Source organism: Leiobunum rupestre, chromosome 2 (genome assembly GCF_980474605.1).
Source record: "Leiobunum rupestre chromosome 2, qqLeiRupe1.1.hap1, whole genome shotgun sequence".
Classification (NCBI taxonomy): Eukaryota; Metazoa; Arthropoda; class Arachnida; order Opiliones; family Sclerosomatidae; genus Leiobunum; species Leiobunum rupestre.
In genome coordinates, this window is record NC_143385.1 from 27,782,109 (window position 1) to 27,854,197 (window position 72,089).

General features: G+C 36.8%; 4 protein-coding genes across 4 annotated transcripts; all 4 read left to right on the top strand.

Annotated features, from left to right (window-relative positions):
* Window positions 1-7,908: 7,908 nt before the first annotated feature.
* Window positions 7,909-9,900, top strand: LOC149957248 (uncharacterized). Its single transcript, XM_090166924.1, has one exon. It carries the CDS (start codon window positions 7,909-7,911, stop codon window positions 9,898-9,900), a length of 1,992 nt encoding a protein of 663 aa, XP_090023050.1.
* Window positions 9,901-9,963: 63 nt separating this feature from the next.
* Window positions 9,964-12,099, top strand: LOC149957249 (uncharacterized). Its single transcript, XM_090166925.1, has one exon. It carries the CDS (start codon window positions 9,964-9,966, stop codon window positions 12,097-12,099), a length of 2,136 nt encoding a protein of 711 aa, XP_090023051.1.
* A 758-nt stretch (window positions 12,100-12,857) lies between these two features.
* Window positions 12,858-13,391, top strand: LOC149957250 (uncharacterized). The gene has a single exon (XM_090166926.1). The coding sequence runs from the start codon at window positions 12,858-12,860 to the stop codon at window positions 13,389-13,391; it is 534 nt and encodes a 177-aa protein (XP_090023052.1).
* A 41,692-nt stretch (window positions 13,392-55,083) lies between these two features.
* LOC149957251 (deoxyuridine 5'-triphosphate nucleotidohydrolase-like) lies at window positions 55,084-55,650 on the top strand. Its single transcript, XM_090166927.1, has 3 exons — window positions 55,084-55,261; window positions 55,336-55,526; window positions 55,594-55,650. Exons 1-3 carry the CDS (start codon window positions 55,084-55,086, stop codon window positions 55,648-55,650), a joined length of 426 nt encoding a protein of 141 aa, XP_090023053.1.
* The last annotated feature ends 16,439 nt before the right edge of the window (window positions 55,651-72,089 follow it).

Consider the following 72,089-nt stretch of genomic DNA (forward strand, 5'->3'; position numbering starts at 1 on the left):
TTGTATTTCGGTGAAAATAAATTATAAACGTGAATTTTTCTGCTATTTAATACTTAAAGGGTTAGGTTTTCTTCTTCCTGTCACCCTTTAAATTTACTTTCCTGCCGCACAAATATCCTGATGGTAAGCCAACCGCAGAAAACGTTGGCCAACCACCAGGGTATTTAAGCGGCAGGGAAGTAAATTTAAAGGGTAACAAACAGAAAAAAAACAGACCTTTAATTTAATTTAACAAATGATGTTTTTTGGAATTATCAGCTTCAGCTTTCTTGTCTGTTTTCCATTGATGGAGATACTCGATGATGAAACTTAAGTAAAATCCTAGAATCCAGCTGTTTCCGTTTCTCAATCTTGATTTTAATAAATTCAGCCCAATTTTTTTTTTCAATTTGAAACTGTTATGTTTTTATGACGAGTAAAAACATATTTAAATGACCATAATTACAAAGAGTTTATTTATGCATGCTACAGAGTTAACGCGCTCCCACTAATCCCTTAACTCTGCCGCCTATGCTGCAAGATTTGGTTTAACTAATAACTTTGCTAAGAAGTTACTTATAAATTTCGTCTTTTTGGTTCGACTATACGTCTTCCAAATCTCGTTCTCTTGTCGTGGGGTGCCGCTACGTTTTGCGTGGCAACTGAAGTTATTCCAAAGGGCAATCGATTACAATAATATCTACCAAATGGCGTTATGAAAGTTGTGAGAGGCGCTGACTTTTTGTTCAAAGGAATCTGCCAATAGCCAGAATTACAATCTAATTTAGTAAATATTTTGGCTAACGCTAGGCGTCCTAGGCAGTGATCTTTGGCTGGTATTTGAGTCCTTTCTCTTTTAACGAAACCGTTTAATTTCGTAAAAACGACGCAAATTCGAACCTTGAGTTGCTTCATCGAATTTTATTTCACGAGTAAAGCGTTGGGATCGTGTGGTTTGCTTGACGATTTAACAGGTTTGGTCACAATGACCATTGGAGAACACCTAACGGTCGGTTTCTCGATCTTTGAAATTACGCCTTGCGCTACCATTTGATCTAGCTCAAGTTTAACTTGATCCATCAGCGATATTGGAACGCTTCTAGGATTTTGAAGGGCAAATGGCACTACATTGTCCTTTAGCTGAATCGTGTATTCTTCTTTCATTTTTCCTAGTCCGGAAATTTAGGAAATTCTTGAACTGCGTTGACAGTTGACCTTGAGGAGTCGTCCACGATATGGTGCAATCGCTCGACTACTTTTAGTCCTTCACTCGCCTTAAGACTGAGAAGACTTCACTCTAGATCACGTACTACATAGACATGACTTTGAAATGTACTTTGATGATGTCGTAACTCTGTTTCGAACATTCCAATACAATTTAATGGAGCTCTTCCAGGGCCCAGTAATCGACTGTTCGGTTTAAGGAGTGTATGCCCTTTAAGCTTTGATTTAAAAAATTGTTCGGGGATGGCGCATACATCGGCTCCGGTAACTACTTGAAATACTATGGGCACATTACCGATTTCAATGTTGATGAACCACTTCTCGGAATCTGCCTTATCGCGGGTCGATACGGCTCCAAGGAAGGCTTCCTCTAATTCTGGTTGTTGTGCTTCACTTGATGGCGCTTTGATATTAGCGCTTCTGCATACACGCGCGTAGTGGCCTTTACGCTTACATTTGGCACAAGCTGCATATCTTGCTGGGCAGTCTTCAATCCTGTGTTGACTATCTGAAACGCATTTATGACAACTTTGCTTTGAACTAGCTGCTTTGACACTCTGACTAGATGTTGGCTGATTATTTGGCTTAGTTGGAGGTTTGTCATTTTTATAACGACTTATATTCCTCGAGCCGTGATGAGGTTTGTACGACATACCTGTAATTTTGTCAACGTTGGCATTCGCACCGTGGGGTTCAGCTTTCAACTCCTTAGTTTGTCGCTTAACCTCCTCGCTTTGGCGAACTGCTATTATGGCTTTTTCTAGCGTTAGTTGATGGTCCATTTGTAGTCTCTCCGATAAAGCTTGATCTTGAATGCCTACTACGATGCGATCTCGTATCATTTCTTCTAGGGGGTGTACTAGTTTGTCAAAATCACAATGCTCAGATGGCTGATACAGCGAAGTAATACACTCTTCAATCGGTTCTCCTACTTTTTGGAAACGAGAGAAAAATCTTGCTCGTAAATACGGGACGTTCTTTTAAAGAACGAAATGACCGTCATATCGATCCATCACTTTGGTGTAAATAACAGCATCGAATGCTGCCATGTTAAACGATTGAATAATATATTCGGCCTAGTCCCCCATCATATAGCTATCAATTTTTTATTGATTCCATTTGTACTAAATGCATCGTAATACGTTTCTGTATATTGTCCACAAAAGTTTGCTAATTACAGGCCATTATTTTGTTGTCTTGTTTGAGCTCCTCAAATTGTGCCAAAACCTCTGTCTGTTGGTTGTTGAGTTTTCGATCTATAATTAACTCCATACCAGCCATGATGCTTTCTAGTGTTAGACCCACTTTAAGCGAATGTTCAACTTCTTAATTGGCATTACCAGCAACTATAATCGCCCTATTAGGATCCAATTTTGTATCAGAAATAACAATGGGACCAGCAGCATCTGCCTTTACACACACAGAGCAATTAAAAGTTTTTGCAATGCTTTTCGGAATCCTCCGGTCTGCAGTAGGTTTAATGTTCACACATTCAGCATGATACCAATATTGACACATGATGCACTGAATCCACGAGTTATTTAACTCTGTACCCTTCTTTGAGTTCGCAACTTCGGCAAACTTCGTCCATATTTTCCTCTTCGGAGATCTTAGTCTCAACGTTCACCACATCAGAAGGATTATTAGAAATTGGTATTACCTTCCGTCCATTTGTCTGACTCAAATTTCCTGGCATTTTTTTATTTTTATTATTTTTTTTCTACCGCCGGAAGATGGCGCATCTTAACCCGCACCAAACTTCACAGCAGCTACTCCGCTAGGAAAGACCAAGGCTTAAAGCCAAAGCCGTAGTTAAACCATAAACTTCGTACTAAACTGAAGGGGTAATGGCAATTCATAGATTAATCTCACCGATTACGTACTAATCCTTGTAGATTCCACCAAATACCGTAGAATAGCGTTCAAAAGTCACCAATAAACAAGTTGGCAAGCCAAAATATTCCTCTCCTCGGAAGAATTGTCCCTAGTGGTATTAATTTCTCGAGATAACCCGTAAAGATATCTCCGCAATTTAGAGTTATTTTTTTAAAATGTTATCCCAGTTCTATAATTATAATTAAAATAATTGAGACGAAACGACCAATTTTAATTTATTCAGAATATCATAAGTTAAGTAGTTACAACAATGAGTAAAACGTACTATAACAATGCACAAGTGAATTAAACCCTTTTTACAGAACAAGTTTAATAGTTAAATATAAAACGAAGCAATTTTTAATGAAAGAAATATCTACAGAGGGTATTATAACGACCGTTCGCTTTTTGGTTTATAATTTTAACGGAATTGGACCGATTTTAATTAAACGATAGTTATCGAAATTTAGTTAAAATAATATTCCCTAAGGCCGCGCGATAAATTTACGAGAACTGTAATGTTGTGGGCGAGTGATTAGAAAATAAAATGGCAACCAGAATTATGCAAAATAATAAATGTTTATTTTTACTCAGAACCGTCTATGGAACGTTCAAGATTTAACTTTCATCAATAACCCAACAATATATATCCCTTCTACGTAATTGTACAGAACTGGTACTCAAGTGTCTAAGACTAGATTTGTCTTAGTTCATCGTGATTGAAAAATAAACCAAAACACACTTACACTTAAGTAAATATCATAAATTATACTGAGTAATTTTAACTAAATTAAAACTACCTAACTATAAACAGCTTAATTAACAGCTGAGAGCTGTTCGCTACTAATTACTTCCAATCTATTTAATTACCCTCACAGGTTGAATTGATAATTTCAAGGGTATAATTAGGTTATTCCAATTCAAAAAATAATAACAATCAATTTTATCTTACAGCTGACTTGAGTTAGTTCACAATTACTTAAACACTTTCAGTCTTAAACACGCACTGTTCATACACTGAAGTCCATTCACTCACGTTCCAAACGCTAAACACAATTTATCGCTTTTCTTGACCGAAGACCAAACATACTAATTAAAACCGCAAAGTTACCTCATAACTTTTGACCGACACCGTCCTGTAGTAGTTCGACTGACAGCCAAGAACTAAGAAAGACTAAATCTTCTATATTGACGGCAACGGCCTTATATACTGTTATTTTGTGTTTTTTTTACCCGTCGAGATTTGACTAAAGTTCGAAAAATTTAAGAGATTATATTTTTTACCCGGTTTGATTGATAGTTTATATTATTACTTTGATATAGTTTCCGCGGGAGTTTTGAATAATTATCCTTTTTCTAAGCGATATTAAAAGGTAACAATGAACTACTTTTTGTGTTTTAACGAAATTTTGTTAAGAATTTAATAAAAATTTAAAACAAAACAAAAACCGTACCAAAGAATAAACAAACAAAGTTCAATAAACAATATATACAGATATTGTATTAATCCGTTTAGTTAAAAAAACCCGCCTTATCATAATTGTTCCTTTACTTTAAAATTTTCCCTAAGGAATTCAATGGCTCGGCGGTGAACTATCCGCATTGTTGCAATGGGACCGGAGTTCAATTCCTGATCACGATCAAATTTTACGTTAAAATACTAAAATATTTAATTAAATATAAGATTAATATAATCTATAAATATTTAATTAAATATAAGATTATTATAATTTATAAATATCTAATTAAATATAATATTAATATAATTTATAAATATTTAATTAAATATAAGATTAATATAATTTATAAATATTTAATTAAATATAAGATCAATTTAATTTATAAATATTTAAAATGATGTAGAATAAATTATAGTACCTAACGTTCTAACTTTGTAAAGGACATTCGCCAAAGCTGTTTTTTAGAAAAACACCTTAAATTAACAAGCGTTGGTGGCTGAGTGGTTAGAGTACATCTCTTGCACGAGGTAGACCCGGGTTCGATTCCCGGCCGGCGCCAAAAAATCGCAAATTGATACTAAGACGAATACCGTGTACAACTCGGTCCGTCCCAAAGTCATTAAGAAGAGAAAACGCCCATACAGACCCAACATCCATAACCTTCATAACGCAAACACAACAAACTCCACACCCACAACATTCACAACACGAACTCAACATTCACCACAAACTCAACACCCACAACCATCACAACACGAACTCAACATTCACAACCTACACATAAACATTACAATAACGAAATATCCAACTGAGTTAAAACTGTCGCGATGGTGAGCGTTGACGAAAAAAAAACCAAACAAACCCGACCCAACCGCAATCCGTTATCGCTCACCGTCACACGGTGGTTTTGCCAGCATTCGAGAGGTAAAACGAAAACAATGGGCGAATACTTTTAGTCAGCCAGCTCCTCCCAACCACCCCTAACCTCCACAAGATGGTGGGCTCAATCCATCAGTTACATGGTATTACCGAAAATTTACTGTAAATATAACCATATGTAACATAATCACTCATAAGTATGCCATAAAAGCATTTTCGTTAATGAAACTTTGTTCACGGGATTTGACGTAAATTACGTCACTTACAACTCCGTGACGAAATATGCGTCATCAACTTTACTGATGGGAAACGGAAGTTAGTAAGAATTCCTCACGCGGTTCTGGCTTTGCCCATGTCAAGTTTAGCTCGTGCCTCGCGATCACACGATTTCATTTCCATGGTAACCTTTTCAATAGCGCAAGGATTATAAGCATTTTTGCACTTTTGGGTCCGATCATTGTATGTTCCGCGTGAAACAAGGTCTCATTGAATTTTTTTCAAGGGAAATGTTATACAGAGGCATTCTTATGAGTAATTATGCTACATATGATATAACGGTTTATCGAAGAGCAGGATTATAGCTGTTGTGTACAGCAACTATCTAGTAACTCTATCGGTAAAACTTGGTACTGGAATTTACATCAGATATACTGGAAATATAGAGATATGAAACTCCGCCTGAGAAGCGACCCCCGGAATTTAAAAAAAAAATCCTGAGCGGAGCAACGCCTAACGGCCGGAAGAAAGCACATTTTTCGAAATCACAAACAGCGGATTTCAGACGCAAAAATATATCTACGCGTTTCGTCTCAGAATTTACTATCTTGAGTGTTGGTAGCAATAAAGAAATATGCCTGGAAGTAGTTGCTCTGCAAAACTATGCAATAGTTCTAAAGAAAAACCAAGGATCTCCTGGTTTAAGTTTCCAAAAGTGAAAGAACGGTGGGAAAATTTAATTAATAGATTTTGTTAGGCCTATCTTTAATATGTGGTTTTTCAATAAACTTAGCTCTGAGAAATGGCTGATAAATGTCGGAAGAAGCGATCTTTATTTGAAAGATACAATTACATCATAATAAAATATGCACCCTACATATTGAGGATTCTTGTTTTATGAATAGTAAAACAAAAATCAGATTGACACCAAACGCTATTCCAACAATATTTTCAAATTAATTTAGGCCAACAATGAAAAATGGAGTTTTAAGTATTGTTAATTTATAAGTTAATTTAAATAAAACATATTTCCCAAGGGAATGATAATTTAGCTAGTTGCTCAAACGTAAAGGTTCCGGAGAACTTAGTAGAAAATGATATCAAGATCTGTCATAAAACAACTGGCACGATGAAATTTATAAACAGGGTGTTAACTATAAAACGATACAGAGCCAATTACTCAATATGTTTTTTATGTAAGAATTTGATATATCCAGGTTACATAGAGGATGCAGGGGAACCATTGATAAAGAAAATTTCAATGACCTTGAACCAGGTCTCCAAGGTCATTAAAATTTTATCTCGAGAACCATTAGAATTAGAAGAATGGTTTCAATTAGAAATGTGTTCTACATTTAATTTTAAGTCTAAACAGCTCTTACCCGATTTAATTTGACCAATGGGAAGCCGATAAATGTTAGACCAAAAACTATAAGGTCGTGTGTGGTATTCTAATCAAGACGCGACATTTAAGGGCTTATAAATCGAAAACTAGCAGATCTAATGGATACAAATTGTCGTGACCCTCTAAACGGAGTGGGAGAGTTCGAAATTTTGAAGTTATGATGACATTGAAACATTAGTTCAAGGTCATTCAAAATTTATCTCAAGAATCATTAGGTTTAGGAGATTGGTTCTGTTGAATAATTAATGCGCGGAATAATTAAATGTAAAATTATTGTTAAATGAAAATTTAAACTTAAACTTTATGAAAACTTGAATATTGTAACCGTTAAACGAATTTGAAATTTCTTTGTATATTTTTGTATTGTATATTTTGTATTTCCAACCCTCACTCGCTCTCTGGAAAAACCCCAAATAATCTCTTCTGGGAAATGGCCCTTTGGCGTCCCTCTTCTGGATTTTCCCGTGACTTGCGCCGTTCATTGGGCCCGGTCGAGCCGACAACCTACCCGACCCTTTTGGCGCCATTTCCCCCCTCCCTCTATTATGAAGGTTTCCTCGGGGGTCCAGAGAGCGGGAAAGGGCAGAAAGAAACCAATTCTCAACGAAGAAGGTAAAAATAAACCTTTGTAAACAAAAACCCTTGTCTTTATTTCGGGCCTAAAACTTAGGTTTAGAGAGACATTAAAACTTTAAAATACGTTAGGTTGTTTCAGTCCGGGCTAACGTATTGAGCCAAACTAGCTCTCCCAAAAAACAACAAAAATTGGAAGAACCAAAACCCCTTCTTTTCATGGTGTAAGAAACCCGGGATTCTATCCTGGCAACGAAACACGCGGTCGCAAAACAGAAGCCGCCCAAAATCAACAAAATGCCGTCGCCGTTAGAATCAACGGTGGAGTCATCTTCGGGAACCGAGGAATCGGACGCTGAAACCGCAGCGTCGAAAACAACGGAAAAAACTTCAAAATCATCTAAAATTTCGAAAATTTCGAATCAACGAGTAATGGCAGCCAAAGCGGTGAGGAAAAGCACCAGAACGGCGGCAACGAAGCGGATCACGGCCATCAACAAGCTCTTGACTAGTAAAAATTACACAACCGACGAGCTTGAAGATGAACTGGCGCTACTACTTCAAAAGGAAGAGGAGCTGGTTCAGATCGACGCTAAAATGGAGTCGCTGATCACCGACGAAAAGGAGCTGGAGACGCACGTGGATGAAGCCATCGGATATCGCGAAGATATCACTCTTCTCAAGACCAAAATCAACCGCATCATCCAGAAGGAGCTATCGAAAACATCGAGCTCAACGCATTCGGTCGTCTCGCAATCCGGCAGTCAAGGTCAACAAACGGTCATCATCCCCAACGACCGCCAGGAGGTAAAATTACCGCCGCTTCCCATCGTCAAGTTCAACGGCGACTACGAAAAATGGAATATTTTCTGGGGACGTTTTAAAGCCACAGTCGACAACAAACAAAACTTATCTAAGGTAGAAAAATTTTACTATTTATGTTCTTATCTCGAAGGCGAAGCCCTTAAGGCTATTGAAGGTTTAGTTATATCGGACGAATCATACGATCAAGCCTTAGCTTTGCTAAAACTTAAATATGATAAATCTCATTTTGCGGTCCATAAATATATGGAAAAGCTCGAGAAAATTCAGCCGGTCCGCTATTCGAACAATGTAATAGCCCTTCGAGAATTACTAGATACGGTAGAAATTAGTATTAGAAGCCTGAAAGCCCTAGGTGTAAATACTAAGGAAAATGCGTCATTTGTTTGCCCCGCCCTATTGAGGTGTTTGCCAAATGATATAAGAACGGAATTTTTTGTAAAATATAAACCTTCCGGTAACGCGACCGACTGGGACGCTGAAGCGTTAGTTAGTTTTATCAGGGAGCAGGTGGAGTGCCGCGAAATGGCTACCATGTTGAGTTCTAAATCTGATTATTCGGGAAAAAATGATTCCTACCAAAATGATAGATATTCCCAAGATAGGAATAAAAATAAAAATAGAAATCAAAAACCCTCAAGCCCTTCAGCTGCCGCTCTCGCCACGGGAATTCAGAATAAACCCACAGAAAACATTTTCTGCGTTTTCTGTAATTTAGATGCCCATAAAACTATTAACTGTAAAAAATTTACCCTAGCTCAAAAGAAAACCTTAATTAAGGATAATAAAAAATGCTCTATTTGCCTTAGAACTCACGAAGAGAAAGATAGCTGGTCGAAATTTCGAACCTGCAAGCGGTGTCAAAAAACTCATAACTACGCCGTGTGCGAACAAAACCCGTCGCATTTAAAAGAAACTGAAAATAGCGAGACCCCGATAACCACCGCGGTGGCGCCGGTCAAAACTATAGAAAATTCCGTATTACTGCAAACGGCGGTAGCTGTAGTAGAAAACCCTTTTCAAACCCAAAACAAAACAATGGCGCGAATTCTCCTAGATGGGGGGAGCCAGATTAGCTTCATCAAAGAGGAGCTTTCGCGAAAACTAGACCTGCCCGTGGTAGGGTATCAAAAATTAGACGTTTATAGCTTTGGGAAAACTAAGCCATCGCAGAGAAGCAGTGGAAGGGTCGAATTAACTCTCGTAAACAGAGAACATCCAAATCAAACTGTCGTTGTCAGAGCAGTCGAAACCCCTTTTGTCTGTCACGCCTTTTCAAATTTCAGTAACGTAAATTTAAATAATTCAATGTTACCCCAAAACCTACAATTAGCGGACGACCAAAACGCGCGTAACGTTAATTCCGAAATAGACGTTTTGATAGGCGCGGATTTTTATTGGGAAGTTACCGAAGACAAAACAATGAGGTTGGGACCCGCTTTAGTAGCCCAGGAAACTAAATTGTGATGGTGCCTACAAGGGGTAACCGCTGCTGCAACTAATGGCGTGTCAGTCAATGTCGTCACGACGATGCTAATAACCTTAGGTCAAAAACAAATCAATGACACCCTTAAAAACTTTTGGGAGTTAGAAAGCATTGGGATCGACAGTAACGAGTTAAAAGTAACACCCAACGATAAAACACTAACTAGTTTTAATGAAACTATTAAACACAACGGCGAGAGGTATTGCGTAAAATTCCCTTGGCTAGTTGATAGAGAGAACCTCGCCGATAACCAAGCAGTCGCGACGAAACGAATGCGAGGCTTGGTTAAAAAATTTCAAAACAACCCTTCCTTTTACCAACAGTACAAAAATGTCATAACTGAACAATTAGAGTTAGGGATAGCCGAAGAGGTACCGAAAAACGAATTAAGTCAGTCCAAACCTGGAACTTACTACATTCCGCACCAGGGGGCGGTCAGAGATAGCTCCGCGACAACAAAGTTGAGAGTGGTGCTGGACGCCTCCAGTCACGCGAACGGCGCCCCCTCGCTGAACCATTGTTTGTCTCCCGGCCCCAATCTCAACCAGGACCTATTGTTACTAATCATCCGTTTTAGAAAAAATAAAATCGCCGTTGTAGCCGATATCGAAAAGGCCTTTTTGCAAGTGGCTCTAGATAACGATGATAAGGACGCTGTCCGGTTTCTATGGGTACGGGGGGAGAAAGATGGGCAAATTAATCCCTCGGAATTTATTCACTTAAGAATGGCTAGGGTGCCCTTCGGGGTTACCGCATCCCCCTTTTTACTGGCAGCCACTATTCGCTATCACGCGCAAACCGCGGAAGGAGTCGATGAGGTTGTCAAAAATAAAATCTCCGACGATACCTACGTAGATGACTTCTGTAGCGGAGAAAAAAGCGTAGAGAAGGCTTACGACTTATCGGTAGGCGCGGCCAACCTAATGCAAAACGCGGGCATGAAATTCCGGAAATGGGGTACCAACTCCGAAAAACTTAGGCAGTTCTGGAGAGAGGATAAAAATATCGCCTTTGATATGGCGGAAACGTCAGACACAAAAATTCTAGGTTTAAAGTGGGACCCGTTAGCGGATGTGTTCTCCTTTGACTTATCAAATTTAATTGATGTTTTAAGTACGCTTAAAAGAACTAAACGACAGGTGTTGAGTTACGTGTCGCAAATTTTCGACCCGTTAGGCTTACTAGCCCCCTTCACGATAAGAGCGAAGATGCTCCTTCAAACCCTGTGGGAGGCCAAAATAGATTGGGACGCCCAACTTCCGGAAGAATACGCGAACGTATTCGAAACCTGGTGCCAAGAATTGGCAATTTTAAACTCGATCAAAATTAACAGGCACTATTTCGCCAAGTCAGACGACGAAATTGAAAGTGTCGAACTTCACGCTTTCTGCGATGCTAGTTCTAAAGCCTACGCTACCGCGGTATACGTTAGGCACGAAACAAAAGAGGGTAGGGTGGGGGTTTCTCTAGTGACCGCTAAAAGTAGAGTCGCGCCGCTAAAAATTAAAGAATCCGACCCTGATCTAACCATTCCAAAATTAGAACTGATGGGTTGCCTATTAGGCGCTCGTCTGATAAATTACGTAACCGACACTTTTAAAGAAAATTTGACGGAGGCTTACCTATGGCCCGACTCTACAATAGCGTTAGGGTGGTTAAAAGAACCCGCCAAAAATTGGCGCCCCTTCGTAACAAATCGCGCGTCTGAAATTCAGCGCTTAACAAAAATTGAAAATTGGGCACATTGTCCTGGAAAACAAAATCCAGCGGACCTACCGACCCGAGGTTTATCCGCTAGGGAATTGCGTAATAGCGCCCTTTGGTTCGAAGGGCCAGCCTGGCTTAAAGAATCGAAAGAAAATTGGCCAAAGGGTAATCCTAAAACCGAAAGTTTAGAAATAATTAACAAAGAAAGGCGAAAAATAACTACAGCCGCAATAATGGAAGCTCCGAAATCGAGTATTACCAATTTAATTGATTTAGGCAAACATTACTATCTCGATCCGGTACTGCGAATAACAGCTCATCTTTTAAGACTCGCAAATAGAGTAAAAAAATTACCATACGAAATTGGCCCCGTAAGCGCGGAAGAAATGGAATGCGCCGAAATAACCTGGGTGAGAGCGGTGCAAGCTGAGGAGTTCGGGAAAGAGTTAAACGCGTTGCAATGGGGAAAATAAATTAATACCAACTCAAAAATTGCCACGTTAAACCCCATTTTAAACGCCCATGGCCTTATTTGTGTCGGGGGACGTATACAAGAATCTGAATTTACGTATAAAGAAAAACATCCCATAATATTAACTAAAAATCAAAGGTTAGCAAAATTATTAACTGTCCGTAGTCATAAACAAGTTTATCACGGAGGAATAAATGACACCTTGGTTCAATTAAGAGAGAGGTATTGGGTGCCCGCTGCCAGGCAACTCGCTCGCACCGTCGTCAAGGATTGCCTAATCTGTAAACGACTAAAAGCTAAAACGGGCGATATGCCGACTGCGCCCCTGCCCAAAGATCGCATACAGCAGGCAGAGCCCTTTTCCGTAGTAGGAATAGATTTTGCCGGCCCCCTGCTAGTGAAAGGTCAATCAAAACCGACCAAATCATACATATGTTTAATGACATGCGCAGTAACTAGGGCTATACACCTAGAATTAATACCAAATTTGAGTACCGAAGAGTTTCTCCTAGCCTTTAGAAGAATAGTCGCTAGACGCGGAGTCCCGGAAACCGTCTGGACCGATAACGCGCGCACATTCAAAAGGGCTGATAAAGATTTAAAACAAATTTGGCAAAACCTCAATGAGGAGCGAATTAAAGAATTCTTCGGAATTCGTGGGATTAAATGGAAATATATAATCGAAAGATCAGCTTGGCACGGAGGTTGGTGGGAGGTTCTGGTCAAATCGACAAAAAATTGTTTAAAAAAAATTTAGGTATGGCTTCGCTAACGTTTATGGAATTATTGACAACGTTGACCGAAGCCGAGGCAATCATAAATTCAAGGCCGATTACCTATTGCTACAATGATGCTAATGAACCGACCCCACTTTCCCCGGCTGGTCGCAGGTTAACCAGTCTCCCCCCGCTTAGATTTAATAAAAACGAAATTGATCATGCACCAATGTCGCGACGCGAATTGTGTAAACGGTTAAAACATCGCGAACAAGTGTTGAATCAGCTTTGGAAAAGATGGTGCGGGGACTACATCAAAGAACTCAGATCCGCCCATCACTCAAAAACTGTGAAAAACGCGACTGTCCTTAAAAAAGGTGACGTTGTTTTAATTCAAGACGACAAGCAGCCACGTCACATGTGGAAGCTTGGCTTGATCACCGACGTAATTATCGGGCCTCGCGATAACAAAATTCGGTCTTACGTGGTGCGAACCACAAACGGAAACAGCATAAAGCGCTCGATACAGCACTTATGCAATTTGGAAATTAGTGATGTAGAAAGTGACGCGCAATAACAGTGGTAATACTCTACAGTATTACGGCGGGAGTGTTGAATAATTAATGCGCGAAATAATTAAATGTAAAATTATTGTTAAATGAAAATTTAAACTTAAACTTAATGAAAACTTGAATATTGTAACCGTTAAACGAATTTGAAATTTCTTTGTATATTTTTGTATTGTATATTTTGTATTTCCAACCCTCACTCGCTCTCTGGAAAAACCCCAAATAATCTCTTCTGGGAAATGGCCCTTTGGCGTCCCTCTTCTGGAATTTCCCGTGACGTGCGCCGTTCATTGGGCCCGGTCGAGCCGACAACCTACCTGACCCTTTTGGCGCCATTTCCCCCCTCCCTCTATTATGAAGGTTTCCTCGGGGGTCCAGAGAGCGGGAAAGGGCAGAAAGAAACCAATTCTCAACGAAGAAGGTAAAAATAAACCTTTGTAAACAAAAACCCTTGTCTTTATTTCGGGCCTAAAACTTAGGTTTAGAGAGACATTAAAACTTTAAAATACGTTAGGTTGTTTCAGTCCGGGCTAACGTATTGAGCCAAACTAGCTCTCCCAAAAAACAACAAAAATTGGAAGAACCAAAACCCCTTCTTTTCAGGTTACATTTAGAAAAATGCCTGCCAATGTTTTTGAAGTCAAATTACCTTTTACCCGAGGTAAATAAACCAATAAAACTCCAAAATAAACGTTCAATAATTGATTCAAGACTACCAAGTATTTTTATTAACTTCGTTTAGTTTAAATGTTTTAAACATAAAAAAAAACAAAATAAGTAATTGAAATAAATAAGCAACTAATAAACGTAAGAATTATTTACAAATAATTTAACTAAATAAATATTGAAAAAACTGTAGATTAACTTTCAAATAATAAAGAACATCAGTAATATTTATTTACTATTTCATATATGGTGAGGAACTACATGGTCCCCACACTTTTCAAAAGTGATTGAGATGTCATTTTCATTTTTTTAATTTCTGCCTCTCCCTGCTCGTTCCTTATTTCCGCTTCGAAAGCAAATCTCATTTTGACTTATCAAACCTTTGGGAAGATACCAAAAGGTAAAAACAAGATATTTATTTCTTATTTCATTGTCTTGAAAGTCACAAACTGAAGTTTCTTTAAATACTAGGTCTTTCGTGTCGTTTAAATCTGATGTTCTTCTAATGTCGTAAAAACATTGAAGAGGAAACTTTGTTTTATAAAGTGTGTTAAAAATACTTGAAGTAAATTGAAACTTTTTCGTTAGACCCAAGCCGTCGTTTGAAAACAGTGTTTTCTAATTCTTTATTGTTAGGTGTTTCTATGCGCCAATAAAAATATGTAAATTGTTAGCTTAAGGTGGGGTGACGAAGTGGTTAGCTCTATGGCCTCGCAACAGGAGTAGCCGGGTTCGATCCCATCTTGTGGTACCGGGTTAAAACCAAGGGGTCGGACACTTGGCATTATTTTGTACGGGATTTCGGGATTTCGTAGAGTTTTGACAATTTTATCAATACTTTTTGAAGTGATTTTGGGATTTCAATGTTAATTTACCATAGAGAGATTTTAGACAAAGTGTACGGGATTTCTGTAAATGTCCGACCCCTCGGTTAAAACTCAGAAATTTTCCTTTTGCCTTGAGTTTGCAAGTTCTCACCCCACAAAATAAAGGGGTTTTCCCCTGAGTTCTTCGATATCCTAATTTCATTTAAAAAACTTTTAGAGATTAACGGTTAAAGTAAGTGTAGGGAGCTATTGGCTCGCGTTGCATGATGGACTTGCCACCACCTTCCTACGCTTTGTAATCAGGTCACCTGTTTAAAAGTATTTATAAGTCACTAAATGACTTGGGCCCAAGGCAATGCGTTGGGTATAAACTTAACTTATTATAATTAATATTAAATTTTCTGTTTATTATTTTGATTCATTGCTTTCTGAAACCAATTTGTAATATATTACAATAGCCGATTTTAATCATAATGTTTTACAATAACCTTTACCGTTTTAAATAGCGACATTTTTAAAGTTTTGTTTGATTGACAGTGGAAGAAGTATTTTAAAACAGTTTCTGATTTTGGTTCGGTAGATTAGGAGTTAATAAAGGCGGCCATTTTCCAAGATGACCAAGTTCCACTTGTTTGAAAATTGAGGTTCTGGTGGCCAATAGATTGGGTCTTATTTTGATAAATATTTAGCTATGTGATTTTATATGTAGTTAAAAGTAACATGAGTTAAGGTTTATTAAATTCAAAGCTTTCAAAGAATCACTCCTGACTATATATATAAATTTAAAAAATGTGTTTAAAATTATAATTCTGGCTAAGATTCAATGAAAAATGACATGGTAGCAGCAGATGCTGCCGCTTATAAGGTTAAATATTAGCTGACAAAATACATTTCATGCTCAAGTATTAATTTAATATGACATTTTGGGTAAAGGTGGCTCTTCGATTACATATTTTCAACCTAAAATAAGGAATAAGCAATTTACCATGTCCACAATAAAAACCATTAATCGTTAACATTTCTTATTTTTCATTGTGAAATTTCCTTACATTTCTGTTCTTGGGTTTAAATAAATAGTGCAAATTTGGTTCGTAGTGCGCAGACGTTATAGGCAATATTATAATCAATCAGCGTTGATTTGGACAAACTAGAACAAACTTGGACGTACATATTATGATATTGGACGATACCGTGCAGACGTGTTACGTCAAAATATGATCCAATCCGGTTTGGTCAAAATCGTCCGGATTTACTCTAACATTGAGCCTTTAATTTCAATTCCGTCTAATTTAGTTTCAAATTTCAAATAAATCATTTGATTAACGAACGCAGACTTTCCTATCTGATATGACATGAAAAGTATTGATTTGAAATATTTAAATTTAACGAACAAATTAAACTTCACATTTCATATAACATTTGTTTTGTTTTTGGATTATTCCAAATATCATTTAAATGTTCAAGTCGTCATTTTTGAAAATACTATGGGACAAACGGCTTTGCTTTAAAGTCTTAAACAAAATGATCTTCTCCGGGTACAAGAAATTACTGAAGCATTCTTACACAATAATCATCAGAACCATCTTGAATATTTCCTGGGGAATGGGCATTACGTAATCTAACGATAATTTAGTTTAGGTAATTGCTATTCCTGTTGGAGATTTAACCGTCAAGCATTTTCCTTCATGATTTATTTAATTAAAAAAGCTTATTCTTCAAAAAAGTGTAAATAATTGTTAAAATCTCGATATTTTATAAACAAGATACCATCTAAATATTTCAATTTAAACGGCTTTTTGTGACCAATTAAATTGCATATAACTTTTTATTATGTCTAATCTGTACATATTTACATCTCTGAATTGTTGAAACTTCTCTGCTGTTTTTCAATCAGTGCCCTTTATTAAGGTTTAGTAAAAGAGCACATTAGGATGGGTAATAATTTTGCTACACAATGTCTTGTAACAATTTGTGAAAAGGTCAGTAAATATCGAAAACAATTTGTGTATAGGCTCTTTAAAATTCGTAGATTAAAAATACCACAACTTCTTTATTAATGTGCTTTTCCATTTTATAACTGTATTAGGATTTTAAAGCCGACAAATATCAGTGACCATTTTTTATATGCCATTCAGCATACGGTTTCAGAGAACTTTGAATTAATAAAACGAAGAAGGAGAATAGTAAACCAATTATCAGAATGACCGAAGCGAATGAATTATTTTTCATGTTGAGGACCTTGATCGAATGATCTTCGTCTTTTTCAAACGCGCGCGTGCAGATTGGTTCTTCCTCCATTTGCTTCAGATAATCTTTTTCCGGTAAACCAGCTTCAACGTACCGCTCAATGCTAAAATGAGATTAATCATTTTATAAAATAAAATGAAATGGTTTATTTAACAATGCATTAGTACGTACAAGGATATATACGAGAGGTTTTACTGTTTTACTTTTAAAAATATTGAATATGAGCTATTAAAGTCAGCGTTATCTTAACTAAAGATACAAAATTCACTCAGGACGAACGCGACAGTGATACACAAAAGCACATCGAAATTAATAAAAAAAAGGCTTAAGAGATGGTTATTAACTTACACTAGTTATTCACAAAGTTTTAAAATATCATTGTTTTTACAAGAAAAAGCGGGAATAAGTATCATTTTTGTAGGAGTATTCATTACATGTCTCTTGAAATCTTGACCTTGTATCTAAAATTTTAGACATTATAAATAAACGCGTAAATTTGGTTGGTAATTGGAATTTAATAGATTGAATATTTCATAAATTTTGGATTGGCAGAGTGTTTTTTATCAAAAATAAAATTTATCGTTTCTTAGAAAAGTGTTTAATTTTTTCCAAGCTTAAATAGTTAAGTAAAAGGTCGTTATCGTAAGGCGTGCCTTTTTAAGAGTGAATGTTTGCCAGCTAAATGAATTTATTTTGATCCTCTTAATTTTTTTTACGAATTTCGAAAGTGAGCTTTGATCTTACTAAGCTAAGGTAAAGTACTGTAGCTTCAAACATCGGCTAACTGCCCTTGCCACGAATACTCGGTAATAGAGGTTTGAGTCAATGTTGCCTTAGTCTTTTGGAGTGTCAGTATGATCTACTGATTCGATGTTCATATCTAAGTTAATTTGGTTTGAAAAACATTTCAAGCCTTGTTTCAATTGCGAATTAATAATTTGCCTTTTAAGTGGCTTTTTTCATGTTTGGCAGAAATTAATCCGATGTTATGCTACTAAAAGTAATAAGATAAAACTATTTCAGCACCTCGGATAATTGGTACTCTTCTCAAGGAAATGCAGGTTTTGAAAACACCTTAAAAATCATTTAAATTGTTCATATCTCTCTTAATTTTAATTTCTAACTTAAAAACAATTTTTATCAGATTAAAATGTATTTATAAATTTTTAAACCGTTTTCATCGTTTTGTTACGGTATAAAACGGTATTAAACTTAATATAGTTTTATTTCAATTTAATAAAAAATAAAGTTATATTATCGTGAATGATTTTCAAAAATAATTTTTAGGAATGTCGTGTGAATTGTTCTCAAAACAGATTTGAAAAAGAAGATTTTCCTTTTTTTAATTTCGATGTGAAAATAAGCATAATTCCCCAAATATTTAGTGGGCCTATTTAAGTAATCCATTTGCTTTATCTGCAATTGTCTCACTAATTGAACCATGTTTTTTTGGATTGCTTTAGGTTTGAAGAAACAATTTATTAATAAGCGCATTTATTCCAACATACATGTTTTGGCCTTTTTTCAGTTTTGTAGAATTATCTGAAAATGTATTCCTATTGGAATTAGCTGATTCTTAGCTTAACTTACATGCTGAAAAATGCGTTTTTTAACTCCTCGTCGATTCCTCTTCGCACAGTAAAGTGGAACAATTCTCCAATTATTTCTTCCTTCGAAAAGTGTCTTTGATGGTTTTTTTCATGGCAACGATCGAAAAACAGAACTTCGAGCGTTGATAATTTTTCCGGCTTAATTAATACAGCGGATCCTTTCCTTATTCCTTGATCTATTTCCTCCCACGGCATTTCTTCCAGGGTGTGTATTCCGTTGCTTTGGACCATTTGTTTGTACACATTTTGCTGAGTTTCCAATTTACTATTCTTAACGTTGAATAATAAAACCAATGTCACAAGGATTTAAGAAACATAATCAACACCAGGTAAAAGAGCTTAGCCTTTAAATTTTTCCTTCAACCACCTCTGTGTTAAAAGTAGTGAAGGAATTGTATATCTAATAATTTAGATAATCAGATAGATTCTTAAATTTTACTTATAAATAAGTCAATTTCGAAATATGAATTTCTAATAACACAAAGAAAATGTTTTTTGGCGTAAAAAAGTTTCTGTAAAAAAAGCATTCAGCGCTCAAGTTCGAAAAATATTGCTTATTATTATAAAATTGATATGACGATTCAATAGTTAATTATATTTTATTAATGTTATTATTTTAATTTGATTGACGACAGAGGAATAATGAAATATAATAAGGTACCATGTAAGGACTGTGATGATCAACTGTTGCTACTACAACGTAAAAATATAGTATTGAAAAAACTAAAACGAAAATTTCAAGTGGATTATATAGCACTGAGAATAATTATTGATAGTCGTTTTCCTACTCTACGAGTTTTTGAAAATGTTTTCATAACGAGAAAGATAATTGATCTTCAAAAACTGGGTTCTTTAAGGGGATGGTAAGGTATAAAGCCTACGTACGTGCAATAAAACTAGGGATAGGAATGATTTTAACATTCACGAGTAAGTTTGTAAGTGATAAAATTTTGTTTCATTAAATTTAATTTTTTGAGGTTTCAATGGGAAATTTCGGTATGTTGCATATTGCAATTATATTTATGTTGTATATGGGAAATTGGGCAACAAAAGAAGAACAACTATTCCAACTGGCGTGGTTAACACAGGATTGAAATCTCCTCGATATCAAGATTTTTAAATACGATACTAAGGGTTTATAGACTACGTGAACTAGAGATAAAATAAACGTGCGGGGTGGATCTCTCAGGATAAGACTCCCAAAAAACAGAACCACAGCATCTCTAGAGAATTCGTGATAGGCCACTGTAAATGGCTTGTTCCAATTGACTAATGCGTCAATGTGTCCATTAATAATAGAGACTATAGACGAAAGTTAGAACTGTGAGTAACTTTAAATTACCAAGACTGGCCGTTTTAAAATTTTTATTTTTTGAACGATACGTGATAAACAAAAATTTTCAATCAACAAGTTGTAGAGCGTACTCGAAAACCTTTAAAGAAATTGGTTTGGTCAAAAACGGACAATTTTTCATTGAAAAAATACGTCTTGGAAAAAAACAAGTTGGTACTACCCAAAAAGGTTTACGTCTTATGAAAAAGAAAGTTAGAGGAACCTATCTCATTTGAAATGATCGTATGTTTGTAAAGATAAACAAGACGTACGACGGTCAGAATACACACAATCCTTCTAATGTGTTAAGTTTGTTTGAGCTATTCACAGCAACCTGCAACGCCGGTATGGCAACCAAAATATATCCACGGTCACACATATATACATATTTACACTTATTTGTTACTTCTAGTCATACTTTGAAAGCATACAAGATTCCTTCGATCAGTGTCACTTTTATTTTTTACTTCTGATCACACTTATTTGTTACTACTAGTCAGCCGTTGAGTGTCACACTTATTTCTTCTAGTAACTTATTGGTTACTTCTGATCACACTTATTGGTTACTTCTGGTCATACGCCGCAGACTAGCCCGATCAGTGTCATACTTAATTGTTACTTCTGCTCATACGTTGAAAGCGTGGCCCACTCTGAACGGCCTTGAAAAACGACAGGGGGAAACGGGTACGTAGACCTCTATAAACACGCGGATTTACAATGTTGGAAATTGCGGGGGTCCGTATACGCTGCCCAAAAAACCTTACTTAGAATTAAATTTAAGGAACGTATTTGAAATTCTAGGTTAGATGTAAACCACAGCTATTCAAAAATATAACTTTCATGAAAATCGGACTTAAATTAAGGAACGTTATGTCGACTTTTAGGCGGAAATATAAAACCACGAACATTGGGGTCCGGTAAATAACCCCGAAAACTATACTTAAATTTAATATTTACTGATATAACCGAAGTTGTAGTTCAACTGAATCCTAACCTATCCAATAATATTTTTTTTAACGTTAGCGGACTTAATTTTAAACAAAATATCTACCACATAAAGGAAATCACCGTAAATAGTAAATTGGGAAAATGCCCAAATTCTTGGGCTCCGATTTGAAAATTTTCTGAAAGGCTATCAATGGCGATGTCTGTACATTCGAACGAGATATCATTGACTCTTCTAGCCCTAACCGTTGAAGAGGTATGCGCGACACGGCGCCATCGGCGGCATCGGTGGCATCGGCATCGGCAACGGCTACACTGTACGTGAGACTAATACACACAAATCCTTAGGATTGTGTGTAAAAAGGACTGTTTTTTAAGCCAAATCATTTTAAATAATTTTTTAGAGAAAATACAATTTACATAGTAGAATTCCAGAATTCACGTGTCTTATTTTAAATGAGGTTGAATAATTCCGCTGCAATACAAATCCGTGCGCGATGAAGCATATTTGAAACGAAGCACGGACCATCTCGGGCGTTACGAGCTGGAACGCTGCGATGATTCTCTGCAGTGGATCTTCTTCGTTAGTTACAGGCGTTTTATACACTTCCTCCTGGACGAATCCCCATAGGAAAAGGTCCGGCGGTGCGAAATCTGGGAACCTCGGAGGCCGTGGTACTTGACTGTTCTTGCCTATCCATCGCCCAGGGAACTCGTTGTTAAGGTACTGAATGATGTGTCTTTCTTGGTGGGCAAGTGCACCGTCATTCTGAAACCAAAGGCGTGGACGTCGACTAATGGCACATCTTCCAACTCGTCTGCGACTTCGTTTTGTAGAAAGGCCAGGTAGTTCTGCCCGTTGAGTCGACGCGTAAGAAAAAATGGCCCAATAACGCGATCTCCCAGAAGACCAGCCCAGACGTTTAAACGGAAATGTACCTGATTGTGGTGAGGAAATTCCCAGTGCGGATTTTCATCACTCCACATGAGTTTATTTTGCCTAAAGGAGCACTCGTCGAATACAAGACGACTGTCAGGGTACAAAATTTGAAATAGTCGACTCTTTTCACGTGCATTTCGTTGACCATCTCCGTAGTATAATTCGACCATCCTGGACCGCTGTTCACAGGTATAACGAGGCATCTTTTTATTTTACTGGAGCACGTTCAGATAATTATTTTTAAACGAAGCTGTGTCTCTATAAATATTTAAAATGGAGCCACACTTTAAGCGACAGAGTAGTGCAAAATAAAAAACACTTGGGAAATTCAGTTGGCATAAATTAGACGGTTTCGTGTAGAGGTCGGCGTTTGGATAAAAATTAACCGTTTATTGGGATAATATCCATAAACCAAAATTATCCTAAAAATAATAGGTTATTTTTTACTTTTTCCGATATTAAATCGTTATTATCCATGGATAAACGGTTAACCGCCATTTTTATGATTAATCGAAATTTTGGCAGTTAATTTGTCTGCTCCGCCGATCTGTAGTTTCGTGGACTTCTTGCAACATTCTTGCCATAAATAAGACGCGTGAATTCTGGAATTCTACTATGTAAATTATACGTTCTCTAAATAATTATTTAAAATGATTTGGCTTAAAAAACAGCCCCTTTTTTATCTTTACAAACATACGATCATTTCAAATTAGATAGGTTTCTCTAACTTTCTTTTTCATGAGACGTAAACCTTTTTGGGTAGTACCAACTGGTTTTTTCATGACGTATTATTTTAATGAAAAATTGTCCGTTTTTGACCAAACCAATTTCATTAAAGGTTTTCGAGTGAGCTCTACAACTTGTTGATTAAAAATTTGTCTATCACCTATCGTTCAAATAATAAAAATTTCAAAACGGTGAAAATTTCACAGAAATTTGCTGCGTTTTTTTACTACAATTTAATTAATATTTTGATGCTAGGGTTTCAGCTTTACAAACTGGTGCCATTAAGTAAACATCTTTGGGATTTGCCAATGCATTTTCATATACCATGTTTATAAGTGTATCAATATATTTTGGAAATAAAATAGGTTTCGCTAGCTTAAGGGAAAGTAACATTAGTTTGACACTTCTAAATTTTCCCATTTGAACTTGGGAACTGCCAGATTACAGTGTTCAAGACATCGCTGCCACCAATATTTTCAAAGAATAGCCAACGCATACTTTTTTCCAAAGCGTTTAAAATGCCACTATACAGTATAAGCTTATTGCATGTATTTATCGCCACCAAACTAACAATTTAGTTATTTTGCTCTAAGAAAGACTACCATTAACCAAAATTGTTCAGTGTTATAAGTTTTAAACTTTTACTAATGGTGGATGTAAATATTATTTCTATATTATATTCCACACACCACAAGGGGTTTCTTCCAGTATAGCTTCCGCAGTTGATTCTCCAGCTTTGGCTTTCGGGTAAGCTAAATAATACTCTTCTTCACCTTGCTCATTTATTCGCTTTGCCTTTTGGCCATTTTCATTGAAATGGAGGATTTCTAAATACGTTCTTTAAAATAAATGTGTTAAAATCATATCAAATTAGAAGGGCGTGCAAATAAGTGAATGTTAAAATAATATATGATACCTCTAAGTAAGAAAGTTATACCTTTCAGATCTGTGTTGAAAATGTAAGGTCAAAACTCGTCTGTCCTATTCCCGCGAAAAAGAAAAATTCGAAAAAAAATAAGACGAACTTTAATAAGAAAAAAGGTTAGGCAACGCCACCGAATAATTGGATATCGCCGGCGGCGTCGGTTCGGCGTTAGAGTAAAATATGGTTTGTTCTTTGATATTTAGCACGCTGGAAACGTCTCTAGCCGAACGGAGAATTACGAGGTACTGTGAATTCAAATTGAAAATTCTAACTTCTTTCCCGTGATAAAACAAATTTTGCATTAAAATCAGTACGAACTTGTTACGATGATGCGGACCTCGTATAAATAAATTTGTGACGTCTTTGTTATTCGCTATTTCACATACGGGATCAACGACAATTACAAAATTTCTAATCGTCGGATTTAAATTGGCTGGGTCTAACAATCCCTCGTGAAACTCTACGGTAGGATTATGCTCCATTAGCAAATTAAAAAATTATCTTGGTACTCCATATAGCACCAAACTATTCTTTGAGGTGGGGGAGAAATGCACGACTCATTATGTTTAATTAATTTGGATATGAAGTGGGACTTTCCACATTGCGTGGGGACAGCGACGAGCCCGGTGAACGGATACTTCATTACCGGTTCCATGTCTCTAAAAGAGCTACAGAATAAAGAGCCCAGTTTCTAATACTCAAGTTTTTTATTGATAAAATCAAAAGTCTTCAGTTTTATACAACATTGTTTTAGCGTCGCACATTATAAAAGTCAATATAGTATCGTGAAAATCCTAACTTAAAAACGTGTCAAGTTTTAAAGTGATTTCGGAATAACTAAGTTTATCCATCGCGTCACCCAAATGTGTATCTAAACGGGAGTTCCATTCAATCATCAGACAATCGTGCTGCCTTTGTGAGGGGTGATCAATTTGGCAACCTTGGCATTGTTTATCCACGTTGTCTTTAATAGAGGTCAGCACGGCTCCTTCAATATCATTGAAGACGCGTTTTACTTCGTTGTGATACGTCATCACTTCGTCGTATTTATCCATCATCTTCTTCCAGGGGTATTGCGTGACAGAAAAGCCCTGTTTGGTTAAGATGCGCTTTCCGTAGTTGGTCCCAGTTCCAAGGATTATTCCTCTCACGTCCACCACCTTCCGCGTTTGGAAAATGCATAGCTCGACTCGCCTCGTTTCTGATCCTTCCAAGAACCACGTAGAATTTGGGATAGAATCGTCTTCCAAGAACGTAGTTATTTGATCGCTCGCACTCCGTAGTTGCTTGAACTAGCTTTCCTTCAACGCAATTCCAACACTTCCATCCAAAGTAACGACCTGAATATTACAGTCTAGGGTTACCGATTCCCCCTTCGTAGTAGAAATAGGGAAAACTTTACTGACGTTCCTAAAAGGGGTATCGAAATCGTTAGAAATCACTTAAAGTAATTTAAAGCGTAAACCTTTATACTTACATTTTCTTAGTATTCGAATTCCAAGGTGTAAGAGACTCAGGGATGTACAATTAGAATGCTCTTTTGGGGGAACAACTCACTTATATATGGTAAATTTTATTTTACTTTCTACCACGTCTTAAACAATTAGGATTATGCCACCACGTTCGAAAAAGCAGATTAATCGGGCTTTGGAATTTAAGGGTATATCCGCGCGATACGTGTTTAAACAATTCACGGTTGATATTCAAATCCCCGTCTCCGTGTATTTTCTATGAGATACGGTGCTCACAGTTCTCTCGCAGTACATTTACGGTCGGCAAACGCATAGATGTTGAGCCGGTACTTTTTTATCTAGATACCTACAAAATAATAACCCATGTTATTTCTATGGGGTACGGTGTCTAGTACCCCATAGACCGTTCTCAGGGTACGGTGCCCGCCGCTCTCTCGCGGTTCATTTACAGTCGGCGAACGCATCGATTTTGAGCCGGTACTTTTTTCTAGATACCGTCAAAATAATACCCCATGTTATTTCTATGGGGCATGATGCCCGATGCCCATAGAGCGTTCTCTCATTTAAACTACTAATCGCTTGGTACTTTATTAAATACACTTAGTACTGCGCCACGCTTAAGATATTGTTTAACACCCGCATTATCATAATAATAAAAGTCATAAGTAAAGTAGTCAGAACATACTGCTAAACTAAGGGGTGGAATCCAATCGTCAAATATCCCAAGTCTCTTAAGCCACTAGCTTTTTATTTGAGCATTCATTGGAAAACAGTGATACTTTATATCCTTATCGTAAGTATACCGGCGAGTATTTTCAAAGTTAAAAACTCCACATTTATTTCCACCAGGCATCTTTCAAATTAAGTTTAATCTGAAACAAATGTCCCCAATATTTTCATGATATCTAAATATTTAAAAAAACTAATTCGATAAATATATACTTACCGAAGAATTGAACATGAAACTGCTACGGTAATTGTGCAAACCACGAAATTAACAATCCAATAATTTCGATAAAAACTTGTCTGAATGAAAATTAAGTGAAATTTCTGCGCAAGGCTTAGCGTTGTGGACGATTAATTTCGCCTTCCAAACCCGCGATAAATTTCGAACGAGATAGGCTCTCTCATTGGCCGAGAGTTTCAATTGTTTGCTTCGCGGTGAAAGTTGTCTGTTCCTTACCGGAGTTCGCGGCAAATACTTTTGTAAGGGGTCTAAATCGCCAAGGCCGTAGTAATAACCATTCACATCTAACATTTAAAGAATCACAATCTTCTTTAACCATGTGAACCAAATCTATTATTTTCATAATAGACAATTTCACGTTGATAATTGTGCTTTCTGTAGTATCATTTACAATTTTTTTGTCAGCAGCCTCTTTCTCAATGACATGGAAAAGAAAACCAACACAGGCTTTCCATTCTGCGGAAAAATTCCTAAGCTTTTCTTCGCTTTCTTCTTCAATCGGTTGAGAATGTTCGTAATCGTAGATGTTCTTTCTTGGTTAAGAGTATCGAGATTAATGAAGTCGACACTGAAACGGAGTCAATAACTTCAGAGGTATCTGATATGGTACTTCTACTTGTAAGTTGATTTATAGCTGCAGTTTCAGTTGATAATACTTTTTATTTTTCTCTGCACAATCTCTTTCCGAAACACTTCTAGTGTATGATCTTGCAATATTGGTTTTTCCTGTGCCAATAATCAGATCTCCTTAAATATTCTACGGTACTATCCGTCGATTCAATTGAAATAGGCGATATGCATTGATCAGTTTTACGTCGTTTTGCAGCGTCAAAGGGATTGGCAGGTGCCCAAACTCTCTTGACTTGCACGACCTTTCATGACAACGTGTTTCGTGCGGTTTTTTAATATCATTGTTAACGACTGCTGTGCACGGTATACTTTATATAGATAACTACTTCGTGTTTTGGTATTGTCTTGTTTGTAGCCAGGACTCATTATGCACATACTACGAAGCTTTAGAAATTTAGCCTTTTAAAAATCCGAATTATCCAAAAGACGATCACTTTACACACGGCTTACATTAAATATAAAAGGCAGAAAATGTACGTACTATCACTGGAAGTTAACTGATTAACAATCGAGACTCTCTATCACGCGTTACATCTGCGGCCCTGTCATTGATTAAAGGAGAGTTAGATTTGCATGTTTGACTAAACTAAAGTTACAAAAGACTGACAAATTCAGGTCATATGCATACTACCAAAACATTTGAGTCGCAGAACTCATTTACTTAAGAATATAAGATTTTCTGTCTAAGGTGTTTTTGAATTTATGAAAATAGTATGAGTTTAATAAATAACAATTATCTTTAATTTCTGTCAGATTAATCTTAAATTTTCTTTTACAGTATCATGAATGTTGCTGGTAAGTAAAATAAATTTATAACAATGGCACATTTAGGGGGGTATTATTTAGGTAGTTCTGGTCAAAATCTACATAAGCACAATGAATTAAAAATTAATCGATTTGACGCACAGAAAAGCATGACAGCCGTGTTTTTAAAAAAAAAAATTCCTTCAGATTGGTTCAGAAAAAGGATTTTATCTTTACCTTTAAAGAAAACCATTCAATACAACTATAAAAATATTGATTTTAAAAGTAAAGATTATTCGTGATCGAGGTGGTGGTACAGGTCAAAAAATATCCAACCCTCCCTAACACGTATAGAAATTGGGTACTTCAAGAGAGAATGTCCCAAAAACCCGGAATCATATTCAAAGGAAGAAACCAAAGAGGGTAGTGATATGAAACAAGATGCTGTTATTGCAACTGGGAGAAACATCCAAGAGTACAACCATAAAAAGAGTTGGATTCGAAAACACTACGATTTGCACTCCAGCTGCAGTCATCAAACTTGCAATTCAGTTATTATCATTTTTAATTTTTGTTCTTTTTCCATTACCCAACGTTAATATTTTCTATTACCAAAAATAAACACGTAAAATAATCCGCAGAACCTTGTCTTTGGATTAGCTTATAAACACATTACATAATCACGGATTTTTTCTTTTACCCCTAACTCAATTAATAATTATTTTAACAGTTTGGGTGACCTTTCATCTTCTTCATAACGGACAAAAATATATTGTTAAAGAAAAAATCACTTGGTGAATATTTCTTTCATATTGGGTAGATGATCATGATAAAATTGGCATTTATCTTCTAACTTAAAAACTACAACACTTCTCTCAACTCGGTCATTTTCTGAAATTTTTTCGTTTAACAGAACTATAATAATAATCCGCCACTAAACTAAAATCTTCCAAGTTTTTTTGGCGCTATAGTCAACAGAGCAATTTGGCCTTGTTGTTAATCGAAGACATAACCAAAATACCTTACCGTTGGATATTCTTAAGGGTTCCCTAAAGCATTCCTTTGGCTATCCTTAACGGTTTCAATTCATCAACCTTTGAATATCAGTAAGGGGTTTTCTTAGTCATATCATATGGTCTCCTAGATGTTTTCCTTAAAATGTTTCTTAAATTATGTTATAATTTTAGGTATCCCTTAAAAAAAACATCAAAATTTAAAATGTCTAGGTGGAAATTTTCTTTTGAAGAAGTTTTCGAACGTTTTTAAATCCACACCGTTAAATTTATTTTATTTTAATATGGTTTACTTTAATTGTTGGCATTTACAGTAAAGTTACCATTTTAAAATTGAGCCAGTATTGACTGACCGGTTCTTTAAATTGAGAAATCTAAAGTTAAATTGTTAAGCTGTCCCACTAGGTTTCTTCCTGCCCTTAGCTTCACTAAATTTCCACATGGAAACGTTCGGTGAGGCCCTAAATAGCACTTTCTTATAGGGCACAGTTTTTCTACGTGATTAGCCAAATAAAAATTAGAGTCAAACTTTACCAAATGTTTTAACAAAGAATTAAGGTAAAGTCTCACCTCGAAATAATAATGCCCACTCGCATCTTTGTAAGTTATTATCCATAAATCTGGTTTGAGTAACAGGTCCTCCAAAGTGTCGTAATATTCCAGTTCCTTGGGTAAAGTAATAAATGACAAAAGTCCGCTGACGAAACCAGATGAAATCACAAAAAATGACAATATCCATATGGCCCAATAAGCAAAACGGCGGTACCACGCTACGGCATCTAGATCATAGCCTAAAAATTAAGAAAATACAATGGCCCATGGGTATGTTTTAAGGTGGTGAAATAGGCTTTTAAATTTTTTGTAAAACTGTCTCGTGGTGCTTTCTTTCTCCAAAGACTGATCATGGAAACTTAAGTAAACCTCACAGTAATAGTATAACTAAGGACTATAAAGTATAGGCTTCAATATTGAAAATAATATTTTAGTACACGAAACCAAAATAAAATATTAAAACTAAATGCTTTTGTAAAATAACATATTATGAAAAAGAAGTGGAATTTTTTTAGAATAACGAGTAGTATATTTTGCCTGTTCACTCGACAATTGTCAAACACTTTCGTCGAGAGTGTTAATCAAATTGCTACATTTTTCCGAACTCGAGTTTAATACTGCGCTCACAATAAAAGCTATGCTGTGTGAATAGGCCTCTGTCATGATAAGCATAGTTATTTTCCAAAAAATTTATTGCTTATGTGGACTGTGTCGCAGGCTTAAAGATGGTCTTTAGCTGGAAATCATTCTTTAAACTTGCAGATCATATTAAACATATTAAGAAAGAACTATATATTCAATTAAATTCGATAAGACTACTCATTTTATTGATATTAATAGAGTTTATTAACGTCACGTCTAGATAATTTGCAAAATATGTCATAAAACATTTTATATTTCCTCGGCTTTCATTTCTTTTGATATTTTATGTTTTCGTGGCAGAGAAAGGAACTCCCTATTTTGGACATGTAAACATTACTCTTTGAATCTATGGTATATTTAACTGTGACCAAATTATAATTAATCCATGGACATATTATAAATAATGGATATATTCTACATTTAATTTTATCTTTTTAATAGTATGAAGTTGGCTATATATTTCAGGAGAAAAATGTCTAATATACGCCATAACAGTTATCACAGATGTTTCACTCCGCCGAACGGTCCTGTTTTTTATCAACTTTGACGTACCTTGTTTCAAAATTATCCCTAAGACGTTGGTGAAAACCTCGAAATATTTTATATTCGAACTCTCAAAAGTGTGTTTTTCAAGGTATTCATAAAGAGACACGAACACTAATGAAAGCAAAAGAAGTGTCCAAATCTGTAAAAAAAACACCTTGGTTACTGGAAAGCGATTAATCTATTACAATTATATTGGTTCCTGCCTTTAGTTTTAGTTTTTGTCAATGTTATGGTTAGCTCTCTGACCACTAATCAATAGTGTTTATTCTTCGGCACTTCTGTTTCACAATAAGAGAAGATGAATTCCGTCATATTCTTTGGTGAATTGTCTTATATAACGGTTTCCATTACAGCTTAAACAGGCCTTATATGTCACGATTGCTGACGCATATTGATCTTATATTTTAGTGTGAAAAACGGTCAATTATTTGGTTTAATGTAAAAGCACGATCGAGAGGTCATCGCGAAAGGGTTTGCTTGTACGCCTAGATAAAGCCAGCTTCACACATGAGACGCTAAGCGATCAACGCGACGCGAAGTGAGAAAAAATGCAAATTTCCCACACGTTTTGTTTGCTCATGCACGAACTTGGTTTTTGATACGACGCATTCGTGAGCCCTCAATAATCGCTTGCGAGTTTTATGTTTGCTTGTGGCTCAACGAGCAGCGAGATTACCTTATCTTTATATACCTAGAACACTAGTCTCAAAATGAACTGTTACACTGAGATAAAAATATTGCGTAGAAATTACATGGAACTCCTGGACGCACAGTAGCCAGGAATTTTCTGTATTTCTAACAGAAAGTTTCGTAAATATCTTTTACTTGAGATTCCTGTAATTTATACAAATAGCTCATTGTAAAATTTTCAACCAGAATCATTGTGTTGTTTACAAATAAAATAATAATTAAAATCTCTAACACGCCTGTAAATTTTACGGAATTTACATTTAAAAACTGCGTGAATATAGCCAGGAAATATTATATATTTGATTTGTTCTTACTACCCTTTTTTAAAATAAGTTTAGGCACACTTAACATTTCCGTTATTAATTTTTAACCAATAAGGTACTTTAATTGTAAAAAATATTCAACAAATTTGCTAAATATATACCAATATGCTCCAGCAGAACTAGAGTCCAAAGCAAGAGACATAAACACGTGCACAACATAGTAATGAAACTCATTGGCTCGGAATCCAGACACGTATTAAACTTAGTTCAAACCACAAACACTAACGCGATGAATTTGCATTGAAATGTATAAACATTAATTTGTTTTCATTTGATGGGTAATTAAAAATATGACTCCATTGGTGCTTTTACAAAATGTTACTAACAATCTTTTCTTCATATTATAGTTGATTTACAACTAATAATGATTTTTTTGTGGATTATTACTGTTTGGTAGCAAATCAACTTCGACCAAAATAACTACAGGGACTACCTGTATTTTAAATACCTTAAAACGTCTTCATTTTTTACAGTAAATACATAGTAATATGTATGGAACAAATATGTACACATATAACATTTCTACCATAGAAACTACATAGCTGTCCTTTATTACAAATATCGGAAACAAACCTCTAATTTTTACTATAAACAAATAGTAATATATACTGAAAATTTATGTATACATTACAATTCAACGATAAATACTACATGAAGCCCTGAATTTTTAAATACCTAAAAACATCCTGTAATTTATACTGTAAAACAAAAAGTAATATATACTGAAAATGTATGTATATATTACTATTCAACGATAAATACTACATGAAGCCCCTGCATTTTAAATACCTAAAAACATCCTGTAATTTATACTGTAAATATTTCTTGAATATAGTAATTTAAACAGTACAGTACTGTATTAAAAAAATACAGAACGGGTGCTGTAAAATATTTCTGTAAATTCTACAGTTTTTTCTCTCAGTTTTGTTGTTTTTTTTCTGTGGAGTTAGTATAAGCTACGCAAAAGGGATTAATTTATTAAAATGTTGTTATTTAAAGTTTTATGTTGTGGTTATTATTCATCGCAGCCTGAAAATATGGCCTAGACAAATTATCATTCTCATTATTTAGCTATTCCTGCTAAAGTACCTTGTGTTAAAAAGCATATTTTATTCAGTAGGACGACAATTACTTCAATGTCTTTAAAGGAGCTAAAACTTCAAAACAGGAGATCAGTAATTTTTATCACACTTCAACGCCTTTATGTGACTCCTATGACAGATGATTTAGAAGATTTGCATTTTATTAATAATATAGGTCATTTGTATCATATGTAACACTCGGGCACTTTTTTAAGTCTATATGTAACAGATAACTTAGTGCATTGATCTAATGTGCCAATTGCATTACTCAAATGTGCAAGCGTTGGTATTGTCAAGATAGAATAAACAGTAAGAAATGATTAACGTTTTTTGTTTTACGGAATATCTGTATCATTATTAAGCTAAGCTGGTAAAATTAGAAATTAACTGTTCCTTTAGTTCGATATAGCCAATTTAGCTTGTTACATGTAAAGATCCTTAACTTCGTGCAGGTCCACCTTTAAGGGTTAGCTGGGGACATTTTTGATGAAAATACAAAATATAAAAACATCATATATTTCCTGTCAAAACTATAATATCGAAATAATTTTTTGAAATAAGTAAAATCTTTAGCTATTTAATATAGGAAGTTATTAATGTTATACCCATTGAGTTGGGAATATTAATCTAGAGGTCCAATCGAAACGTCGGATTTCAGTATTTCGCGAAACCAGTTTTTAAAAATAAGAATACTGTCGTCTGCTCCCAAATGACTAGAAAACGTTATCATTCTACCCGTGGCGCCGTCTATCTCTCAATGATTCGTCCAATTAAGGCGCGTTTTCAAGCAAAAATATTTTTTTTCTTCAAAATAATGGATGGCGCCACGGGTCATATGATAACGTTTGCTCGTCATTTTAGAGCAGACGGCACATTCGTATTTTTCAAAAACTTGTTTCGCGGGGAGCACATTTGATTGGATCTCTAGATTAATATTCCCAACTCAATGGACGACACATTCGTAAGTTTCAAAAACTTGTTTCGCGGGGAGCAGATTTGATTGGATCTCTAGATTAATATTCCCAACTCAATGGACGACACATTCGTAAGTTTCAAAAACTTGTTTCGCGGGGAGCAGATTTGATTGGATCTCTAGATTAATATTCCCAACTCAATGGACGACACATTCGTAAGTTTCAAAAACTTGTTTCGCGGGGAGCAGATTTGATTGGATCTCTAGATTAATATTCCCAACTCAATGGACGACACATTCGTAAGTTTCAAAAACTTGTTTCGCGGGGAGCAGATTTGATTGGATCTCTAGATTAATATTCCCAACTCAATGGACGACACATTCGTAAGTTTCAAAAACTTGTTTCGCGGGGAGCAGATTTGATTGGATCTCTAGATTAATATTCCCAACTCAATGGACGACACATTCGTAAGTTTCAAAAACTTGTTTCGCGGGGAGCAGATTTGATTGGATCTCTAGATTAATATTCCCAACTCAATGGTTATACCGAAGAAACCCACCGTAAAATTAGTTATCAGCACCATTGGTTGAGCAGTAGCGGCGCCAGAAATAGGCCGGAGTAGGCCTAGACCTACTTGAAATATTGTTAGGGCCTCCAAAAGTCGTCTTAAGGGGCCTCCAAAATATAATGTATGGGCCTCCAAATTATTTAATATCAGAAAATTCTGTAATTTGTTTGCGAAATAATTTATTTATTTATTAATTTTCCAATATTCAACGCGAGTGATTCGCTTAACGACGCTGCTGTTTTTATTCCTTTCAAAGGTACGAGTAACTTTTCTGACAGTAGTTTATTTTTAGTTTTAATTTTTGGCGAGCGCTACTATATCCAATATGTATCTTTAATTTTATCTTTACAAATAAATGGTTCTTAAACTTAGTTTAGTTAGTGTACCTACGTACCTTCATTTTCGTAAAGTTGTAAGTTCTGATGCAAGGGATGTACATGCGAAGTACCGAAGGAATGAATGTAAATTGATAGATTGTAATTCAGTCGTAGAAATAAGTAACTAACCAATCATTTGTTAAGTGTTATCGGTACACAAAAGAGGATCAACACACACTCAGTTTTTAGTAATTCATAATTAACTTTAACTTTTTCGTCGCGTTCCCATTTTACCCAAACATTTCACCACTGGCTTCAAAAAAAATTACTAATCCACGTGGACGGATTTGAAAAAATTGTGGTGGGGGGGGGGGCATAATTTTGGTGGGGCCCCCAAAAATCCTGGAGCCGCTACTGTGGTTGAGTAGTATAATAAACATTTGGCTAAAATTCGGGAGCGACACTTAGGTTTAATCGGTTATATGCCATAAATTTTGTATACATACGTAAACATCAAATAAACAAAAAACATCAAAAGAACGGGAACGTGTAAATCTAGGCTCTCGGGAAAATATCCTCCAGGATTCTGTGAAACTTCCTGTTGAGTATTCCACGTATTCGAAAGCGTGCTGATCCTGTGTTAACGGAACCAGTGCCACGTCTGACAGCTTAAAGAAAATAGTTTAGCAAAATATTTGGTACTAGTCATGTTTGTACCCTGAAGTTTTTCAATCGTATATTTTTTTAAATATTTCATATTGTAAACGTTCATGGCTATATCAAATAAATGTTTTAAGTAATAATAGTTTTTAACGTTTATTAAACATTATCACGTTGATTAATTAATCTCCGTGTTTAGTATTTAAATGTTTTTCGTGAAAAATATTTGATTCAACAGCTGCTATAAATCAAAGACAATAAAAAATTCAACCGGCGGAGGTGTCTTTTAATTACACTTACATTTTTTACTAAAAAGCCAAGCATTCCCGATGCACTATTTGGGCCCTTCACTTTGCCATTGTCGAACCATTTTTCAGTTGAAGAAACGTCATTCCAGAGAAGACTGCAAATAATTAAAGGTTTTTTAAATAAAAAGATGCTGCTTGAATTTCTATAACTCTGAGAGAAGTGATTTTAAATTTTTGAAATTACTTACGTTATATTTAATTTCGTCACGATTAACTGGTATATACTTAGTAGGATGCCACTAACCATCAAATCACCATTTACATCGCCAAAGTATTGGAACCACATTGGTATCTAAATTAAAAATATTTCATGTCTTTAAATTAAAGATTAAAGACAATTCACAAATTTGTCAGTGTACTAGCATTCGGGTGAAAAAAACACGAAGATGAGCTAGATATGTTCCAAAACGTCTCTCAAGGTGTTAAATTTGTACTAACTTATAGCATTAGAAGAATAAAAACTCGAAATTCAATAATTACCTTGAATTGAAATGCGTAGGCACTTTATATATTAACAAGAACACCTTGTTATTGATAAAACGTATTTCTATACATAGCTTACTTCTTTCATTTGAATATCGCATTTTTGATAATAGTTTTGTATTTTATCGTTAAAGATAAAAAACCAAAAGCTTAGTTAAAAGAAATGATTGGGTCGACGTTTTGGATGACGATTTTTACAGCCAATTACTTGGATAAGGTTCAATTTAGGAAAACGTTTCTTAGTACCTTTTCACTCCTTGTTACCCAAAGAACACGCCTGTTAATTGGTGCCAAACTTCTCTGAAACACCCGGTAAAAGTTACACTACGCTTAACTGCTTAACATTTACTCGAATGGATCTTAAATAATTTAGGTCACAGACTTTCTTTAAAATAGAGGCATCGACTTTTTCTTTAAGTGATCATTAAATATAAGCCTTTCGAAAACACCAGGTTCACCCCATACCTACGGATTCTTAACAAATCTTTTAATCGAACATTTATCATTCCCTCGCTTATATTCGATTACATCGAAACACAATAGTAGCCCATCGCTATTCTTTTGATTTTATCGCATTTAAAATAAGAGAATGTCATACCGCAGTTGCGCAAAAGCGAATTTTAGAGAAATTTGTCATTTTCTTTGGTTTTATCTGAAAAACAATAATATTAATAATAATTATTTATAACCAAAGGTGGGTACTTTCTTCTCATTCTCATTTCGAAACCTGTATCTGAACCGGGAAAATCCAATAATGGGATAAAATAATATTTACTTCTGAAACATGAATATCTCCAGATATGAAACCTAGCAAATCTTCTTTAGAAATCTTTTCGATAAGAAAGGTTACATCAGAACACTAACTAATCAAAAGATATTTCAAAATAAATTTTGTTTGAACATATATTTTCAGATCAATCATGAGTTTTCAATCATGCCAAAGAACGGCGCAGCACGAAATGAAAAAAAAAACTCCGTCTCTCCGGAGAAAACCTCCAAAAGTTCGAAGAGCTTAATAAATACCACCAAAATTTGAGGTGAGTGGAGGGCAAACAAGGCGGCTCAGGCCGTAATATAAGTTCCACATCGGTGTATTCGATTGGCCAAACCATACACCCTTAGTAGACACAGGTAGGCAAACTAATACAAAAGCTGTTGAGGCTACGTGATTTCTTGTCGTTTGATATATAAATTGTCATCCTAAGTTATAGCGTGGATGCCGCCAACCATCAGGAGACCCGGGTGGGCAAACTAATATAAAAGCTTTTAAGCGCATGTGATTTCCCATTGTTTGATATATAATTTACCATCCTATGTTAAAAGGTGGGCACCGCCCACCCTCAGGTAACGCGGGTGGGCAAACCAATACAAAAGCGGTTGAGGCCATTTGATTTCTGAAAAACGCATGCGCGCACTGGTGAAACGAATATACTCCCGCCTGTGTTGCCACTTCAATTTTCCGTTGTATAGCGCTCTTGATGATCTACACAACGCAAACTAAGAGGAATTTCCCCCGCTTGGCTACGTTTTTTCGCGTTCCCAATCATACCCGATCACACACACAGACACACATGGACGACACCAGCCTATAATGACTCGTTAACTAGAGTACACGATTCATAAAAACGGAGATACATGTACGTGTAAGACTTAAAAAATAATTCTGAAAATCAATTACCAATAAAAAATTAGTTTTAAAAACGTTCATTTTTAGTAGTCTTCCACCTAGCGTTAAAAACAGAAATTCCAAATCCGTGAAATATTTCACGATTTTCTTAAATTTGTAAATAAGAATGACCTTCCCCGATAGTGTACATCCAGAAAATTCACATTTCTATAAAATAGTTACCACGCTTTCTTGGGGGTAACGTTGTCTTAATGAGCTATAGACGTTTAAAATTATATTTTTCTCTTTACTTGTTAACAATAAATCATGCTTTTTATAGTAACCTCTTGGGCTATTTAAAATATTTGGAGCTTCAATTATTGAACCTTCTTTAGCTGCATTCAGTAATTAAACTCATGACAACATGAAATTAAAAAATAGATTCCAATTTCAGTTCCTAGATGGCGCGAAAAAACTATGAAACTCACGAAATTTGAAATTGACTGTAAAGTGGTCAAATTTAAATTACGCGCGGTCGACTGGCCGGAAATGGTCTGAGGTATCCTTGCGCCGACTGTACTATATATTTTGTCTTTCTTAGCCTGCAACTCACTATATAGTAAGATTTAAATATGTAAAAATTGTTCTTATAGGAAGCGTTTAGCTCCTAATTTAGTCGTGGTAACTGATATTCTAATAACAACTTCTAGGAATGACTTCCTGACTGCCGCCTTCGCGTTAACCATTATTTAACTTATCTCTAGATGGAGCCTGTGCGCCAATAAAGGTGGTTGTCACAATATTTTTGACCTTTTTTCTACATAGAGGATTTCTGGCTTTTTGCGAACCTTCAAACGTAAATCTACAACGCCAGAGCTCAATAATGAGAATAGCTATACAAATTAGTAATTTTTAGTTATTTTGTGAATGCTTCAGTGTCCCTTGAATTTTTGAAATCTCTAGTGACTAGAATTATGATTAAATTAACTCCTTTGCCATTGATGGGGTTCAATTAGTCAATATTCCGTCATTTTGGAAACTTTTATCTAAGAGTTTTAGTTAGAATTCATTATTTACTAAGTAACAAATTTTTAAAGACGTCATAATAAGCATAAAATTTCTTCTAACTGCACTTTTGTCTAAACATCTTATTTCATCGTCGTATTGTCTGCTTTTAAAAGTAGAACAAGCCAAATTAAGTGAAACTGAGGCTCTTCTCTAATTAGAAAATAGGATGAGATAAAAATAAAATTGTTTGAAAACTTTTTAAGAATTTCGTTTGCTAAAAGTGTGACGAATAAGCCCCGTAATTTCCAATAAAGAGACCAATTATTACTAAACCTCTTCTCTAACTTATGTAAGCAGTAACATTTCCCTACGTATGGCTTGCGCGGATACTGTTGAGATGATACCTAGTTTGACGTGATCATACATTTATGTTTAAACACGAGAAAGTCATTAAAATACAGGACAATTAAAATACTTACGTTTTGTGAAAATATTAAACAATGGTCCATTTTAATGTAAGACCGTTTATCAAATTTAAAAAGTTTAATCTGTAAAATTTTGAATAATTTATATTGTGCGCTGCAAAACGTCCAAAAACGTACAAAATGTTACTCATGAAACATAATTGAATAGTCTAGGAGCACTAGTGATGAGTTTTCATACTTCACTGGCTTTCTAAGACCAGTTGATCGGAAAAAATCAACAGATCAGCAGTGAGTTTTAACGTTACTCCCCACTTCGACACTTAATAGCGGGCAGCATAAGCGTGCTCTGTAAATGTTTTTGTCTTTCATAAGCGAACTCACATGTCTTGATTTTGTGACCGTTTTCGGAGAGCTTGTAGATATTTCCAGTTAATATCGCTATCAAGACGTTTCTTATTGTTTCTTTAACTTAACTGTTAAGATCAATAAAATAAATAATTTAATTTGCAGATTAGTTTCTTAAATATAAGGACAGCCTGCTTAGATTTCAGGAATATTAAATGTGATTTAATTCAAATTTGCAGTTTGACTGTATAAAGAAAAAATTATTAAATTTAATAAATCAAATCACTTGTTAATGGTTATACTTACAATTTTTTTAAATATTACTGTCTTAAGTTCAATTTAACTGAACAGTGAACCTCAGTGCTGAATGTTTCATCAGAGATGTCGTTATCATAATAATATTTCATCGACATTCGACAAGAATGGAGGTCGTAAGGAAGATTGAAGTAGTTTACATACTATGTATATCGCAGCAATCCATTGTTTGGAAAAAGTAAATATTTTATTATAACAAAATAACAATCGGAATGAAAAGTCTTTCCACTTCATGATTTAGTTAAAGGACAAAAGAGACGCCAGGTTTAATGATCTTTTATATCTAAATGTTCGATAAATGTATTTATTTTTTATGAACACCAATGTTTTTATTCTACTTAGGATTAATGACTAGGTAAATACTAGCGTTGCTCTCAATTCCCCTCATGGTCGAAAAATAAGAACCTACCCTCTCTAAAAATTCATTAAGCAAGGAGACTCATTGGTTCCCTGAAGCTCTCGACTTCCAAAAAGATTGAAGCACACGCCGCTGACGAGGTCCTTTCCCCTCTAGAAGGGGAACAGATACCATGGTGCCCACGAATAGACTCAATGTAGTCATTCTCCGGAAAGATAAATAAATTCATACTTCTTCCGAATGTACGTGAATAGTCTAAAGAATAGTAAAAAAAATATTGGGGCTAATTCCCTGATTACTTCTTTGCGTGTTTTTTGGAATAGCGTCGTTTTGAGTGTGTAACCGAAATCGAAGGAGCGGCGAAATTTGCTCTAGCACAGAGTCGCGCTGTTAAGCCTGTTTCGCCATTCGGCAAAGAAATTGGTCACCTATCTTTAGTCTTTTGTGTTAGTAAATTATGTGAAATGGAAAGACATTTGTAAAATATAAATTATTTTAAAACGCTTAAATCTGTAATTCACATAAAATTAAAGTTTCGCCGTTGATATCTAAATAAAAGAAACTACTTACATGGGATTTTCTCTTAATTTATTTATCGAAAATCGTCTTTTAATCGATTTTCGTAAACTTGACTATAATTCAAAATATTTACTCTTCAGTTTATCATTTCGCGGCACTCGCGGGCTCTACTTTAACGCGGCGGAATACAAACGCGTCTTACACGCGGATGGTAATAATCCTACACCATACGCCTGTTCGCTGCCTGACGTCTGCGGTCGCCATACGTAAAGATTTTTAAAATAACGCGTCTTGGATGACGTTTAACATAAAATTATGAAAAATATACTTTTTCAAAAGTAAAAATATTATAGAAAATTAAATATTTAATATCTTTTAAAATAGGAAAGAGTTTGAATGGAAAACGTATTACAAAATATTGGGGATAAATTTGGTTGTTTTTCTAAAAACTTTAACTTATCATGAAATGCAATTTTTAGGAATTCTACAAAGAATCACACGTAAGCGAAGATAATTGACAAAGTAAATAATTCAAGATTTCTAATTTGAATACGTAACAATCAAGGGCTTGCCACCACCCTCTTACGCATTGTAACCCGGCCACCTGAATTAATGGCTTTAAAAGTCGCTTGATGACTTAGGCCTAAGGTGGTGCCAAGGGTATTAGCCTAGCTTATTATTACTTTTATTATTTAGATCACGAAACAAAATTTTTACTCGGAAAAAGTTGAATACACGATAGTGGTAAAGTATGGGAAATACCAAATAAAAATATAATATTTAACATAGAACTATAAAAGATAAGACTTTGTCTTTTAAAAATCAACAAATAGAAATACTTAACTCTTTTAATTCCTTTTTCGCAAATACTGGTAATAGCCTTTCAAAGACGATAATAAATACACGTTATGTAAATACTACGGAGAAACGGTCAAATTCGTTTTTCTTAAAACCTGCCGACATTAACATGATTGAAAAAGCAATAGTTGATGTTATAAAATGTCTCTACGCTTGCCCAACTTGTTGAAATGTTGCCCTGGAATAGTTCAGCCAATGCCTAAGAATGAGTTCATAAACTCTTTAGTGGGAGAGAAAACTAATCCACAGCTGAAGCGGGGAGGCAACATTTCAATAAGATGGCCAAGGTTATTTTATAAAAAGAACTATTGGTGAATTAAAAAATACTAACTCGCAAGGTGCAGATAAAATTAGCTCAAAAATTATTGAATGCATAAAAATCAATTAATGCCTTACTTTAACCAACTTTAATTATCGCAGAAACCCAATTTGGTTTCCAAAGGTACAAATCAACTAGCGATGGTCTGGTGTCGTTTTACGATTTTGTATTAAAAAAAATAGATAACTCGGATAAAGTTCTAACTATTTTTATTGACCTAGCTAAAGCCATGATTCGTGGATTTCCTTTGGGTTGGTTTCAGAGCTACTTGGACTCCAGGAAGGGTTTAGTCAAAATTAAAAAAAAACGCAGTAGCGAAATTATCTATGATTGTGGTATTTATGAAAACGATATTTGTCAAGAACAGCCCCTGATAAATTAGTTTCGTTTCCTGATGACATGGTTTTGCTGTTCCGAGTCCAGACGTGAGGTAATGTTTATGAAAAGGCAAATATCGGTATCAATAAGATGCAACATTTATTAGATAATCACTTATTAAGCCTAAGCCAAATAAGACATGTTACATAACGTTTCGCTAACAAATAGCGGACAGCCAATTAAGGGTAGTATAAGAATCCATATAAAAGGATGTACTTCTAAAAATGGCTGTACGTTTTATCCTTTTGAGAAAAAGGAGTTCACCAAGTACTTGGGTATCTATGTAGATAGTACGTTGAAATGGGATGTACAAATAAGCAATATTATTTAAGATTATCTATTTTTAAATTGTACCAGTTTCGGAATATACTTAATTATACAACCCTTCGTTCAGTGTATCATGCAATTGTTAAATCGATATTATTTTATGGTATTATCTGCTGGGGTAGCGCCACTGAAACTAAACTAAAACCCATTATTAATTTACAAAATCGTATAATAAGAGTATCTCTTAACAAACCATGGTATTACTCTGCCACTAAGTTATACAAGGAATTAAACATTTTCAGTTTTAAACAACTATATATAATGTCTGTCTAATAAATTAATTCTAGAAATCTGTACAGAGATAAAGATCTACTGAATGTTAATTATTTTACCCGTTTTGTGTATAATCAGAACATGTGTATATCTGTTAATCAATTTACAGTTTTGCGTCGGAGTTTTATTTATCTTGGACCTAAATAGTTTAATACATTGCCGTTAAAAATAAAATCTGAAAAATGTATACAGTCATTTAAAAACAAATTTAAAATATTTGTAAAATCTAACATGGGGGTTTTTCAATGATTTAATTTGTAGTTAATTTGATTGTTAGTGTGCTGCCGTAAATTTGTTAATCTACAAGTTTATTACCTCCCCCTAATTACAAACTCTGCTAAGGTAGGGGGAGATGTGTTGTGCTCTGTTAATATGTTGTAGAAATTTTTAAACTAATTTTTTTTTGCACAATAAACAATAATAATAAAATCAGTGTTGGGCAAATTTTAATTGCTGGGGCAACTAAAACTTAACAATTAATTAATTGTTAATCACGGCTATAAAAATTAACAATTAATTAATTGTAATTGTGAAAAATCACGATTAAAATTTATTAATTGTTATATACTTTAGTCTCAATTAATAACTAGCCAATTGTTAATCGTGACTTTTCACAAATAACAATTAACATTTAATAAATTGTTAATCACGACTATAAAAATTAACAATTAATTAATTGTTATTGTGGAAACTCATGATTAACAATAACCATTTAATCAATTGTTAATCACGACTATAAAAATTAACAATTAATTAGTTGTGATTGTGAAAACTCAAAATTAACAATTGATTAATTGTTATATTAAATAAAAAATGCTTTTATCAAAGCAGTTGGAAGGTTGATTTAAGGGGTAGTTCGGATCTATGAAGGCACAGATATTTGAAATGTTTTAGATTAAAAGAGTTATTTTTTGGAATTATTTTAAAAAGCAAAATATATTTCTAAAATAATTTCCATAAATTTTCCCTCACCTGTTATATATTTTAAAACCATTTCCTTAAATTTGAGCCTTGAAACTGTAACAGTAAACTGAGAAAATTTTAAATTGTAAAGGAGTACGCGTGTTTAGTTCAGAATTATGTATATTCTAATGGAAATATTTTAAATGAATTTTAAAATCGGCCGCCATGGATATAAAATAAGGCTGTGGGATAAAAAATTCGAAAGAGAAGACATACTACGAGCTGAGTTATTTTGCTTGATAAGGCACCATATTTTTGAAGCGCTTATTTCTGGCATTGATTTTCAATGCTATATACGCAGTGCTTCCATATTCGGTGAATTTTTCTTTTTTCCAGAATTTTTCAACCTTTAAAAACGCTGAAAGAGAATAATGCAATTTAAAAGGGAAAACGGGAAAAGCGATGGAAAGGACATCGCACTTCTTCTATGGAATTTGGCTTTCGACAGATTTTTTTCAAATTGAAACATGTTGTTAAGCTTGATCAAAGGAGCAAAATTGTCCATTGCCATTTTTCCCTAGCTCCTATAGTTTGTCCTGTATCAGCGGTCAAAAGTGGACCAAACTTACCATAGTATATTTGTTAAAAGAAGTCACGGCCCATAGGTTAGCCCTCTACGTTCGCCCGTCGCTAGTCCGGGCTCACTATCAAAAGAGTTTTCTTGCCAAGATTTTTACACCTCTACTTCATTGTTATTTCTTTTCTCGCAACTTATTATTCGATGAATTTTCGTACGTGGAATTATTTGATATTCAATATTTTATGAGCAATAATAAAATAAAATAAAACATAACATAAAAGAAATACTTAGGAAATCAGAATATTAACCGTTTCGTTGAATCCCACCACATTCAACACTCGCTGATAGGATAGAAACAGTCACTCCACAACAGATCAAACACTTATTTATCGATACAGTCACATAGTCAGTCATAGTCACGGTCACACGACAATTAAAACTCAATATTTAACTATTTATTTACTGTGTTCGTTTATCTTGCGATCAGAACGAAACCAAATCCGACGCTCTGTTTTGGTAGCATCCCGAATCTTGGTAAGAAATGTAACCCTTCAGGTTCATTTTCCCCCGTATACTTATTTTTTTTTTACTTTTTCTGTGTTTTATTTACTTTTGTTATTACGTTTTCCCCGCACTCTTGACCCTCTAAATTTACAGTTTTTGTTAAGTATTCGTAAAGCCCCATACGTCAAATATCTTAGAATTCCGAGCTCTATTTAATGAAACTAATCCCCGTGTTAAATATAAATTTAATTTAATGATAAACTAAAAACTTAAATAACTTTTGAACCATACATACAAATTAATTATTGTTTATAAGCCTTATAGAACTCGATCAAACCCCACGATAAAATATAAAATTAAGATAATTAATTAAACCATTCTCTCAATATAAATTATAAACTAAATCCCTGCCTTCGGCAACGCTAAAATTAATCCCTCGCTAATTAAAGTGTTTTTATCTCGGTCACAAGACCATGGTGCAATACATTCAGCAAACTTTCCCAGCCCAGGTTTTCCCTAAAACTTTCCGAACTAGACCAGTAAAATCCGCTCAGCTCACAGCGATCCCATGAAGTCATTTCAAGTTCACAAGCTTCGTATTAACTATCAGGTAGCAAGATACCAAGAAAAGCGGACGTTTTCCAAGGTTGCCGCCATAGAGTCGCGAGGGCGCCTGGACATTTCCGCTTGGAGACAGAAAATCGGGAACATCGAGACTCTCTGGCATCCCCCCCTCCCCCGCAACCCCGAGCGACCTTTCGTAAATCGGACAACGTCACCACCGCATGACTAGACACGAGTCTTAAATACACCAATGACCTAGGTAAAATGGAAGGCCACCAGTTGCTTTTTGTTTCAACCCCGCCCCCCAATAATCCGAACAAAACCAAGAGACAGAGCCCCAAAAAGAGAGAAGTTGAGAAAGCTTGACAGGACGGTAGAGAACTGGAGAGAACTCTGCTTTTGGCAGAACTCGACAGAACTCAACTTTTACCAGGAAGGAAGTCCACCTGCATTATCCGGAGAAACCATGTCGAAATAAATATAAAATAATGTGCGATGAAGTCGCGCTTAAATATTAATTAACCCTCAATGCAAGCCACATGATCGGAACAACCCTCCATGATTGCCTAGATGACCCACAGCCAGGACATTCCGACCGGAAGAGTATAAGCCGAGCAGTAATGAATCCGGGAAGCGTTATGCCCTCAGCATCCTCGAATCACCTGTTGATCACCCAAAATCTAGACGTACCGAGGGAAGAAAACCAGATGACCGAGACCGATTCCCTAGCCTAGCCGGACATTTCAGACTGAAACCCGAAGTACCTACGCCCCCGTCAGCTTGTGAAGTAAAAGAATATAGGAAGAAACCCGCAATCCGGCCGCCAAACCGTAGACGAGTAAATAAAGAGAATTAAAGAAAAGTGTGAATAAAGAAACGCGTAAACAAGCAGCCCCCAAAGACGTCCCGTTCTGTGAAGTGCGTGTGTCGGGCATCTTACGTAAACCGAGGAAAGAGAAAACCCGTAAACGGAGAGACGACAACGTAGCGGAGGACACCGAAACCAAGTGATGAGTAGAATTTCCATCATAAACCCCCCCCCCCCTTGTAGAGTACCCAGGGTCGAAATACGAAGTAGCCAGTGAAAAGTAGAGAAAAAGTTTAGAAAAGAAAGCTTAATCCCTCGCTATTGTCCGAGAAAAGGATTTAAGACAGGTCCCCTCGAGGTTGAGAGTTCATTCTGCTTCTTGTATTTATACAGTTCAGATTACTTTTTCCGTTCGCGTTGTGCCCTCGCCGTTGTTATTATTTTGAGTTAATTATTGTCATTGTTTAATTGTAGAATCTTTAATTGTAGTATTTAATTGTAGTGTTTATTATTATTTAGTGTAAGTGTATATTTGTTTCTGCCCCCTCCATCCTTTGAAACCAAGATGCCTGAGAGTAGGGATACCGGAACTGATCCCATAGAAAATAGTAAGAGATAGTTTCATTATCAAATTTAAGGTCAAAGAGTGTATTTTTAGTGTTTAAATTCCCCTCGTATATTGGAAAAAAAGCTAAAAGAACCATAGTAGAGATGGCCTAACCATCACTAGAAGCAAAGTAAGATTATCCCCTCAGTTCCCCCCGCAATTTTGTTCATTTGTTTTTGTATTTTAGTGTTATTTATAAATTTGAGTGTTAAATAAAGATTTTGTGATTGATTAACGACAAAGGGTTTCCATTCTGAATTCGAATCTCCCCCTCTTTTTTATTTTTTTTCTTTCCCCTGTATGTAACCCCCCCTCTCTCAGATTTAATTCACTCCACAATAAGGCCACGACTCGCATTTTGTCGCCATCTTCCCCCTGCCTTGGTGAATTAAAATCTATGAGCAAGGGTTAGGAATATTTCCGTCCATCAATTGTATGACGAATTCCTTAAAAACCTTACAGAAAACTCTTTTGATAGTGAGCCCGGACTAGAGACGGGCGAACATAGAGGGCTAACCTATGGGCCGTGACTTCTTTTAACAAATAGACTATGCTGAGTTTTGTCCACTTTTGACCGCTGATACAGGACAAACTATAGGAGCTAGGCAGTGGCGTAGCGTGGGGGGGGGGCAAAGGGGGCCATGGCCCCGGGCGGCATAGATGTAGGGGGCGGCCTGGCATATTGAAACCAACGCGGCCGGCCGATATTCTGGGTCAGAAAAGTGACATTGGCGGCAGCCGCTGGCAGGCGACTATTGCAGTGTTGTCACAGGTCCTTAAGGGGTCTGAGTGTTCAATAACTGGTGGCTTTACTGAGGAGTCGGGGTCTGGCTCTTGTAACCCATAAGGGCGGTGGCACACCGGGAGATGTTAGCTGAGATCAAATGGTCCGATCTCCGACCTCCGACTTCGGTCAGGTAAGGGCTGGAAACTAAGCTTCAGCTCAAACTAATGGAGAGGGGCCAGGCATCCTGTCGCCTAGGCGGATTTGGTGGCCTGCTGTGGGGCGGCGGGTCTCCGTATGAGGCGCTGTGGCCCGGTTTCCCGGCTTTGTGGAGCCCATTGGGATCTACGGTGCCGATCGTGCCGGGTTACGCTGGACCGCAGTGTGCCCGTTGTCCCTCTTTAGTCCACCTTTTCTTAAGGGCTTTGGCACCTCACCTATGTAGTTAAGGTGCTGGATTCCGATGCTAGAGCACCCGCTCATGTAAGCCACTGCTGTGTGCGAAGGGGCGAATTGGTCAACCCATTGTTGAACCTTCTGCTGGGAGAGCGGCTTGCGACCTTCAGTAGTAGGGTACTACTACCCATGTTGGTTTTGTCACCTGTCCGGGCTGTGGACGCTGGTGTAGGGCATTATGATGATAGGCCTCCGGTGGTGTGGCTCTCTTGTTACCGGTACACTGGGCTATAATTTCTGATAATAATAATAATAATCAGCTAGGCTAATACCCAAGGCACCACCTTAGGCCTAAGTCATCAAGCGACTTTTGAAGCCATTAATTCAGGTGGCCGGGTTACAATGCGTAGGAGGGTGGTGGCAAGCCCTGCATGCCACGCGTTCGAGCCAACAGCTCCCTACACTAACTATTACCGTTAACCTCGATGCAGTGATGTCACACCGTGCGCTGTGTTTATGAGATTTCTATGCCGTCAACAGAACAGTCTACGAGTCTAGTCGGGCAGCGCGCGGTGTGGCAACACTGCAACAACCGCCAACAGAAAACAGTCGACGAGTCTAACCGGCTCGAACGAAACGTCAGTTATTGTTATTGAGAAGCGCGGTGCAGTTACTATTTAAAATCTACAATGTCGTTCAGATTAACAAATCTGGGTATCGTGGCAATCGAACAAGAGGTACAAATTAATATTGACCATTGCATAAAAGAGTTCGCGTTGCAAAAAACACGCAGAATAAAATTTTAATTTTTTAACGACTTGAATCATTTTGCAATCAACAGAGTATCACAGAATTTTTGCCTACTTTTTGGGGGCGGCAAATTTAGGGTTGGCCCCGGGTGGAAGAAATGCACGCTACGCCACTGGAGTTAGGGAAAAATGGCAATGGACAATTTTGCTCCTTTGATCAAGCTTAACAACATGTTTCAATTTGAAAAAAATCTGTCGAAAGCCAAATCCCATAGAAGAAGTGCGATGTCCTTTAATAAAGGGTCATAATAAAAGTAATGAAAGTCACAATCTAAATATCCAAAGCAACTTTTGAGGATATGTTTTTGCAAAATTATTAAAATGTAAGTAATTTTGTAATAAATAACACCTTAAATTTTCAATAATTTTAAGAATTAATCTGAATATCTATATAAATTAGTATTAAGAGCGTGGGATAAAAAATGGCAATTACTAGGTCGAAAACGCGAAAATGAAATTATCGGAAGAGGAAAATTTTAGATATCATATATGTGGAAGCCCTGTATAGGCGTCTGCTATGCTGTCGTAATTGGATTCTGCAGTTTTGTGTTTCCAACTAAACGACTACTCGCCAAATATTATAACCTTAATTAATATGATGTTTTACATGTTAAATAAAAATGTTGTTGAAATACATAAGAAATTAAACGGTTAAAGAAGTTTGCAACTTTCTATGTAAGCTAATTCTCATAATGAATTTATAAAAGAGACATGTACTAAATTATATCTATCAAAGTCTGCACTTATTATTTTAAACTTCTGGTTTAAAGTAGAACTATGCAACAGTATTTAAATTTGGCATACATCATGAAAAACTGAAGATCCATGTCAAGTAGTAGTAAAAAAAAAATTGACAATAGAGTTACATTAAAATGGTCACATTTCTTTCTAGAAAGGCCTGATGAAATGTGTGCAGTTACACTGCAGTAGCCTGTTTGAATTGTTAATAAGTCATTCAGTCGTAACTTTGGGTTTACAATGTATGGCATGTTAACTTTAATAACTTTCTTGATTAAATTGATTGCAAATCTCTTTTATTGATGACTTCTTTACTAATTTAGTTTCTATAATGAGTTTCAGCAATTTAAATGCTGTAATTTTACACGTAATAATTTACAATTTAAAATTTTCTCAGTTTACTGTTACAGTTTCAAGGCTCAAATTTAAGGAAATGGTTTTAAAATATATAAAAGGTGAGGGAAATTTTATGGAAATTATTTTAGAAATTATTTTGCTTTTTAAAATCACAGGGCAAATTTTGACTAAAATTTATAAGTTAAAATAAAATCCATAAGTTAGAAAATAAATGGGTTTTATTTTAAAAAACTATTTTGTACAGACATTTTAATATTATTGAATGTAATTTAATATATTGAATATATTATTTTACATTGGGAAATAAAGATGATAATTGGTTATGTCAAATTGAGGTTTAATTTGCCATTAAGACTTAGATAACAAGATAATAGGTGTATAACTGGTTCTAGTAAGCAAGTGAAATATGCTAATTTTAGTAAAACTTTCAATCAAAAACAGACCTTTGATGAGATAGTGTTTATCTCAATCATGTATCAAGAGTTTTCCAACTCTGCCGAGCTTTCAAATAAAAAACCAACCATGTGTAATTTATATTATAATAAAATGGGGTACACAGACATTGTAAATGAAAATAGCCACAAAGGCAATTAATATTTTGTATATTATATTAAAAATCTAAAAAACAAATTCTAACGCGCTTAGTGTAAGTAAGCACATTTTTCAACAGTACTTGAATGGGGGGCTCCAGTCCTGTTCTGGCTGTACTACCTTACAACGGTATGGCTCGTACACTACTGATCCTCAACTAACAATAATTTCAGTCTACTCACTCTTTAAGCTTTTGAATAATTAAGACGCCTTTACATAGAGGATTAAGTTTGAATGCCGAAAACGTTTATTGTTATGAAAAATTATTAAAATATTTACCATACTTCATTACTGTAATTAAAATTCTCAAAATTATTTTCACAATGCTAAATGGATACACCTAAATCAAAATTCAATGATTATTTTTTTTCTTCTAGTTCCTCTTATGTTTCGGAACTCTTCCTGTTAGAATCTTTTCGTTTCCTTTGCGTTCTCTGGTTTTGTTGTTCTTCCGTCTAGGGGGGTGGGAAAGTCGGGTGTCGGAAGTGTAGGCTTGGTAGTGGTATTTACTTGCGGTTATACTTTCTCGGGGTTTGGAAGGCGTGGTTATTATATCGGAGGGTCTCTGTTTCTACCCCTTTTGGATGACTTTCTATTTTTCGTCCTAGGCAACTAAATTTCGGGGATTTTTCCAGAGCCGAATATGACTTTTCACGCTGTAAGGCAGGGGTTACGTCGACCGCTATATAGTTTGCGTGTAGAAGGGGGGGGAGATTCGGACGCTCTTTCTGTTTGGTACTGTCGCCTCATGGTGCAACCTGGCCTTCGGGGTTTCTTATCTACTTTTCTGGGCGCCGGATTGTCTATCTTGGGAAAAGTACCATGAAGGTGGGACAATGAATACAATAGATTCGCTAAACTATGGTTTTTAAATAGACTTTTCAGTTTTATGGATTTTAAATTTAATTTTAAAATTTAGTATTTTAAATTAATATTAATTTCTAGGATTTTTCTGGGGCTTTCTAACCATATTACGCATGACATACCAAGTATCGAAGGGGTTAACTAAGTTTATTAAATGATTTTTAATTAATTGGGGATTTTTGATTAAACCTGTGTTATATTATGGGGAATTATTCAAATATAGGATTATGGGGTACGTACAAAATGAAAACAGCCTCATTTCTATTAATGTTGTCCAGGGGACACATAACGAAAAACATAGACTTAACATTTAACAAACGAGATAATTTAATATTTATGATTATGATTTTATAGGTTTTATTTTAACTAGGGGTGTTAATTTGTTTATTTTATTTAAATTTGATAAACATTTAAATATATGTATAGGGGCTTATTGGTAACTAACTTTATTTTTGAATTTTCTTGTTGGCTTACTTATGGTTATTTACGTTTATTATTACTAGGAGAGATCGATTTGTTTCATTTTTATCCCGTTATGCGGGGTTTCAGTTTTTTTTGGTATTATAGAGAAAAAAAATAAACAACATTAACAACTTTTCTTCCTGGATTGAGGGCATTTAAATAAAAAAAATTAAAGGTTAAAAAAAACTTCTCGCCATATGGCGCCACAGGGGTAACATATGGGGGGGGGGGGCTCCTCACAGTTCGTCCCGAACGTTAATCGGAGTTACTGGTGGATTTGTCATTGGGGGCTTGGTTCTCAGTTGGTCCGCATTCCGAGGTTTGGTGACCAGTTCGTCTGCAAGTGTGGCAGCGTGGGCGGGCTGGTTGTATTCCGGAGGCGTCGTTGGCGTCGCCGTTGTGGGTGTTGAAGTGACGGGGGGTTTGCGTACTCCGATGAGGAATCCAATCTGCCCGTCGGTTGATGCCGCTTTGATTTACTTCTAAGATGTATGGGTAGTTGGTATTCTGTGGGTTGATCTGGCTGGTTGGGGGTTGATCTGGCTGGTTGGGGGTTGTTCCACTATGTAGGTATAGGGTTGGTTTGGGTGTATGCGTATTGGGGTGGTTCTTCTCGACGCACTGAAGAGTTGTGGGATGGTTAATGGTCGGATCGGTAGTTGTCTCTGATTATAGGGATGGGGGTTTCTTCCTCTTCCTCGTCCTCGTTGGTTGGCTTGGAGGGGGATATGGGCAGCTAGATGGGATATATTAGGGTTTTCTATTTCCGCTTCGGGTCGGGGGCATGGCCCGAGAGGGGCCTCTTCTTCTGTTCTGATGGGTGCCCTAGTATTGGGATTTTGAACCCATGGGTCCCAATCCCAATCTATATCTCCATTTTCGTCGTAATACTCGCTCCCGGCCGGTGGTGGGTTCTGATTCGGAGCTACGCTGGGGATTTCGTCTGATTCATCGGGATCGTTTATTCTCTTTTTTTTCTTCGGCTATGTCGTAGAGAGAAGGATTACCCCTGGGGTATTGAGATAGTGAATCTGATATCTTATCACAATCCCCCAAAGGTAATCACAAGATTTTCTCTCTCTCTCTGCTTTCCCCCTTTCATCCCCCCAATCCCCCAATGGTAATCGCAAGATTTTCTCTCTGCTTCCCTCCGAGTTATCACAATCCCCCCCAGATATCTTATCACAATCCCCCAGCGGTAACAACAAGATTTTCTCTCTCTCTCTCTGCTTTCCTCCTTTCCTCCCCCAATCCCCCAACGGCCCCACCGCGTTAACCATAATTACCACTATCGCTTCCGAACCCCATAATTTCTAATCTCTAGGCAATAAAAACAAGTTATTTACATTTAATTTTTTATTTTAGAACTTTGTTTTACATGTTAGTAGGTACTATCAGATATTCCATTAGATGGTTATCTTGTACATTACACAATTAAAACAAATTAAAGTAATTAAGTTTACAGGCATTTAAAGGGGTGAAACGATCTCCTGCAACTTAATTTAATTAAAAGTTCTAACTCACGTATTTGTAGTGTTTAGCAGCAGTATCGTCTGACATACGAGGGACAGTCACAAACGTCTTCTTCTTCTTCAGGTACAGGTGAGATGCATTTGTCAGAGACCGTAGTTACTTTTGGCGTCGGGGGAATGTCACATTCTAGCGAGATGTACTTTTTTTCCGATGGTGAATTATCCCTCGACGGACAGTTTGGAAAGCATCTGGCGTGGTCAAGTTCTGGTACGTCTCCTGATTTCCAGTGTTCTAAGATTCCATGGCATTTGTATCATCGTACTTCATCGCCCCGCTGAATAAAGTAGAATCCAGCCTTCGCTAGTTGTTCCTTAGTGACGTGTGGATTTCTCCAGTGGTGAAACGTTTCAAGTCGATACGCTTCGATGTCCATACTGTAAAACTGATAGTTTCTATAACCTATTGCAGACATTCTTAAGCCTAATTGGTTAAGCCTAAATTTCAATAAATTATGTTTTTCTATTTATTTTGGTTAGACTCTAAGACTATTTGACTAGAATCTAAGTCTATTTACTTCAAATACGCTACATTTTCAATTTAAACAAGGCCTAATTTCCCTCTACAGTAAAATAATAAAGTCACTTACTTTTACGGAAATCCTTAAGCCTTTGCCTGTAAATAGAGTCGAGAGGTCGGCGTACGGAGCGCAAAAATCTACGTGTCTCTTCTCGAGGGGGTCCAGGAACTAAAAGAACGCTGAGTCGTATATCTAGAGATCAAATAACACTCGAAACTACAAGTAAATCCTGATTTCTCCTTGGCTGAAACAAATTGACGTCACGGGAGATTGTAAAGCATAACCAAAAATAGAGGTTACTACTCATCGGTTAGCGATAAAAAATTCGTCACGTGTTAAATTAGGTAAATTAGAATAGCTGAAAATACATTGCGCTTACTTCGCCCTAATTTACTTCTGATACAACTTTGATAAAAATTAATCCTGTTTCGGGGCTCCCACGGGAGGAAATCTTAATGTTTCACCCTAGTCCTAAATTTACCTAATGCGTAATCAGCTAGTTTGTCTTACTCACTTCTTCTATATGATTATTATTTCATTAATTTGCCTAAAACAAAATAATAAAATTAATTTTTAACCCTAATTCAGATTCCTATCGGGTAGGCCTAAATTAAGCATACTTAGTATAATATGCCTTAAAGTTCAAATACTGACTTATACAATAAACATTAATGAAAAATACTTACTTTGTATGTACAATGAACGCTCCAGAAGATTGAAAATGTACAGAAAAACATGGAGCAAGAAAAGAAAAGAATTTCTACTCTAACCGTCCCGATTGTATAGCGTCAAATAATTCAAAGTTCAGTGGGAAACATGGCTCCACGTAACAACTCTTAAAGATCGAGTCCAACAATGGAGATCGAAGACTGTTACTTAATTTTCTCTCAGATATTCAGAAAAAATTAACATTTACCTATATACAATGATCAAAGGGATTACGTTATATTTGACGCGACCGATTCCTTAAAACGATATGTTAAGTCTTTTCTTCCATGGTGGAGGTAGGATTGAGGTGGGACTGAGCTTATGATTTTGATGGGAGATTTTTACGAGTACCGACGCGTTTTCCGCATGCGTACGCGTTTTCCGCGATATTTTCCGCATACGAGCGCGTTTTCCGCATACGGTGGGTGTACAGATAAATAAAAGAACTCAATCCTCATGGTATTACACTCAGCTAAAAAAATTTAGTTGCATTATGTTTTTATATTTCTTTCTTAATTACAGTGATGTTTAAAAGCAAACCTGAAATCTAGAAAACGGAGAATTTGTATGAGAGCCTTATATACCGCTAATATTTAATCTTCTTTTAATTAAACCACCACTAAACAAATAAATGTATTTCACCATAATCATTTTTTTTATTTCGAGTTTAAGATATGGAAAACGTCATCACATTTATTTATGACCACCCTATATAAGATCGATGTTTGGTATATTTTTGCTTAAATCTCCGAAAGCTGAACAATGTAAGTAAATCAAAGCTCTATATCTATAATTTTTATAAGTTATTAATAACTGGTATCCTTTATTTTTTATACTAAAAAAACCTAAATCACTTGAGAGGACAATCGGTCCCTTGAAAACTTTCCAATTAAATTAACAGCTCCAATGTCTTCGTCGAATGGTGGAATCGTGGTTTAAGTGGATTTCTTTTTGAAATATGAAAGTGGATTTCTTTTTAAAGAATATTAAGTATTTTAAATAGTTTCAAAAGATAATCTCATATTAATCAGAACCATTTTATTAAGCTCGAAAAATATACAATTGTTAATGGAAAACACTTGAGTTTTCGTCCAAACCGGTATATAAGGATTTCACGTTCAAAAAACGAGTTATTCTTTCTCTAATTTTTATAATAGAAGTTAATTTCGTTATAATGGAAGTTAATTTCGTTAAGTTAACTGAATTTGCGTTTACACCTTCAAGCGCTTCTACACAGTCGGCCGGTATGGATTTGAGATCTGCTAATGATTATGTGATAGGCGTTGGGGATAGGACTATGGTGAAGACGGATTTGTCTATTAAAGTACCGCAGGGGACGTACGGTCGCATAGGTACGCATTTATCTTCCTATTTAGTTAAGATTTTTAGTTCACGCTTCTAATATTATCATTATAATAATTTAAAGCACCTCGTTCCGGTCTTGCGCTAAATTATGGCATCGATGTACTTGCGGGTGTAATTGATCGAGACTATACTGGGAACGTTTGTGTCATTCTCATCAACCATGGAAATTCCAAATATAGAATTAAGAGGGGGGATAAGATAGCACAACTGATTAGTGAATGTATTATATACCCATTAGCTGTAGAATGTAATGTAAGTTTTATTCAATTTAATATCAACATAAAGAAAAAGACTTATACGTGATTTCTTTAATTGACAGCTGTTAGATGAAACTGAAAGAGGATGTGGAGGTTTCGGTTCTAGCGGTATAAATTGATAGTAAGCCAATCAAAATGTTTTTAAATAAAAAAATATTTAAAATGGAATAAACCATTTTTATTCGGTTTTACTACTTTCATTGACGCCAAAAGTAACTACGGTCTCTGACAAATGCATCTCACCTGTACCTGAAGAAGAAGAAGACGTTTGTGACTGTCCCTCGTATGTCAGACGATACTGCTGCTAAAAACTACAAATACGTGAGTTAGAACTTTTAATTAAATTAAGTTGCAGGAGATCGTTTCACCCCTTTAAATGCTTGTAAACTTAATTACTTTAATTTGTTTTAATTGTGTAATGTACAAGATAACCATCTAATTTAATATCTGATAGTACCTACTAACATGTAAAAATGTAAATAACTTGTTTTTATTGCCTAGAGATTAGAAATTATGGGGTTCGGAAGCGATAGTGGAAATTATGGTTAACGCGGTGGGGCCGTTGGGGGATTGGGGGAGGAAAGGAGGAAAGCAGAGAGAGAGAGAGACAATCTTGTTGTTACCGCTGGGGGATTGTGATAACTCGGAGGGAAGCAGAGAGAAAATCTTGCGATTACCATTGGGGGATTGGGGGATGAAAGGGGAAAAGCAGAGAAAGAGAGAGAGAGAGAGAGAGAGAGAGAGAGAGAGAGAAAATCTTGTTGTTAACGCTGGGGGATTGTGATAAGATAACTGGGGGATTGGGATAACTCGGAGGGAAGCAGAGAGAAAATCTTGCGATTACCATTGGGGGATTAGGGGATGAAAGGGGGGAGAGCAGAGAGAGAGAGAGAGAAAATCTTGTTGTTACCGCTGGGGGATTGTGATAAGATATCTGGGGGGGATTGTGATAACTCGGAGGGAAGCAGAGAGAAAATCTTGCGATTACCATTGGGGGATTGGGGGATGAAAGGGGAAAAGCAGAGAAAGAGAGAGAGAGAGAGAGAGAGAGAGAGAGAGAGAGAAAATCTTGTTGTTAACGCTGGGGGATTGTGATAAGATAACTGGGGGATTGGGATAACTCGGAGGGAAGCAGAGAGAAAATCTTGCGATTACCATTGGGGGATTAGGGGATGAAAGGGGGGAGAGCAGAGAGAGAGAGAGAGAAAATCTTGCTGTTACCCTTGGGGGATTGAGATAAAATATCAGATTCATTATCTCAATCCCCCAGGGGTAATCCTTCTCTCTTGTCGTCGACGTCTAGAGCTGTCACTGGTGATCACGTTGAGGGCTGTAGTTCTTAGCGTATAATCGGCTTCTATGATCCGTGTCTCGACAATCGGGGTTGTTTCAAAAGTTATGAATGTTCTTGCGCGGGCTATGGCCTCCTCTACTTCGTTGGATGCTGATGGAGACAAACATTGAATTACAGAAAAATACAGTAATGGTTGACATTTGGGGCAATAGTAATTGAGATACATCTCTATGATCGTGGGGTCGATGGCGAGGCATAGTACGTGGTTCCAGTCTTCGCAGTTTGGGGTCATCTTTTCGTAGGTTAATTGAACAATAAGCTAGAGCGCACTTTTCTTCTAGTTCGAAGTTCGAAATTACGTGCGAGGAATACTGGCGTTCGTTGCGTCGATATCCGCGACCAAGCGGGCGAACGCGAACGGCGAACGTCTTCGATGACGTAGGGAGAGTTTGCTTTGTTATGGTTACGGCGCGCGTGTTGGCGATGGAGGGGGGCGAAAAACTGTCTAGGCGTTTCGGAATTGTCTGAGGATCCGTTGCGACAGGAGGGTCACTGCTTTCGCCTCTCTGCTCGTCGGGTGGAGGGGTTAAAGCGTCTCTTTCTAGTTCGGGGGGGGGGTTACTGTCACTGTCATTTTCGGCTATTTGAGTGGGCCACGTGCGCTCATGAAATACTTTTAATTGTTCTATATGGTAGGTTCCAATTTCTTCTTTTGATTCGGGGTCTGATACTACGTACGCCAAGTTATTGAGTCTAGTCACGACAATTTTGGAGATAATTTACGGGAAGTATGGGTACGCGCTACGGATTGTATTTGGGTTCTGACCCAGACTAATTGTCCTATATTGAGAGTGAGGGGTCTTCTTCTTTCATCATAGTGTGCTTTACTTTTATCTTGAGCATTCTTTACTCTGTTTTTAACTTGCTTGTATGCGGCATGCAATTCTTGAGTAAACGGGGTGGGGTCATTGTTTGTTTCGTCTAATTCAAATGGGAGGGGGTCACCAGGTAACCGCGCTTCTCGGCCAAAATTTAAAAAGAAGGGGGAGAAACCACTGCCATCATTGGGATTGCTATTCATAGCCAGACGTAATAAAGGTATGTTTTGATCCCAGTTACGGTGATCATTACCAATATAGGTAGCTAACAGACGACCGACCACTTGATTATAGCGCTCTGTGGCGTTACTTTGGGGATTATAAAGGCTGGTAAAACTATGTTTAATTCCTAATAGGGTATTCACTTCTCCAAAAATATCGCTGATAAATTGGGGTCCATTATCGGAAATTATACGAAGGGGCATTCCATATCTGCATATTACTTGATCTAGGAAGGCTTTTGCTACATTCACGGCAGTTGCTTGAACTAGGGGTACAATTTCGATGGCTTTTGTAAAGTAATCTACCATTACTAAGAATTATGAGTATTACCAGAAGGGGAGGTGGGGAACGGTCCAATGAGATCTAACCCAACTAATTCCCATGGCCTATGCAGGATACAGCTCATCATTAAACCTGCCTTTTTTCTTCTCTCGGTCTTGGTTCTTTGACATATTACGCAAGTGCGAACATACTCTTCTATCTCCCTTCTCATCCCTTCCCAATAATATTTCGCTTTAATTCGGTGGTAGGTATTATCCATCCCCATATGTCCCGCGTATCGGGCGTCGTGATAGGTCTCAAAGACATTTTTCTTTGCGGAAGGGGTACTACTAGCCGGGGATAAAAATCGTTTTCGGTAGGTTTCGTGTAAATTAACCCGTTTAATTTTAAATATTTGGGGTGTTGCGCAACTAACTCAGGGTCGTTATATAGATTGGTTAACTCGGGGTCTTCTTTCTGTTTAATTTCCCATTGTTCGTGGTCTAAAACCGTTATTATTATTTCTTGTGGGAGGGGATCTGTTTTATATCGCCAAAAGGTGTTCGGGAAATAAATCGGGATCTGAACTACGGGGAATTTCATCTATTAAAAATCGGTAATCCGTGATTTCCTCGGAATCGGGGGTCGGATATTCATTTACATCTTCTATTTGGATGCGGGAGAAAGGGTCAGCCAAGGTGTGTTTTCTACCGGGCCGATATACTATGTCAAAGGAGAAGTTTTGCAAACTTAATGCCCACCGGGCTAATCTACCGTGGGGATCTTTTAAATTCAATAAGTACTGTAGGGCAGCATGATCCGTTACGACCGTAAAATGAGTCCCTTCTAAATATGATCTAAACTTATAAATCCCGAAAACTACCGCGTAACATTCCCTTTCGGTTATCGAATAGTTTCTCTCGCGATGGAGGAGGGTTTTACTAGCGTAATAAATTGCGCGGGAGTGACCGTCTTGTTCTTGAACGAGAACGCATCCCAGTCCCGTGGCTGAAGCGTCACAAAACATTTGATATTTTCCCTCCCTACTGGGGGCGGCAAGAATGGGGGGTTCCCTCAGGTATTCCTTGAGGCGCGCGAACGCTCTTTCTTGGGGCTCTTTCCATTCCCATGGGGTATCTTTCTTACGTAATATATTAAGGGGGCTGCAATATCCGCGAAGTTCTTTATATATCTTCGGAACCATCCGACTACTCCTAAGAAACGGGCTAATTCGTCTACGTTGGTAGGGGCGGGGTATTTCAATAATGCCTTTATTTCATCTGGGTCGGGCTTAATTCCGTCTCTTCCTACCATATTTCCTAAAATTCTGACTTCGATTTGGGCAAATACGCATTTATCATACGTAAAGTTAGACCTGCTGCTTGGAGGCGGGTAAAAACGTATTCTATATCTATAAGGTGTCTTTCCCAAGAGGGGGAGGCTGTATTGATATCATCTCTATAGACGCTGGTATTAAATCTATTCCTTTCGGAGTGGGGAAAAACCTGGTCCATTAAATGGGCAAAGGTAGACGGGCTTCCGACTAAACCAAAGGGCATTACGAGAAACTCATATTTTCCTGAATGGGTGATAAAGGCCGTTTTTTCTATTGATTTTGATTCCATTCCCACTTGAAAAAATCCGCTAAGGAGGTCGAGTGAGGTAATATACAGGGGATTCCCAATGGCATCTAAGATTTCATCTACATCTGGGTAGGGGTATGTTCTTTTCGTGGTGGTCTTATTTAATTTGCGATAATCTACGCAGAAACGAGTATCTCCCGTTTTCTTGGGGACTAAAACTACAGGGCTCGCCCAGATACCGTAGGATTCTTGGATTATCCCGCTTTCTAACATTTGATTTACATGCTCTTCTATGATGGCTTGTTTCGCCGGGGAGACTCTATAGGGCGCTTGAACTATAGGGGGGTTGTTTCCTGTATCTACGCTGTGGGTTAACAATTGTGTTTTCCCCGGTTTATTCGTTACAACTTCGGGATGTCTATTAATTAATTCCTGCAACTCTTCTTGTTGGGACGGATTTAAATTGGGGTTGGGTGGCAAGATTGTGTCAATAGGGGGAGGAAGGGGTGGTCTTCCTCGAGCCGTAGTCTCTATTAGGGGGATGCTCCATTTCATCCCATGTAAAGTTATGGCTAGCATTCCGTCGGGGATTGAGAGGATGCCCTGCATGGCATTACAAAAATCTACTCCTAGGACCATGGTGAATTTAGATTGATCCATTATGTAAAATGGGAAATCGAGACTGGGGCCTACTCTGTCATATTTTTGGCGTTGGGGGTTTGGCTTTTATACTGGTTGGAATAAAGGGGTATTGTTCGGGACTCTCGACACGGGGCTTTTCTCGTTCTCGGGACAGGATATTGGCAGAACACTCTAACTTGGTATTGAAGGAATAATTGGGGAGTATTGATTTAACAGGATTTTAAGGGCTCTAGACTCAATCTTTTAACCTGTCGGGGATTAGCGTATAGTCCTAAACGTAGTTTTTTCGTCTTAGGGGATAGTGAGGGGAGGTTTTTCAAGGAAATTTTCAACGTTACGGTTTTCGCTGTCCGGGGATGTTGTCTTCTCTTCGCTGGCTCTGTTTCTTGATGTCTCGAATATCGGGTTACTGCAAAGCGACGTGGACAACTTTATTTCTTTGTGGCTGCTCTTCGATTTAAGGGATTCCGGATGACGGGAGCTTCCGGGTTACGGGGTTCCGGATTATGCAAGACACACGCACACTTGCTTCTAAAGAAGGGGAATGGAACCCAGGAATGTCCTTTGCCAGTGGGATGATACTTCGACGACAGTGGATTTGGAGGGGTGCCTTTGGTTGACTCGATCTGCTGATAGTTTTTTCCACACCGGCGAAAACGTTCTTGGATTTAGGGATTCATTTCAAATTAAACGCGATGGGCTTTTCGCCTCTTTTAGATTGTGCATTATGCATCTTTTATTGGGACATCGGGGACTACGTTCTTGGGTATCGCGGCCTAAGCCCGGGTTGGTTTGGGGATCTCTTCTAGTTCCGTGTCGGAACTCTTCCTGTTAGAATCTTTTCGTTTCCTTTGCGTTCTCTGGTTTTGTTGTTCTTCCATCTAGGGGGGGGGGGGGTGGAAAAGTCGGGTGTCGGAAGTGTAGGCTTGGTATTGGTATTTACTTGCGGTTATACTTTCTCGGGGTTTGGAAGGCGTGGTTATTATATCGGAGGGTCTCTGTTTCTACCCCTTTTGGATGACTTTCTATTTTTCGTCCTAGGCAACTAAATTTCGGGGATTTTTCCAGAGCCGAATATGACTTTTCACGCTGTAAGGCAGGGGTTACGTCGACCGCTATATAGTTTGCGTGTAGAAGGGGGGGGGGATTCGGACGCTCTTTCTGTTTGGTACTGTCGCCTCATGGTGCAACCTGGCCTTCGGGGTTTCTTATCTACTTTTCTGGGCGCCGGATTGTCTATCTTGGGAAAAGTACCATGAAGGTGGGACAATGAATAGAATAGATTCGCTAAACTATGGTTTTTAAATAGACTTTTCAGATTTATGGATTTTTAAATTTAATTTTAATATTTAGTATTTTAAATTACTATTAATTTCTAGGATTTTTCTGGGGCTTTCTAACCATATTACGCATGACATACCAAGTATCGAAGGGGTTAACTAAGTTTATTAAATGATTTTTAATCAATTGGGGATTTTTGATTAAACCTGTGTTATATTATGGGGAATTATTCAAATATAGGATTATGGGGTACGTACAAAATGAAAACAGCCTCATTTCTATTAATGTTGTCCAGGGGACACATAACGAAAAACATAGACTTAACATTTAACAAACGAGATAATTTAATATTTATGATTATGATTTTATAGGTTTTAATTTAACTAGGGGTTTTAATTTGTTAATTTTATTTAAATTTGATAAACATTTAAATATATTTATAGGGGCTTATTGGGAACTAACTTTATTTTTGAATTTTCTTGTTGGCTTACTTATGGTTATTTACGTTTATTATTACTAGGAGAGATCGATTTGTTTCATTTTTATCCCGTTATGCGGGGTTTCAGTTTTTATTTGGTATTATAGAGAAAAAAAAAGATTAATTGACAAGAAAAAAAAAACAACTTTTCTTCCTGGATTGAGGGCATTTAAATAAAAAAAAATGAAAGGTTAAAAAAAACTTCTCACCATATGGCGCCACAGGGGGTAACAGGTTCTACGGGCTAATTTTCCCTACGAAGCAAAGGCTTAACGGTTAAATGTAAATTCCTTTTCAACTGCAAGTAAATTAATTGCGATAATGATAATTTTTACTTAAAAATACTTAATTACGTATAAATAAAGAGATTTAAATAAAGTTCCCATAAGAAATGGTTTATTATTTCTTGAGTAAAGTGCGAAAATCAACGTTAACTCGAAGATGGACAAAATTTTATTTTTGCATTTTTCTGGGAAACTGGCTACGAGCTGATCAGTTGGCCTTCCAAGTCAAAAATGGTACACTAACTCATAACAGTACGAAGGTTCTTATCTACAGTCGACTAACTTTCGTTAAATAACGGGATTCTAATACGTTTCTCGCTGAAGTTGACAGTAGAAACAAATCCGTATGAGTATCTCTATACTGTACATTAACGCTGCTACATTAATATTAATTGTAGTACTAGGAGACAATAATTGTTTACAGTAAGAATAATGCCGCTAGGGATCCACAATACTGAATCTTGGGCATGAAAATCGCTTAAAATAAAGTCTTAAAATTTTGTAGCGACCCGACTTGATTCTCCTGCGCTTGGCTGTATTAATTTAAGCCATAGGAAATCGCGCTGACCCCTTAAATAAGAATGGCCTACCGGCCATTCTTAATACTGTAGTCACAATTAAAAACCAACCAATTATTAATCGTGACTTTTCACAAGCAACAACTAATCATTTTTCAATCGTTTAATACATTTGATTAAACACTAACAATTAAAACAGATTATTGTAAAGGGCGTGGACTGGAGAGTTGCGTCCGAACCAATGTGTAGTGCGATAGAAAATGCGTAGCGTAGTAAGTGGGATCGAAACAGAGTTGCCAGATGGGGGGTTTCCCCCCAAATTGGACTACTTTAGGAACTTTTTTTCCGAAAAATAATTGGGCGGAGTCAGGGCCGCATTAAGGTATGTGTCAAGGTTGCTTTGGTACAGGACCTCCGAAGTTGGGGCTATCTAAGGAGACCTCCGAAGTTGGGGCTATCTAAGGAGACCTCCGAAGTTGGGGCTATCTAAGGAGACCTCCGAAGTTGGGGCTATCTAAGGAGACCTCCGAAGTTGGGGCTATCTAAGGAGACCTCCGAAGTTGGGGCTATCTAAGGAGACCTCCGAAGTTGGGGCTATCTAAGGAGACCTCCGAAGTTGGGGCTATCTAAGGAGACCTCCGAAGTTGGGGCTATCTAAGGAGACCTCCGAAGTTGGGGCTATCTAAGGAGATCTCCGAAGTTGGGGCTATCTAAGGAGACCTCCGAAGTTGGGGCTATCTAAGGAGACCTCCGAAGTTGGGGCTATCTAAGGAGACCTCCGAAGTTGGGGCTATCTAAGGAGACCTCCGAAGTTGGGGCTATCTAAGGAGACCTCCGAAGTTGGGGCTATCTAAGGAGACCTCCGAAGTTGGGGCTATCTAAGGAGACCTCCGAAGTTGGGGCTATCTAAGGAGACCTCCGAAGTTGGGGCTATCTAAGGAGACCTCCGAAGTTGGGGCTATCTAAGGAGACCTCCGAAGTTGGGGCTATCTAAGGAGACCTCCGAAGTTGGGGCTATCTAAGGAGACCTCCGAAGTTGGGGCTATCTAAGGAGACCTCCGAAGTTGGGGCTATCTAAGGAGACCTCCGAAGTTGGGGCTATCTAAGGAGACCTCCGAAGTTGGGGCTATCTAAGGAGACCTCCGAAGTTGGGGCTATCTAAGGAGACCTCCGAAGTTGGGGCTATCTAAGGAGACCTCCGAAGTTGGGGCTGTCTAAGGAGACCTCCGAAGTTGGGGCTATCTAAGGAGACCTCCGAAGTTGGGGCTATCTAAGGAGACCTCCGAAGTTGGGGCTATCTAAGGAGACCTCCGAAGTTGGGGCTATCTAAGGAGACCTCCGAAGTTGGGGCTATCTAAGGAGACCTCCGAAGTTGGGGCTATCTAAGGAGACCTCCGAAGTTGGGGCTAATTTCTTAGACGAAAGAAACTCTCGCGATTTTGCGCGAGCCACGTTTATAAAAAAATGCACACGCTACGGACTTTGTAAGATCGATGGAAAGTAACCAAGTGACGTGACCCTACAACGTTTTCAGAGCTAATGTACCTATTCTTTTGGTGTTTTGCGTTTAGATATTATAAAAGTCGAAAAATAAGGGCCCCAAATTATACTTGGCAGAGGGACCCCATTCGTGTTAATCCGGTTCAGTTTTTAGGGTGATTTTATAATGATATTTAAAGACAAAATGACGCAGAATGATTTTATGAGGTGCTGTCAATATAGGATTTTAATGTTTGCTTCTATCATAATTATGTAAGCTATATGCTTTATGAAGAAATATTTTACTGCTCTCTTTATTTTTTCCCAATTAGCGTTCAATAAATTGCAATGAATCACCAACATTTCTTAATTTGTTTGCGATCTTTTTGGGCTGTATTGAGGAGAGAATGATGTTTGATTGAGCGCCATTTTGCTCTAGTTGTCCAATTGGAGTGTGCGGTATCCTTAAAATTAATCTGGCCTATCTGGAGCGAAAGGCAAGTACCCTTTGCACTGCGTGCCGTGCCAACCGCCTACAAAACAAACAAACACGTCTCGACTTGTAACTTTTGCTAGTTTTTACCAAAAGTGTGTCAATCGGACCTATTTCTAATGAATGTTACGAGCAAAATACAAGTTGGGAGGGGAGAAGGGAAAGTATGCCTTGGGGAGGGAAGGAAGTTAAAACCAACAAATAACGCCTCGTAGTGAGGAACGGAGGAACTAAGTAGCACTTGTCAAAGCTAGTGTATTTTTGTATTTTTCGTCGTGCTGTGGAGATGCTTTCGCCATCTACCTATGATATACTACCATAGACTAAAAAAAGATCCAGAAAGGTGACAATAAATAGTTTTTTATGTGGTCGATCTCGAGTCGAGCATTCATTAAACCTTTAGCATATTAAAATAAAGGGATAATCACACTTTTAGTAATTATGTCACTTTTGATATTATTAAAGTAATGTTTCCTACCAAGGAGTAGTGCTAAATTTTATTAATGAAGCAATATATCTAAGAGTAATTTTATATGCATAAATATAAATAAATCTTGTTCATCTGATATCCGTAAAGTTAAATAGGGTACTTAATTGCTAGTTTTAATTGTTACTTTAAACAATCTAAACGTTAATTAACAGGTATTAATCAAATAAACTAATTGCAATGTGGAATTAATGGTCTAATTGCAACTAATTTTAATTGCTATGAATTTAATTGCAATGTGGAATTAATGATTAAATTCCAATTGCTATTAATTTAATTGCAATGTGGAATTAATGATTAAATTCAAATTAAATATAATTACAATTAATTATATTGCAATGGACGATTAATGGTTTAATTTCCATTAAATTAATTGCAATGGGCAATTAATGGTTAAATTTAATTATATTAATTTCAAGGTGCAATTAATGGTTTAATTGTAAATATTTTAATTGCAATGAAATTAATTGCAATGTGCAAATAATCGCTTAGTTACAAGTAATTTAATTGCCATAATGTTTTAGTCAAATAATTAATAGATTGAAAATTTAATTGATTAATGCCCAACACTGAATAAAATTAATAATAACGTCAATATATTTTTTCCTTGACGTCTTTAGCGCGTGTAGCTTGGATGGTAAAGGTGGTTAAGTTATGAATTTATGGTGATACGTGTCATAGTACTACTTAAAACCACGTCGATTTATTTTTTACTTTACTATTTTCTCATTTTTTTTTTAAATAATTGAGTATAACGTCTACCCAATAAATAACAAAAACTTCAAATTCAACTTAAATTCCGCATTCGTGCTGCTGTGGAAGCCATGTTGACTCTTTCGGCTCTCATGGCTTGAGCTGCATGTCGGCTTTCGCGCCACGGCGCTGTTAACGACATCCTTCAACGCGCCCTTGTATCCGCTGGCGTGCCATCCATCCTCGAGCCTCCTGGCCTGTCGCGAGATGATGGGAAAAGACCCGATGGCATGACTCTGGGCAGGTGTAAAATCCCTGGTATGGGATTTCACCCGCACTGACCCTCTAGCGCCATCGTATTTGGCATCTTCTTCGTCAGCCCCTCTCTGGGCCACCACCCAGGCTGAAAACAAGAAGAAATCCAAGTACGAGGGCCTAGAAAATCGATACCTATTCAGAGCCGTTGCCATTGAAACTCGGGGCTCCTTCGGGTGCGACGGCTTGGCATTGGTTCGCTCCATCGGTCGGAAAATTCGGGAGGTAACCGGCGCGCCGAGACGGGTTCCGTCGAATATCTCATGCGAAGAATCGCGATAACTGTTATGGTATTGAACACATTTCCTCCGGGAGCCTCGCTAGTGGACTGTCTACTCACTATTCATTAAACGAAACTTTTAATAAAAACAACGATTGGGCTGAAAATATTAAATTAAGTTATTTGTAGAATGTAATGAAATGGTGTTTGTTAAAACGTCGTAGAATAAAGAGGATAAGAGTGTTGTAAATCCTGAAAATATTTTGAATAAATTAAAATCGGTTGTTTCATCTCAGTTGTTACTTAAATTAATCGACTTTTATTTCAAACTTAATGGAATATGATTTTTGTAAATAAATAAATACAATTATTTTAAAAACGGCAGGTAAAAAATCAATGTGGTTCCATATCAGGTTTTAAGAACTACTATGACACCTATCACCATAAAAAAATCTTAACTTTACCACCTGAGCTACACGCGATTTATCAATTTGACATATAGAGAAAAAGGTTAAATCGTAAAAAGGTCAAGTAAAACAAATATCTTGATGTGGTTCCATATCAGTTTTTAGCTCTCCAAGTGGACTATGTCCCAGAGGAGGGGCTATACAATAACCGTGTCTGTCTGTCTGTGTGTCCGGCCTGCGAACGCGTTCGCATTTTCGGTGCAAAGCTTAATACGATACGCAGTTTCTCGAAATCTCTGCGTTCGCAGTTGGTTGGATTCCTTGCGTTGTTAGGAATTAGGGAACCAAGTCGAAGGGTTGGAAAAACCACCGTGTGACGGTGAGCGTTAACGGATTAATTTGCGGTTGCGTTTGGTTTGGAAGGTTTTTTTTTCGTTAACGCTTACCTTCGCTACAGTTTTAACTCAGTTTAATTGGATATTTCGTTATTGTAATGTTAATGTGTAGGGTGTGAATGTTGAGTTTGTGTTATGACGGTTGTTGGTGCTGAGTCTGTTGAGTTTGTGTTTGTAGATTCTGTTGTGTTTAGGTTTACTAATTCTGTTGTGTTTGTGTTTTTTGTGTTTCTAAGCACGTTTTCTCTTCAACTTCTTCTTATTGACTTTTGTGACGGACCAAGTGCTGAGTGTTATGGCAACCTCTTAACGTCCAATGGCAGGGTTTCGACCTACTGTTCACGGATTTTGTCTTAGTGTCAATTGATGACCTCCTGGACACATTTCTCTTCGCTATCTACCGGACGTACCCAGCCATTTGGCGCCTCCGCTTGCGGCGATCACTAGAGCGTCCTTTCTTCTTGGCCCTGTTAGATCGCTTCCCTACTCCGGCCGTGCTTTATCGCTTCGATCGTGCACTACTCGGAGACCTGGAACATTTTCTTTTTTCATGTCCCCACTTCGCGGTTCACCACGGCCCTTTAGTACGCTGCCTTATTGGTCTTCCGGATCATCCTAGTCGCTCTCATTTAGCTCAAGCTCTTACCTACGCGCATCATCCGGCATTGTTGCGGGCCCTTTCAGTGTTCCTCTCTCACCTCATTTCTGTCGGCCTTCTCTAGACTAAGTCTTCTCTCTTCCTTCTATAGCTTTATTCAAGGTGCAGGGCGTCTAAGGATTGCGTACGATTCGACGCCTTACTTGTTTTCTCACAAAAAAAAGAATACCCCCGATAGTTACTGAAAAAAAACCCTAGGCCTTAATGTGGTTACGTTGGTTTTATATTTTGAGATATGCGCTGTTGTTTAGCCTTCACTATTCAGTTAAGCTTTTTTTGTGTGCGTTATAAGCCGGCAATTGTTAACGGTAAGGTGTTTTTGGTTTTTCTATTACAATTTTCATTACCATCAATACCGTGGGTATATGGATTGACATTTTCTGGATTTCTAAGTATTTGAATGAAATTGTTGTTTGTTTGGGTTATAATTATATATTTTTTATTGCATATTTCTGTTAATACAATGTTTATTACTGTGGGTATTTAGATTGACTTTTTCTTTATTCCTAAGTATTTTAATTAACTTCTTACTTAGTTGGGTTATTATTATATATTTTTCTATTGGTTATTTTTCTTGTTTGTTGATAATGTGGGGGATAATTCATGTCTACGATTTTGCATTGATTTTTATCGGCTTCTTGGGGTTGTCGTCATGACCTTACGCAGTTTTATTAGTGCTTTCACTTATAGTTTTGGTTTTCGCTTTAACTTTTGTTTTTCCATATAAATTTGATTGCTCAAGACCTTTAATACAATGGGTTTGGTTTTTCTCTATAAAATAGTTTCTTGCGCGTATATTTTACGTTTCGCGAGCGTTCTAATAATTTTAAATTTTGTATTTTATATTTCTCATTTTGTTGCTTTGGTAATTCAATAACGATTTGGGTCTGAAGTTGGTTTTTTCTTCTATTGATATAAGAAATTTGTTTAATGCAATAACATTTGTAAAATTTATAATTAAATAAAAAATAATCTACTGGTTGGGATAGTACCGCAATAATTTTTTTAAGGACGCTTTTGATGGCGAAATATCATTGAGTACCGTGTCCAGTATTTAAAACACCCTAGTACAAATTCTTCCGAGGAGAGGCATATTTTGTCAAACTTGCCAACTTGTTAATTTATTACGGTATAACTGTACTGATAAAATATTACAGTAGGCGCGTTTAAGACAATTGATTTCGGTTAATGAAGGACCATTTCATATTTTGTAAAAGGTAACACACAAATATACAGGGTGTTTTGAATTTCTCTGACTGGACATTTTTTTCAGAAACTGCAATAGATAGAGTTGCGAAATTTTCGGGGTATTATGTCTAGTGTGGAATAAATTCGCTCTATCGTATTTTTGGCCCTTTTTTAAAAAGCTCCTCCCCCGTCCGGAGCCAATGAAAACGCCAGAAAATATCGCCGGGAAGCGGGTCACTTCATTCGCTCAGTTAAGCCTCAGCGTTATTGGTTATTTCTTTCTTTCTTGTAAACAGCGGCAATTTTTCCACTTTCGACTTCGTAATCTCGGCTAGTTATCAGTTTTTTTTATTATATTTATTAAATTTTATTTTTTATATTTTCAATTTTTGGTTGTTATTTACATTTGTTTTTATATAATATTCTCATTTATTATTCATAAACGCGAAATTAATTGAAAAATGGGGAAAGCGAAGAAGTTTAACCCAGGTTGATCAAAAGGAAAAAGGAAGCAATTGTTGCTGGGCTTGTTGAAGCTAGAATGAGTTTGGTCAACTGAGTTATGGGAATAGTGAAAGCCTACAAAAACATAGTAAAAGGGAACTGGCCCAAGATTTCATAAGGATCAGAAAAGCGACTGGGGATGAGCTGACACCACTTGAGAATAGAGTGGGGAAACTAATTGGCGAAACTATGATTCGTGGTATAGCAGGTGTTCTTAAGTTCGTTTATTTGCCCGACAAAGGGTTCAAGACCCATCACGTAGAGACACACATAATTGTACAAAAAAATGGAAATTACATAGAAATATCGAGAAATACAGTGAGTTCCTTCCGGAACTGGGAACTGAGGGGGATAGCTTTCAGTTGCTCCGGGAGATAATTCCAGTCCAGGAGAGATGGAAGGCAGAAATGAGTGCTTCCAAGAAGCTAGGTGCCTGGTAAAACGATAGATGTTGTCCTGCACCCTCGCAGGTACTACATCAATGAACAAACAAGTACATCAATCTGTACTTAATTTACTTAAAATGTAAAATATCAATTGTTAAATAAACATTATAATTTGAACCAATAGAAATAAAACTTCGTACCTTCTACAAGCGCTAGCAGTTTCACACACCACCAGCGAGAACAAGTGTGTTTTTTATTGTTACACCAAGTGCAGGATGTTTTCAAATTACTCCTATGAGTACTCCACCGAGCGTGGGTGGTAGTGCTCCCCTTAATTCTCTAACGTTTATTGAGTCTTATCAACATGCCACTAAATTATTGTCGTGATCAGCGTGCTTTTATGGTGAAGCCAATCGTAACGCGTCTAGGGTTAGACTGGTTAGTGAATTGTTCACCGTTCAATATCCGGATAGAAGACCAAGCCACAACACCGTTCTTGGAGCTGTTCGTGACTTTCAGACTTGCGGAAACGTCAATCCCAGTTTTCGTGGACCCGGCCGTCAAAACATTAACATGGAAGACACCGTTCTAGCCTATTTTGGTGCGTATCCTCGAGTAAGCGTCAGAAGTGCAAGCGACGAACTATACGTGTGGACCACTACACGAATGAGATATGGAACGCACAGTGTTTCGAAAAGCCCAAATGCGGCATAAATTAAAAAAATACCAGACACATATGATATTTACAAATTTGTAACCAGGAAGTAAACTGGAATAACTTACCACCAAAATTTTAATGCTGCGTCCCCTAGCGACGAAGTTAGCTTCCCACTAGGAACACAGGGTTAACGTTGGTGGCATTTGATAGCCCTTAAAGAGTTTAGAGAGTTGACAAAAATTTACAGTCTTAAGTCTTACCATATACTAATAAAATTAAGTTTTAGGGTTGGAAAAGTCCATTTTAGAGCATGTTCACCCGAGATTTCTTCCGAAACACGCAAGTGGATACCCAATATTTTTCGAACATTTTCTAGTAACCGTTCCATTATATCTATTCCATAAATATTTCCGGTTTCCCTTCGCGAGCGTAAAAGAAAGTTGAGTTTTAATATTTAGAAATTAGTAATAAAATTCCTATCCAAAATTTGGCTTAAACGAATAACAGTAGAAAAACCCTACCGTTTTGCAAATCAGTATTACCCTAGTTTATACTAATAAGCAAAAATTATTTTATAGGAAACACAGTTTATTCAGGCAAAACATCATTCGAGAATATACAAAAATTATGTTAACAATTATCTTAATTGTGTATTTGTTTTAAAATACATGAAGCAAACATAGCTATTCAATATTTTCAGTTGCTAAACGCATATTTTTCAGAAAATAATTGAGGTTTTCATTACACAATTCTATCTCGTGTTCAGAATTATTTAAACTGACTGAATAAGGTGGTTCATTTGGTTCTTTAAACAAATCCATTATGGCTCTCGGAAGTGGAATTTGTTTTTGTTTTGCTATTCTTTTGCTGAGGGAAACGTTCGAAATAATGGGATCACTTGAATCCAAGGCTCGATTAAATATGTCCCGTAAATTGTCAATTCTAGAGGTTTTTCTAGAATGCATTTCCCTGTCTCGAATGTATAATTTATTACGAGACTCACCCGCCTGTTCACTTAGAACTCCTATAGGTAAAGTGAACTACTGAATAATTATTTCATCATGAACAAGGATTTTATGTAGGGTTACAGGCAAAATAAACCACTTATAATTGCTGAGATGAAGCACCTAATAAAATACTAAGCACTTTGCCGTCGATTACAGTAAGATTAAGACTGTACGCGACTGACACAGATATGCCCGAAATGTTTGAAGTGAAGATCTACAGTTGTTCA

Bases quoted from the DNA above. Each gene is read 5' to 3' on its own strand.
- LOC149957248 (XM_090166924.1), top strand. From the start codon at position 7,909: ATGCCGTCGCCGTTAGAATCAACGGTGGAGTCATCTTCGGGAACCGAG.
- LOC149957249 (XM_090166925.1), top strand. From the start codon at position 9,964: ATGCTAATAACCTTAGGTCAAAAACAAATCAATGACACCCTTAAAAAC.
- LOC149957250 (XM_090166926.1), top strand. From the start codon at position 12,858: ATGGCTTCGCTAACGTTTATGGAATTATTGACAACGTTGACCGAAGCC.
- LOC149957251 (XM_090166927.1), top strand. From the start codon at position 55,084: ATGGAAGTTAATTTCGTTAAGTTAACTGAATTTGCGTTTACACCTTCA. The intron at 55,262-55,335 runs GTACGCATTTAT...AATAATTTAAAG, and splicing joins GGGGACGTACGGTCGCATAG to CACCTCGTTCCGGTCTTGCG. The intron at 55,527-55,593 runs GTAAGTTTTATT...TTTAATTGACAG, and splicing joins CATTAGCTGTAGAATGTAAT to CTGTTAGATGAAACTGAAAG.